This window comes from Curcuma longa, chromosome 4 (genome assembly GCF_044706935.1).
Source record: "Curcuma longa cultivar G26 ecotype Majalengka, Jawa Barat chromosome 4, ITB_CL_G26_1.1, whole genome shotgun sequence".
NCBI classification, from domain to species: domain Eukaryota; kingdom Viridiplantae; phylum Streptophyta; class Magnoliopsida; order Zingiberales; family Zingiberaceae; genus Curcuma; species Curcuma longa.
This window is the reverse complement of record NC_133864.1, coordinates 1,635,734-1,686,974: the sequence shown is the minus strand read 5'-3', so window position 1 is coordinate 1,686,974 and position 51,241 is coordinate 1,635,734. Positions and strand designations below refer to the sequence as shown.

General features: G+C 39.4%; 2 protein-coding genes across 2 annotated transcripts; one reads left to right on the top strand and one right to left on the bottom strand.

Annotated features, from left to right (window-relative positions):
- Window positions 1-11,597: 11,597 nt before the first annotated feature.
- On the top strand, window positions 11,598-15,732 carry LOC141827680 (glucose-6-phosphate/phosphate translocator 1, chloroplastic-like). Its single transcript, XM_074714989.1, is given in 6 exon segments — window positions 11,598-12,284; window positions 12,287-12,327; window positions 12,426-12,651; window positions 13,123-13,345; window positions 13,743-13,956; window positions 15,403-15,732. Coding segments are annotated over 6 exon segments (1,203 nt in total). The 5' UTR covers window positions 11,598-11,797; the 3' UTR covers window positions 15,415-15,732.
- Window positions 15,733-41,078: 25,346 nt separating this feature from the next.
- LOC141827993 (transcription factor MYBS3-like) lies at window positions 41,079-45,762 on the bottom strand. Its single transcript, XM_074715340.1, has 3 exons — window positions 45,375-45,762; window positions 41,898-42,094; window positions 41,079-41,781 (listed from the first exon to the last, which is right to left on the bottom strand). The coding sequence occupies exons 1-3, from the start codon at window positions 45,652-45,654 to the stop codon at window positions 41,254-41,256; spliced, it is 1,005 nt and encodes a 334-aa protein (XP_074571441.1). The 5' UTR covers window positions 45,655-45,762; the 3' UTR covers window positions 41,079-41,253.
- Window positions 45,763-51,241: the final 5,479 nt, after the last annotated feature.

Below are 51,241 nucleotides of genomic sequence, written 5' to 3'. Positions count from 1 at the left end.
CCTTTTTATTGTAACGACCCGGCCCCTCGGCCCCTTGGGCGGCCCAACTAGCGGCCCAATTGGCGGCCCAATCGGCGGTCCCTTGGGCGGCCCAACTAGCGGCCCCCTTGGCGACCCCTATGTCGTCAATCGACGACCCTCGGCCGTGTCGTTACTCACTAGGACTTTCCACCCCTGGCCAGTGGATTTTTGCCTTCCCCAGGATTCAAACTCTAGACCTCCAGGTTAAGTACTAGAGTTTATGAATCCTGGTAGCCAAGTGCCTCTCACTTGGCTACCAGGATTCATAAACTCTAGTACTTAACCTGGAGGTCTAGAGTTCGAATCCTGGGGAAGGCAAAAATCCACTGGCCAGGGGTGGAAAGTCCTAGTGAGTAACGACACGGTCGAGGGTCGTCGATTGACGACATAGGGGTCGCCAAGGGGGCCGCTAGTTGGGCCGCCCAAGGGACCGCCGATTGGGCCGCTAGTTGAGCCGCCCAAGGGGCCAAGGGGCCGTCGTTACAGGATGAATAGCACGTGTCGCTTTTTCTTGAAATCGTTCGTTAACTATCAAAGACTAAGCAGCAGAATTAGAAATAAATGGAAGGGGACACGCGGGATTTACTTGGTTCCTAACCCCCCAGAGTTAGTACGTCCAAGGCCTAATTCGGGAGGCGCCCGTCCACTAGTGGTCTCCTTTCCGAACTTCGTTCGGAGGCGGAGCAACCCGTCTTACAGTCCGTATAAACAATAATAGACAATTAAAACAAAAGACAGTAATTAAAACAAACACTTGTTGCCTATCTGGAAGTCCGAGCGCTGCGCACTCTTCCTGGATCTTCCCCGGTTGCAAGCGTCTGGCCTTGTTCACGTTCGGTAGCAGCCTTTGTCAGAAAGACGGATGTATAAGTTGATTTCTGGCTGCTGCTCGAAGGCTTCTTTTATAGCCCGCCTGAGTCGACTCAGATGCCCATCTGGGTCGACTCCAGCCTGCGTGGCAGATCAAGTTTTATCCCGTTCGACCGATTTCCTCTCTGAGTCGACTCATCTTGCTTCCTGGGTCGACTCCAGCTTGTGTGGCGTCAGCGGCGATAACTTCTTGACTCTGCGTCAGCCTGAGTCGACTCAAAACCCGATCTGAGTCGACTCCAGTGCCGAGTCGACTCAAAACCCGATCTGAGTCGACTCAACTCCGGTTTGACCAGAGTTGACTTTGTGCTTGACTTTGAGTTGACTTTACTTGATTCACCTCTGCTTTTCCCTCTTGCTTCCAACTCCTAGTTCCTGCAAGACAAGCATACAAGCAAACAAATACAACAACCTAAAGTCTTACCTAGTGGGTCTAACTTCAGATTTCTACCGAAATCTTGGGTTAGCCTAACCCACTCCATTCTGGAGAATTCATGCCAACCAAGTCCTCCAGACTTGTTGGACTTGTGCTCGGTTCTGTCCTAGCCCCCCAGGATTTTTGCTGCGGTTCGGTTCTCTCTAACCAACCCAGACTTCTGCTGCGACTCGGTCACCTAGACCAGCCCAGACTTCTGCTGCGACTCGGTCACCTAGACCAGCCCAGACTTCACCTGGTGCACTCAGGACTCTGCCAAGACTTCCGCCTGATCCTCCAAATCAGGACTTCCCTTTGCCTAGCCTACAACTAGGACTTGCCCTTGCCCAGCTTCACTCACCAGGACTTCCTTGCCCAATCGTCCAGATCAGGACTTCCACTATCTAATCTAATCGACTAGGTCTTCTTGCTCACTTCCACACATCCAAACATCAGGTCCTGTTTGAATCAACCCTTGGTCAAACTGACCAGACTTAGGTGTATTGTCAAACATCGAAACACTAGGCAAGATCTTAGTGCATCTTGCACCAACACTTATAAATAATGGAACCTTGCTTTTACTTATAAATTTACTTCAAAATACATAATCAACTTCTCTTGGGCCCTAGGCATAGTACCAAAGCGCGCTCCCTAATAGAAACTGGGGTAGCGAGCCACAAGTCCTACGAGGGCAAAGACCTTGGTCTTACCAGGGCCAAGACCTTGGAATTAGTCACCTGGATTTGTTTTACGACAACCTTGGAAGTCAGGTACCAGCCTCTTCAAAGTAAAATAACTTTTTATCCTTTGTACTCATATGCTAGAATGCCTTGACATTTCTTCAAACACTTGATATGCCCTTTTTTCATTCTACATGCATATAAATCTAGGTTCTATCATTCCACATGCATATAAATCTAGGTTTTATCATCCCACATGCATATAAATCGAGGTTCTCATGTGTGAAGCGAAAATAACTCTTTAACATTCTACTATAGCAAGGAAAAACTTCGAAAACTACTCTTATTGCAGGTGAGAAGTACTTACCCCTTGTTCTTGTGCTTACAACGAACCCTAAGGTCGAAGACTCCGAGAAAACACTAGCGTGTTTAGAGGATCCTTGTTGGCGCGTCCGAATCCCACCAATAAGGTTCCCTAACTCCCTTCTCTTGACTGTCCACCACAAGGAAGGAGAGGGAAGAAGAAAACCTAGTTTTTCTTCTAATTTCCGCCGCCCAAGGAGAAGGAACGAACCCTAAATGAAAAATCCTCGTTTTCTCTCTAACTTAACCTCTTTTATACACGAAAAAAAAATAATTTTGGTTCCTAAAATCGCTTAATCAAGATTTCGTTTCCTATTTGTTTATGGAATAAATTCTTGGATTCTTGGTTAGTTAAAACATGTTAAGGTGTTGTTTGGTTAAGGGTCTGCGGTTCGAGTCTCGGCTTGGCTTCTTTTTGTGGCGATTTTTTTTCTTTTTTGTAAAAACACCAAACGATCTCCAAAAATTACATAAAAATACTCTAAAATTTTTTAAAAATCTTTAAAATATTTTTATGACATTTCTAAATATTTTTAAGCACTTTAAGGACTCAAAATAAGGGAATTTGAGATGTTACAAAGGATACGTTGATGTTGCACTACCAATTTTCAAGCACATAAATAATTATTGGAGTAGCTAGATCAATACATAGATTCATGTCCGACAAGGACTCCTACATTATCAAAATTTCAGTGATGCAAATCACCAAGATGTTTATTCATATGGAAATGAGAAAGAAAATGAAGCATATGAAAAGGCACAGAGATTCACATTCTTCTAGAAGGAACTAAGAAATAGAAGAAAAAAAAGGAGGAAAACAGTGCTTGACTTATCAAAATGAAAAGGAAATGAAGAGAAACTAAATGCTACCTTGATAACCTATCGGTAAAATGAGTCAACATTTATTAATTGAGCTTTCAAATCTGTTGCCTCAAAAGATCCCTCCGACTAAACACAGAGGAATGGATTTTTTTCTATTTCCTGTCAAAATTATCTTTTGCCCACTAGCCAACTAAGAGGAATCCTATAGGGTTGTAGAATCCTTGTAGCAAGAGAACATTACGAGGTGCATCATCCATGTTACATCGTGATTTGGATAACTAATATTTGATTCATTAAATCAGCCTCTAGGAAAAGGCCTGATGCACAGTATGAGTAGTGAGGTAGTAATATTGCAGCTCGTGTACAAATAATGTAGCCATTACGGTAAGACCTATGCATGATGGAAACTGCAAAATGAAAACAGGACTACAATGTGAAGCATGAGAAGAGTGAAGTTTTACTGAAAGCAACAAACAATTTGTAAAGGAGTAGAACAATAGTATTGACTGTTGGTATTAATTATTGGAGTAGCTAGATTAATACAGAGATTCATGTCCGGCAAGGACTCCTACATTATCAAAATTTCAGTGATGCAAATCACCAAGATGTTTATTCATATGGAAATGAGAAAGAAAATGAAGCATATGAAAAGGCACAGAGATTCATATTCTATCCAGAAGGAACTGAGAAATAGAATAAGAAAAGGAGGAAAACAGTGCTTGACTTATCAAAATGAAAAGGAAATGAAGAGAAACTAAATGCTGCCTTGATAACCCATCGGCAAAATGAGTCAACATTTATTAATTGAGCTTTCAAATCTGTTGCCTCAAAAGATCCCTCCGACTAAACACAGAGGAATGGATTTTTTTTCCATTTCCTGTCAAAATTATCTTTTGCCCACTAGCCAACTAAGAGGAATCCTATAGGGTTGTAGAATCCTTGTAGCAAGAGAACATTACGAGGTGCATCATCCATGTTACATCGTGATTTGGATAACTAATATTTGATTCATTAAATCAACCTCTAGGAAAAGGCTACATAAATCAGCCTCTAGGAAAAGGCCTGATGCACAGTATGGGTAGTGAGGTAGTAATATTGCAGCTCGTGTACAAATAATGTAGCCATTACAGTAAGACCTATGCATGATGGAAACTACAAAATGAAAACAGGACTACAATGTGAAGCACGAGAAGAGTGAAGTTTTACTGAAAGCAACAAACAATCTATAAAGGAGTAGAACAACAGTGTTTGACTGTCGTTTCAAGATGGTTGGTTCGCCAGAAGGGGGTGAATAGCGTTTTTCGAATCTTCTTTTGATTGTTTCTCTGCAAGAGTGTTAGCGAAAGCAAAATATAATAGAGAAAATAATAAATCAACGCTAATCCGGTTCGTTACTTGGTATCCACCTCCGCAGAGGTGACTACTCCAAGGATCCACACGCACGCACACACTCGCTGCACTATGAATCGTCTCTTTCTCGAAAACCTCGAAGGCGGAGAAACCTTTACAACCTTTTAGTTCTCCTCAAAAATGATGTGAAATAATGTTTTGAAGGAGAAGAAGAAAACGAATCAGATAACAACAAGTTCTCAAAAGAAGCGCAAAGAGACAAAAGAATGGCTGAAATCTTAATCAGATCTCGAGCAGACTTCTTTTATAATTCTGCAACATCAGTCGACTGCTGGCAGGGCCAGTCGACTGATGGCTTCAATCGGCAACAAAATCTTGCATTAAAGCGCATTAAATGCTTGCCATCTTTCTCCAACGTTCAAATATCAGTCGACTGATCCAAGACCAGTCGACTGGCATCAGTCGACTCTAATACTCCAATCGACTGCCCAGTCGACTCCTGTCTTCCTCTGGCTCGACTGATTTTTCTGTGTAAGTCTGATTTATGAGCAGTCGACTGCTGGCAGGGCCAGTCGACTGGTAAAGCTGAAAAATCTCATTTCAGCTTCTCTTGACCTTGACCTCGGCCTTCAAACACCTCCTATAGCCTCGTGCCTCCCCTGGATGCTCCATCATCCTCGCACTAGCTTGAGATGCTTCCATCAGCTTCGTCATGTCAAGTCTTTGCCAAGACCAACCTTTGGACTTCTCCTTGCCAAGACTACCCACTTGGACTTTTCTTTTGCCAAGACTTCCCACTTGGACTTTTCTTTTGCCAAGACTTCCCACTTGGACTTTTCTTTTGCCAAGACTTCCCACTTGGACTTTTCTTTTGCCAAGACTACCCACTTGGACTTTTCTTTTGCCAAGACTTCCCACTTGGACTTTTCCTTTGCCAAGACTTCCCACTTGGACTTTTCCTTGCCAAGTCTTCAACCTGGACTTTTCTGCAAACTTGCATTAAACATGTTAGATCACAAGTATTGCCTAACTTTAAACACGGTTTAGCCAAACATTGAAACTGAATGCTCTTGGGGCAAAGATTGCACCAACATTGACGAGTTAAATATCAAATCCGTCTTCTTCTGTTGTCTGGCATCTAATTTCAACAAACGGGAAACACAAAATGGTGTTTGATAGCTACATACCAATAGCCCTTGAATCTAAATGGAGAGGACGGATGGAGGGGGAGCTGCGACGGTGGAGAGGAAGGAGAAGCCGAGCTCGATCGCGTGGAGAGGAATGGAAAGGGCGGGCGGAGAGGAACGGAGAGGACGGCTATTGAGGAACGGAGAGGTTGGGCGGAGAGGAGCAGAGAGGAACGGAGAGGGCGTGGAGAGGAATGGCAAGCAGGTGAGCGCGGTCGTGGGGGAACCTCGCGTAACAGAGGCGGGAGGGGAAAACCTAGGGTTGGGAAAAAAATTTTTTATCAATTAACCCTTTTTATGGCTTTTTTTAACTGCGTACATTCACGCGCGCTGTTAATGATAGTTTTTTAACCCCTTTTAACAGCGTATAATTTTTGTACGCTGCGAAAAATAATATTCGTAGCGCACTGTTATTTGTACGCTGTTAATTATAAAATATAACATATTATCCGTAGCGCACTTATTAGGTGCGCTGTAAAAACTATTATTAACAACACACTATAATTGTGCGTTGTTAATGACGTGCTGCGGAAAGTCAAATTTATTGTAGTGCCCTGAGGACGCTTGTCAGGATTGCTACTAAAAGTCTTTGGCCAAAGCATTATATGTCAAGAATACGACACTCTTAGACACATGTATAAGTAACTGGAATCTACAGGACAAGAAAGCTAGCATGGGCTTTGTATGACGTAGTCAGCCTAGTGGGGACTAATACATATATACCATGTCTTGAACCAAGTGAGTATAAGACGGTGAAAAGAATGAGACATGTTTCATTAGAGTTACTGAAGGGCTTAGAAATATTTTAGAATCAATTATTAATTTTTTGATCAATTGAAGGTCATGATGTTGTACTACTAGGTGCCACTCATGATGGTTTCGCAATTAATGGTTAATTAAGGATGACCAACATAACCGAGAACATATTTAGTCACACGCACTACAAGTTCTCTGAAGGACTTAAAACGAGTTTAAGAATTGGATTCTTAGATTGAGAGAAATAAAGTCTAGTTGGCCCAACAAATGCAAAATGATGGAATTTGTCTTATGAAGATGAAATAAATGAAATTGATTTCGTTCAAATTGGAGGTCATTTAGTTATTGAACCAAATGATTCAGTTTTGAACCAAAATTAAACCAACTTGGTTTGATTCATGATAGAAGAGATTTAGGTAGAATGGATCGGATGCAATGAAAATCTTCATCTTGTGAAGATGAATTTAACAAAACTAATTTGGGTCAAATCGAAGATCATTTGATTATTGAACCAAGCAAACCAAAAATAAACACGGTTCACTACAGTGAACGTGGGTTGAACCCGATTCAGCCTAGGTTATTTTTCTTCTCCGGTTCAACCTAAAAACCCTAACCAATTTAAAAAGGCACTTGTAGCTTCTCACGCGCGAGAGAGAAAAGACAGAGGATTGGGGTTTTGGCACTGCTCATCTTCCTTGATCGGGTGCGCCGTCGTCCATGTCTCCCGTCTGCGCAAGAGCATCGCTGGACTGGAGAGCTGCCGTCGGCGTCCGCAAGTAAGGAGGGGAGAAACCCTAGCATTGCGTTTTTCTCCCATGGCCGCTGCCCTTCTTCTTCATCCATGCGTGTTTGAATCGTGAGAGAGGGAAACACCAAAACCCTAAACAACGGGTCTATCTCCTATGCTCGCCGTCTGTCTGAGAAGCAGCTAGAAACCCTAGCGTGTCGTCCTTCCCAAGCGCGCTGGCCTTCTTCTTGCGGGAGCTTGCAAAGGCTGAGCGGTCGGAGGAACCTAAGGTCGTCACCTCTCCGCTCCTTCTTCGCCTGAACAAAATTGACCAGAGACGAATCGAGTGCGGCTACTGTCTTCCCTCTTATCGGCGATTAGGAACCCAGAATCCCCTGTTTCAGTCTGGCATCGTTGGCTTCTGTGCTTCGAGGTCGAACATGAGAGAAGAGAGAGGAAAAACCGCTTGTGCGCCATCTCCTCGCGGTTTCTAGCATGAAGAATGAAACCCCAACCGCCGGCCTCTTTTGGATTCCTCTCGATGAAGATCCAACCGATCAGTTGATCTCCCTTTTGTTTCATCATGGTGAAACTGTCGGTCACTGGAGCTACTGTAGCTATCATTGCCAGAGTTCATGGATAATTATTACCGTTGGCTGTCGGAGCGCTCTTCATTGTCAGAAATTATTTTCGGCCATCTGAAGAATTGTTGTCGTAGGCCACCGAGCACTCTTCGCCACCAGGATCTTGTGAAGCTTCCGGAGAATTATTCCATCAACACCAACAAGGGTTACCATTCATTTTCCCTAGATCGACGATTAAAGGTTGACCATCGAAAGCTACACGGAGAATATGATTTCCGATGATAGTTAAAAAGCCTCGAAAAATGATCGCAACAAATGTTGTTGCATGGTTTCCAGAATTAGGCTTTTCTCTTGAATCGATCATTATCGATCATCAGCTAGTACCGAAGATGATGACACGACTCGTGGCTTCGGAAGCCGTCCAGACGAAAGCTTGATGTGGATCACCAGTAAAGGCGGGACTTCGACAAGGACTACTCGATTGATGCCAACTTCACTCAACGTCATTAATAAGGTATACGTTAAATAATTTGTTATTTCTAAAATTTTTAATTTCTAGTCATGTCTTGTACTCTGTTATTTCCTATATTTGCATGTGTGTGTTATGATAATTACTGTTAATTATTTGTTTATTTCTACTACGCACATTTGTGAAACGTGTAAACACACGCATTGCACCGAAATAATTTCAACAGTAGTATCAGAGCTTAATAGTGCAAGGCCTATACATAAAATGATTTTACATGTAGTAGTTGGTTATAAATCTGATTAAGAAAATTTTATGATTTAATTTAAAATTTTTAATTATAGAAATTTTCTAATTGGTTAAGAGATTTTGTATTAGAAAAATTATTTCTTAATTAATTAGATTTTCTTAATTAAGTATTTTATTTCCTAAAAGAAAATATTATGATTTAATTTAGAATTTTTAATTATAGAATTTAAAAAATTCAAATTAAGAAATTTATTTTCTAATTAATTATATTTTTTAATTAATAATTATATTTTTAATTAATAATTATATTTTTAAAAATAAAATATGTGATTAGATATGAAAAATTATTTCCTAATCTAATTAAAGAATTTTGATTTCTGAAAACAGATTCTTAATTATATTTTATTAAATAAGATTTACAATGACTATAGTTGAAAATAGTCATAATTAGTTACATTAATTATATGATGTCATGTCATTTATCTTGATTAGTAGTATTAATTATGTCATGTCATATATTGTCATATCATGTAGATAATTTGTTGTTTGCATGAAAAGAGGATAAGACATGAAAATCCTTTACAAATTTGTTAAAGCTAACACCTTCCATTAATATAGTTAGAACCAAAGTTTAAGTTCTTGGTTGGGTTGTTGACTCTCTCCATGACCCACTTGAAATTAAATGTGTTTGAACCATCGAAATGCGATCTCACGATTAGCGGGCTAATTTTTACTTGAAGCGTTGATTTGTTGGACTCTCTTCAAAGTCAATGTGGATATAGGTGAAGTCGGATGTTATACATATGATGTATATGTATTAATGTGTTAACAACCCGATGTTTCTGGAAATATTCAATTAGTTGATAATATAATGTAATAGTTATGTATATATGATACATAATCGGTATATGATACCTACCATTGTAGCTAAGGATGGCTTGTTGGACTCTCTCTAAGATTGTTCGATCATACGTCAATGAGATGTTTCCTCTGATGACTCTATATAATGACTCCGCTTCTCACGAGCGCAAGTGCACACACACAATCAACATTCTTTGTCTTGGACATTTCTTAGTATTCTTCTCCATCTCCGATTCGCAGCCTGACTTGAGTGTCAGAGTGACTAAACCAGGGTACTCCTGACCTTCGTTCTCACCCTCCTTTTCTTTGCAGCTTGACAGGAGTGCCACTGTCTCTCCTCAGTCTGTGGGTCTTGTGTGACTTCACCATCATCAGAGTCAGGAATATCAATGACTCATCCGTAGGTGATTTCAAGTAGGAATAAAGAGTATTTGCATAAGTATGAATTTTGTTGGGACCGATGCGTTTGCTAGAGGGAGGGGGGTGAATAACGATTTTCGATCTTGCCTGCAAACACATTAGCGGAAACAAAAAGAAAACAAGAGCAAGATAAAAACAAACATGCTAACCCGTTCGATTTACTTGGTATCAACCTTTATGATGTGACTAATTCAAGGATCCACATACAGACAACGACATTTCACTATAAAATCTTCTCCTTCTTAAAGAACTCTTTGAAGGCGGAGAAACCCTTACAAAACGATCTCTTCCTTTTATAATATGAGGAGTGTAGTTCAAGGGAAGAGTAGTGAGAATTACAAAGATTGGAGTTCTTGCAGAAATGAGAAAGTGCAAACACTTGCTTTTCTAATCGTCAATCTGTATTTTTATATTTTTCTCGACATCAGTCGACTAGCTCAGCGAGCAGTCGACTGATGGGCTTTAACGACTATTTAATTAGCATTTAATTCTCTAATTGTCAGCCCAACGTTCATTTGGTAGTCGACTGAAGTATCCACCAGTCGACTGGTCAGAGCATTCCACTCGACCAAAACTTCTGTGTGCTTCTGGATCAAGGCACCAGTCGACTGATGGCAGTGTCAGTCGACTGGTGAAGCTGAAAATTCCCTTTCAACTTTCTTTTTCATTTCTTAGCCTTGACGCAAGCCTTCAAACATCTTCCACAAATCTTGTGCCCATCCTTGCACTTGTTTGAGATGTTTCCCTCAGCTTTATCGTGCTAAGTCTCCCTTTACCAAGAGGCCACGCCTCCAGGAACTTCACCATTTGCCAAGTCTTTATTCCTGGATTTTTTTGTTAACTCAATTCACACAAGTTAAATCATCAAGATTGCCTAACTTAAACTTCATTTTAGTCAAACATTAAAATTCAATTACACTTAGGATAAGACTGCACTAACAAATTTGATGTCAATTTTGGATATTCCTTATTAAATTTCAACTTCCTTCTTACATTTCTTGTACCTATTAATTCTAATTTCCACTTAACCTGTGAAAAATGTTAAACAATTCATTACTCTTATAATGATTAACAAAATGTGTAAGAATTGGCGGTGAGATTGGATGATGCTCTGAACTAGTCTCCGTCCTCACCCTCAACCTCCGTTGATTATATTTGACTTTACAATTCTAAGGAACGGTCAGTTAAATTAATTTATTAAAATTTTCTACGTGGACTAATAAAATAATAAATAATTTCTTTAAAAAAAGTTGAAACGAAAATTTGAAAAGATAGCACAATTTGAGCATACTCTCTTCTTTTGGGTTAACGTTTCTTAATTTATTTGTCCTTGTATATGCTTTAATTTTGTAATCATTTTGCAGTCGCATAATTAGGATAAGAATATATCATTTTGCAGTCGCATAATTAGGATTGGCGCCGGGAAATGTACGGCATTATCGAACCGTCTGACTTCTGAGTGTAAAAGGATATTAAAGTAACGGGAAGGGTGGGCGACGCGCGCAAGTAAACAATTTTCTGAAAACATCACAAATTTACAAAATTTGTTTTTGAGAACTCGCTCAATATATAGCACCTAAATTTTTATTATGTGATTATAAATTAATTATGGACCAAATTAAAAAGCTTGAGGGCGGATTTGAACGGAAGCGGATAAGCGTTCTTGGCCGGTCGACACCAAACTCATCGCTTTCACCGAACCCTCCCTCGCTCCTCTCCCACCTGCCCCCGTCTACGGTTTCTTTATCTATCTCCCTCCACTTCCGCCAGATCGATCGCTGATTGCGCTTCCGGCGACGTCTACGGTTGGCCGAAGCAGAAAAGTCAAATTTTTCTGGGGTTTTGGAGTGGTTAGGTTGTGACAGGGATCGAACTACGTGAGCTTTTTCAGCCTCTCCTTGGTCGGTTCCCTCGTTGTTATCGACGCGAGGGCTCGACCGAATCGCCTCTTCCGTCGGATTCTCCGCCTCCGGGTGCCCTAAAGACCCCTCTGTGATCACCTCGAGGGTTCGCGTCGTTCGTGAACATGATCGCCTCCGTGAATCACTCCACCGCCGCTATCGGGGTGGTTGGTCTCGTCCGGCACAAGGTGCCTTGTGTTAGACCTCGGATCGTGTCCGCTCATCCCGTACCTGCGATCACAAACCTTGGTTTGTCACCTTCCTCCCCGAAACCCCCTTATCTCGCGATTCGCAAGGGGCTTGGGCTTGGCTTTGTCCGGCGAGATGGAGCCTCGTCGGCTGCGGAGCCCCGGGGTCTCCATTTCAAGTGCGAGGCTTACGAAGCTGATAGATCGGAGGTCCCTGAGATCTCCGCTGAGGCGGCTCGTTCGGCTGCCGCCCAGAGGGTAAAGATCGGCATCTACTTCGCCACCTGGTGGGCTCTCAATGTCGTCTTCAACATCTACAACAAGAAGGTCCTCAACGCCTTCCCTTACCCATGGCTAACCTCCACCCTCTCCCTCGCCACGGGCACGCTCATCATGCTGATCTCCTGGGCGACCAGAATTGCCGAGCCCCCAAGACCGATTTCAATTTCTGGAAAGCCCTTGCACCGGTGAGAGAGATAAAATATTCATTTTTTTCTTTTCCCCTCCACTCCCCAATGCGCTATCGATTAAAGGCGTTCCGTTTATGCAATTTTTCATGGATCAGGTGGCGGTGGCGCACACGATCGGGCATGTGGCGGCGACGGTAAGCATGTCGAAGGTGGCGGTCTCGTTCACCCACATAATCAAAAGTGGGGAGCCAGCTTTCAGCGTGTTGGTCTCACGGTTTCTGCTGGGAGAGACTTTCCCTGTGCCGGTTTACCTCTCTCTAGTCCCGATCATTGGTGGATGTGCTCTGGCTGCTGTGACAGAGCTCAACTTTAACATGATTGGTTAGTAGAGGGATTAACATCACTTCTTTTGAAACGGTCGATGTTTTTTTTCTTCTCTGCTATTTGAGCTTCATTCAGCATCCTGGTAATCTTCTACCATGAATTTTGTTGACAGCTTGATCATTCGTTTCCTTTTCATTTCTTCTTATGCCAAAATGTCAACGATGTGGCAAAGACGAAATATTCCGCTTGTCCCCTGTCGTCCTTGAAGTAGAACAAACCTTTATATAATGAACTGCTTAGTTGGCCAAGTGTATATATAAACGAACCGTCTCAGTGTACCTTCTCTTTTCTGATCACATTACTTTTGGCTTAATTTTCAGGCCACTGTTGTTGAATAATTGTATCGTGTTTTTCCTGAGTGCAATTTGACCACTCTGTGGCTGAAGGGCTGTTATGGAACTTTTTAATGATAAGATGACTTTCTTTACGAGTTGGTAGGTGATGCAATTGTTTTCGTGTTGGTTTCAGGTTTCATGGGTGCGATGATCTCAAACCTTGCGTTCGTCTTTCGCAACATCTTCTCAAAAAGGGGGATGAAGGGGACGTCTGTCAGTGGGATGAACTATTATGCTTGCCTCTCTATCTTGTCCCTGTTGATACTCACACCATTTGCTATCGCAGTTGAGGGACCCCAGATGTGGGCTGCAGGCTGGCAGACAGCACTTTCCCAGATTGGTCCTAAGTTTGTTTGGTGAGAAACCTTTTGATTTGTTGTCCCATTGTTAACAACTAATTACAGCAGTAACCTAGACTACTGTCCCATTATTTGTTCTCTCACAGTTTTGCAGAAATGAAACTTATATTGTGGTCTGGATTACATTGCACATTACTCCTAAAATTTCTGAAACTACTGATTAACTGTTATCATGCCCTCATCTAACTGTTTTAGTTCTTAATCCGTGAAACAATTTCTTTTTTACCTTTGACTAATCTTAGTATTGCTTGTGTATTCTCTACTTGCTGTTTAGTCTAATCACATGAACCCTGATGTTTATTTACTGAATTAATGAACTATTACATGTTTCATTTTCCTTTTTCTGTCTGACATCTGAAATTTATGTTGCTATGAACTTTTTCTGACATCATAGGTGGGTAGCTGCCCAAAGTGTCTTCTACCATTTATACAACCAAGTCTCTTACATGTCCTTAGATGAGATCTCTCCTCTGACTTTTAGCATTGGCAACACAATGAAGAGAATATCTGTCATTGTCTCATCCATCATAATTTTCCATACTCCTGTCCAACCTGTCAATGCACTTGGAGCTGCCATCGCCATTCTTGGCACTTTCCTCTATTCCCAGGTAAAGTTCATAACATGTTATTCTTGTGGCATAGAGATCAGACAAAAGGCTATGGAAACAAAAAGGTTGAATAATATTTGCTTGCATAACACCATAAATAATCTAGAAAAAGTTCTTGAAATCAAGGAAAATGATAGTTTCTTAGCCAAGGCATGTCTTTATGCTTGTGCTTGTTTTGGGTTAAACAAATTTTCATAGTTTTACTTTTTTTGCCACTTTAAAAACTAAGGTATACAACCAATGAATTCTCCTTTACAAGATGATGGGTGCATGGATGTTGGTAGTCAAGATTGAGATCCAAGATCTGAACAATTGACCTTGGAATCTTACCTAAACTGACTTAAAGGATTCTGAACCAAGATCTGAACTGGACTAGGATTTTATAAACCTACATCTATATCCTTTGGTATATCACTGTTTCTATGTCATATTTCAATCTCGACAACCTTGATTAGATGATATACTGGCATTCACTTGGACATTTTAAAGCTTAACGTTTAATAGCTTATTTTTTCCCCCATTATATCATTTAGAAAATGTTCGCTTTATGAGATTCTTTTTGACTCCTAACTAATATAATCTCTTTTATTTTTTTCACTTATCTATCATATAATTGTTATCTTTGTATCATTGTTACTTGTACATTGCATTGTTACATATTTACTAGATTAATAATTTTAATTATTCCTCCTATGATATTAGAATGATAAAAATATAGTGTTGATATTAATAAAGGTAATGCATATAATAAATTATGAATACCAAATTTTAATAATTTTAAGGAACTTAGAATTTTATTCGTAGAAATATTTTGATAATTTTAAGGATCTTAGGATTTTTTTTCCTATGCTTCGATCATACAATCTGAACCTATAATCCTTTTTCTATTCCTAATTTAGATCTTGACAACCTTGCATGCATGGGATAAAACAAAACTATTCTGAACTTGCAACTGGGGCATTCTCAGTGTGATTTTATAGCATCCTCAAAGATTGAACTGAAAACTACGTCTCTCAGACTATGAAATATGAAGTTGAGCATTGTTCTACTCTTCTAGTTTCAGTGTAGAGAAATACATACTCGTTTTAAAAAATTGGATATGATTTCCCCCTTAATACGGTCACTGTGAACTCAATCATTCAACTAAAAATGTAGTTTTGGAGGCATTTCATAATGAACTTAGTACTTTTAGCAACCATCACGATACTATGGGATTGATTGTGATTGAATAGGATTGTCTTGAGCATTGTCGTTACTCTGTAAATATCAAAAACACCTCATTCTTTGGGATAAATTCTTGAAGTTGCCTGCTTCTTTTGCCGGTTAGGATGAAAGCACAATCAAGAAATGCACTTCTATTTATAATTTATATTCACCTTTGTTTGTTTAGGTGATTAAGAAGATTATATGTTATCAAATAAATTCCGTTTTCGTCTTGCTTTCCAGGCGAAACAGTAAAATATTACAAGTCATGCAGTAAGGTGGGGCGGCTTCAGTAGTAACAGGCTTTGGTCAAAAGAGATTTTGTGATGAGTTCGATAGCAGCCTCCTCTTAGATTATACTACGAATATATCTGGATTCGTGGATTGGACATATTAATTATACTATTTTATTTTTTATTTTTTATTTTTTAAAACATGTTTATGCTCCTGACGCTTCTCATTAGGCAGTTGGAGAATTGCTTTCAAGTTTCAATAGTTTGCTAAAATAATACATGTTTGGCAAGTTGTATTGTTGGTAAAACCCTTTATCAGAAAATGATGTTTGCTTAGATACATTCAATGTATCAAAAATTTCCTTTCCATTAAAAAGAAACCAATTGTTTAGGTGAGTACTTAATACTAATATTATTATGTCATGTTATCAGGAGGGATTAAATAATTGAGTTTAATGGTTACCTGTCTACGTGTTAGAGGAGAAATTCTTGTTTTCTTTCCTTTTTTTAATCGAGTAAGCTTACGCATAAATCTGCATAGAGGTTTAGGAAAGAGAGTGGAGCTATAATCCTGTGATTAGCAACCATTTTGCAAAGATAGAGAACTTACTATTTTTCTTCCTTTATAGTGGTCAATTGAGCTTTCGATTGATTTATCTTTTTTTTCACAGATGGGTATAGGATTGATCGTGTGAGGTTATTTGTTGGTGCGGGAATTATCAGATGATCGAATCTTGGTTTTGATAATGGCACGAGGTTTAAGTTAAATGTATTATTGGACTGATGTGTTGATCTACTATATAGGATGCACAGATAAAGTCCTAGTTGAGGCTAGGCAAAAGGTAAAGTCCTAGTTGTATGTTAGACAAAGACAAGTCTTGATCTAGAAGATCAGACGGAAGATTTGCCAGGTCAAGTGCACCAGGTGCAAGTTCATGTAGTATCGGAGGACCAGGAAGCATGACCAAAGTCCAATCGGGTACGATCAGGAGGACCAGAGGGTTGGTGAAGTCTGGACGATTTAGATGACCGAGTTGCAGTAGAAAATTCATGGGGGCCAAGGACAAAGCTGAGTAGAAAGTTCAACAAGTTTGGAGGATTTAGTTGGCAGTCAGGCAAATTCTCCCGAGAGGAGTGAGTCAGGACGCGTTCCCGAAGAGGAACTGTAGGCATCAGGTCTAATCCAAGGTTTCATTGGAAACTTAAAGTTAAGACCAAGAATCAGTTCAAATAATTGACTTTTCAATCTGTTTCTTTTTATATTTGGAACTAACTTGTCTTGCAGATTGGAGAGTTGAAGTCTTTGACTTCGGGTGACTTAAGCCGAGGTTCAAGTCGACTGTACGATCGAGTCGATCGGAATATGGATTCCAGGCGACTTGAGCTCGGATAAGTGCAGTGGAAGTCGAAGTCTATCGACACCCTCCACATCAGATTCAAGTCGATCTGAATGGAGATTCCAATCGACCTGAAGGTGAAGTCAGTCGCAGAGAAAGAGGATCGCGGTCTACGTGGGGTCGACCTGAGATGCATTCCAGTCGACCAGAGGATGTTATAAAAAGAACTTCGATCAAAGGCTTTGGACAACACATTCTATACTTCCACGATCAAGTCTTGTCGAGACAATGACGTCTTGAGCAAGCAGAAGGGTCCATCCAAGTCGTCGTAATGCCGGATTTGCGCCAGAACGAAGATCTACGAAGCTCCGGTATTTTTTTGGGTAACGAATTATTTTGTTTGATTTATAATACGCTAAAATTGTATTTTATCGTTATCATTTGTACTCAAGTTCTTTAGTAGATTGCCTTTACGAAAATGATCACAGATCGTGGGCTTTGGAGTAGCAGTCTTCGATTGTGAACCAAGTAAAAATACACTTGTCATTTTGGTTTGCTTGTTTACTTTACTAGTTTTCTGCTGCACTCTGAATTGAGAAATCGCAAACGCTCGAATTTTTGAAAACTGGAGAAAAACGCTTAAAGCGCTATTCACCCCCTCTAGCGCTTAACTCGATCCTACAATTGGTATTAGAGCGGAGTCCTCGAATCTAGTGCAACCATCAATCGAGGAGGTTTTCAATTAATTTTTAAAATTTTTTGAGATTTTTTAAATTTTTTTTCTTACTTTATTTCTTTTATCCTACACTGCTAATCCAAGACAAGTCTTGAAACAAATTTATTTTGTCTTTCTGTGTGCTAGATCAATGGCTCACCAGGAAGGTTTCAACACCGTAAGGCCATCTCTGTTCTCAAGTGAGAATTTCGCCTACTCGAAAGGTAGGATGGAGTACCACCTGAAGACTCAAGTGGAGATGTAGATAGTCATCTAGATGAGATTCACAATCCCGTTTGACAATGACGGTCTACCACTAACTTACGAAAGGTGGGACACAATCACGAGGAAGAAGATCGAGGCGGACGCAAAAGCGACACAGACACTACAATGCGGAGTGACCAAGGAAGAATTGAATCGGGTCAGGTCGTTCATAAGCGCAAAAGATCTATGGAATAAATTGATCGAACTCCACGAAGGCACGTCGAACACCAAGGTAAGCAAACGTGATTTACTTTTAAACAAATTGTATAATATCAGGATGATGGACAGAGAATCGACAAGTGGACTACACGCCCGAATCCAGGACATCCTCAACAGCTTACACGCGATCGGTTAGAAGATCGAGAATCATGACATTATCAGGTACGCATTGAAAGCGTTCCCTAACAACACTTTGTGGGCATATATGGTGGATGCTTACAAGGTCTCCAGGGACTTTTCTAAAGTTAAATTAGATGAGTTATTTTATGAATTTGAACTACACGAACAATCTAATGCCGAAGTGGAAGAGAAGGGTATTGCTCTTCTTGCAGGTACAGGCAAAGACAAAAAGTCAAAGAAGGTTGTCGAAGACTCAGACTTGTCCGACTCCGAAACAAATGACGAGGTTACTTCAGAGCTCGTGAACCTGGTTCAGAAAATGATCCGAAAGAAACGAGGAGTCAAGAAGTCAGAGATAAAGAAGGTGGTAAACAAATCAACTAATCCGACTTCAACCGACAAAACGGAGCTAAGGTGCTACGGATGCAATCGCAAAGGGCACTTCAAGGCCGATTGCCCGAACCAAAGGAAGGACCGGAGAACGAAAAAGAAGGCACTTAAGACGACGTGGGACGAATCGTCATCAGAAGAATTGGACGAAGAACCAACGACGATGAGTTTCCTAGCACTTTTGGCATGGAACGAGACGACAGAAAGCGATAGCGACTCGGACACCAACGAAAGCCACGAATCCGTATCCGTTTCTGAAGGTTCCAATCCTGTTGTAAGTACTAAACGCCTTTATTCAATTATTATTAGTCTTTCTAAGAAATTAGCTAAATCTAATGCTATGGTTGAATCGCTCCAAGAGGAGTTAGTACTCCTCAAAGAGAAAGTCAACATTGAGCCGTCAACCAAGGCTACCTTAATTGAGGATTCGACTCAAGTTCAACTTGAGAAGGAAAATTCCCAATTAAAACTACAAGTTGACGAACTCATATGATCGCTTGCAAAATTCACTTCTGGGTCTAAGTATCTGGACATGATACTTGGATCTCAGAAAGTTGGATACAATCGATCGGGCATTGGATACAAATCTAAAAATAGGTCATTTATAACATTGTTGCACAGAACACACAAACTGAAACGATCTAGAGTCCAAGCGTGGGTTCCCAAATCCAAACTGGTTAATCCAGTTGGACCGAACCAATACTGGGTCCCCAAGGATCAAATACATTTGATCCGACCCAATAAGGGTCACGATCCAGGTGAGATCCAAACCCAATTGATTGATTGCATGTTTAATTTAGCTTTTTATTTTTTCTGCATTAGAATAACTTAGGCTAGATAAGGACTAACTATTTGATTAACTCTTGTCAACCTAGTACCAGGGTGGGATGAGATGATAGTACGTTAGGGAGATTTGGTTTAAGTAGTCAAGTGGGATAAGGAAGTACCTTACTTGGTTTGCTTAGCCAGGTTGAATTAGCCGAAGCTACCTCGCCACATCCTAGACTAGTTAGATCAAAGTTTTTCCCTAGACTAGCTAAACTTATAATTTCTTAAATCAGTTTTGTCTTAGAACGTGTTCGTTGTTCCGATAACCAAGAAGGCCCCTGTGCCTCGCCACTGCCTGAAAATTGATTTTTGAAATGTAAATTTAGAAAGTCAAAAGGTTAAACTTGAATCTAACCCAAGGTTAATCAAATAATAGATAACTAAAATAATAACTAATAAGATAAAATTAAAAAGTCATCTCACAAAAACCTATAAGATTAACTTCTTGATAACCTAGAAATGGATGAGATAAATTAGATAATAATTTTCTTTTTAATTAATTTAATTACACTTAATTAATTTTTAACCTAAATAAATTTTACTTAATTAATTTTTAACTTAAATAAATTTTACTTAATTAATTTTTAGCCTAAATAAATTTTACTTAATTAATTTTTAACCTAAATAAATTTTACTTAATTAATTTTTTAACTTAAATTAATTTTAATAACTTCACCTTAAATTAATTTTTACTAATTTTACTTAAATTTTAATTAAATTAATTTTAATCAATCTTAACTTAATTAATTTTAAACAATTTCAACATTAATTTTAAAATAATTTCAATTTAATTAATTTTAATTAAATCGTGTGCATCTTAAATTAATTTTACCTAATTTATATTAATCACAAATTTCTTAACAACTTTTTACCTCAAACCCTAAGATCAATTAATCAAAATCTAAGTTTTGATTAATTAAAATCTGAAATTAATTGAAATCAACCTTAAAAAGGCAATTCAGAAGACCCAAGTCGACAAGAACTAGTATTCCAGTCGGCCTGAGCCAAACCCTAAAATTAGCCGTGAATTTTCCCACGTAAATACCATTTTCTGACTCAAGTCGACTTGAACAAACCTCCAGTCGACTTGCACTGCCATACCCAGTCGATCAGAATCTCTATTCCAGTTGATCAAAATGCCTTTATAAAAGAATAGCGCTGGCCCACATGGTAAAACCCACTTTTTCACCCTTATACCCGCTTTTTCTACCTATCTCGTGGCGCGGAAAGCTTCCTAGGTCATTAGGTCTTTTATTATACTGCGAAAATGCCTAGGTAACTCCCAAAAAATTCTTGAATTAGTTAATTTATAGTTTTCTTTTATTAAAATGTCAATTTTTTGTGTTTTAGTCGGTTAAAAAGAGGACGTGAGGCTGAGACCTCTAGGACCTCTAGTACTGATCCTAGATTTCTCACAGATGAGTTTAGACGTAGGTTTGAGGAGTTATCATATGTTCCACTGCAGGACATTCTTTACATGATCTTGCATTCCGTCGATAGAGGTTATTGACCATTACCATTTGCATCGAATGGTTTATTGTACGACTCCGGCCAACACGACTTTGTGTGTCGAGTTGTATAATAATCTAGTCCAGGTCGACGACCTGACCCTCTCTATCCAAGTTGGAGAGAGGAGCATTACCATTACTCCCTCCATTATTAATGTATTTGTAGGACTTTGCCCCTCCCAGTGCACCTTTCTGTGCTATCCACCTAGGGATCTACCCTTTGATGATCCCTACTCCCACATCACTTTAGATACCATGTATACATACTTCTATTAGGAGGACCGAGCTCCTGGTACAGTTCTGTTTCCCTCTGGCAAACTTAGGATACAGGACTATATCCTGTATAAAGTTATAGTGAACTACATTCTACCGCTGACTACGAGGGGCATCATATTATGCGACCCTTTCATTCTTTTCTTCATCATCATTCATACATAGACTATACATAGATATAGGTTTGCATATTTTTCATATCATTATTTTTGCATCTTCTGTGACCACTAGTAGAAGGGTCCATATACCCTACTGCCATATTTTCACTGGTCTCTTAGGCTTACTAGGAGTTGATACCACTGATGGTGATATCTTGCCTCCTAGTGATTTTGACATGATAGGGTCTAGGAACCTTTCATTAGGTGGGGTCCATATAGATGACGATGGGGTACTCTCCTGGAGGTGACAGCCTCAGCCTCAGCCTCAGCCTCAGCCTCATCCTTAGCACCAGCCCCAGCCAGCAGCAAAGGATATAGATGATGACATAGATTTTGAGGAGCTGTTGGGACTACCTGCACCTCCACCTCCACTTACAACTGACCAGAGGCTGAACCGACTGGAGGAGTCTTTACAGAGCTTCCAGCAGACGATGATAGGTCGGTTGGACGGTCAGGATGCGAGGATGTTAGAGTTGATGAAGATGGTTAGAGCTTGGGGTCAGCTTGAAGTTGTGCCAAACCAAGCTATTTGGGTGTCATCTCAAACTAGTAATTATAACATTAGAGGATCATTGATTTTATTCTGAGGAAACCTGATGAGGTCTAATTGGATATTTTAGTTAAAATCTCTGTAATTGTATAAATATTGAGGAATGGTATGGAGTCTATGGTCGATCAACGATAATCTCGAGGAATCCGAAGTCCTAGGATCGTTTTTCCAATCCTATCACTTAGTTGATTTTTCTTTGATTGAGGTTTAGGAGCTCGATTTCACTCTCACTTTCCCCATCTCAACCCAAACTATGTGAACCCTCGATTCTTCTTGTGTAGTTTAGTGATTGATTTCACGGTCCCTGTGGTTTGATATCTTTTTATTATTTGAAGATGGTCGTATACTTGCGGACCTATCAATATGCCCTATTGTCATATTTTGACTAGTCTTTTAGGCTCACTAGGAGTTGATGTCACTGATGGTGATATTTTGCCTCCTAGTGATTTTGACATGATAGGGTCTAGGAACATTTCCTTTGGTGGGGTCTATATAGATGACGATGGGGTACTCCCCTGGAGGCGATAGCCTCAGCCTCAGCCTCAACCTCAGCCCTAGCCCTAGCCAACAGCCGATGACATAGATGATGACATAGATCTTGAGGAGCTGCTTGGACTACCTACACCTCCACCTCCACTTATGACTGACCAACGGCTGACCCAACTCGAGGAGTCTTTACAAGGCTTCCAGCAGACAGTGATCGATCGCTTCGACAGTCAGGATACTAGGATGATAGAGTTGATGGAGATGATTAGAGCTTGGAGTCATCCACCACCACCACCACCTCAGTAGATGTTTTCCTTGACTTGTTAGACCTATTGACATGTTGGATATTAGACTAGTTTGTACAGTCACTGTTTATACTTTTGCATAGTTCAGTTTTTACAGTTTAGTACCTACTTATAGTTTTATTCTGACTTTGCTTGGTAGACTAGAAAAATGTAAGTTTTCAAAATTCACATGTTTGGTTTTCAAATCTATTATAAAATAGTTTTTCAAAAGTTTTCAAAAAGTTTATTCTTTTATTTTGAAAAATCTATTTTCAAACTTTTTCTTTTGTTTTCAAAAGTAAGGAAGGAATGTTTTAGCCTTAGACTAGAATCAATCCCCTAGAAAGCATGTACCTATAGATCTAGGTGGAGCATCTCACAAAGCACACTAGATACCTTGCTTGTGTTTGTGAAACATAGACTGGTGTGAGATGCATAGGATTCTAGCCTAAGTACAAGATGCTTATGTCAGTGCATCGAACCTTACTTGGGCTTTAAAATACATTGATCAAGTTAAGTATTCCTAAGCTTAAAGCTAAATGGAATGATACACTTACACTTGGCTAACTGGGTCAAGCTACTACTTTCTAGTAGTTAGCTAAAACCTAAGTTGGACACTCGCCCCTCGGATAAAATTTTTTTATCTATATATTTTTTATTAAAATGCTTGGACTCAAACCCTTTAGGTATTATTTTGATTATGTCAAAGGGGGAGAAATTGTGAGTTTCAAGTGTTCAAAATTTTTTCAAAAATTTTTTTTCAATTTTTTCAAGGAAAAAGTTTTTTAAGTATTCAAAAAAAATTTTAAGGCTTAAAATTTTTTTTAAAATGTTTTAAGTTTAAATTTTGTCTTAAATATTTTCAAAGACTTGAATACATGTTTGAAAATTAAAAAAGTTTGAACTTAAGCTCAAAATTCTAAACTATTTGAAAAAGTTCAAAACTTTCAAAGTTCTCAAAACTTAATGTTTTATTTTAAAGGACTTGGATAATTTTGCTTAAGTTTGTTCAAAACTAAGCAATATCAAGTTCAGGGGGAGAGAACTAAAATGTATTTATTTTCAAAAATATTGCTTGTTTTAAACTAAGTATAAGTTCAGGAGGAGCCCTGGAAGCAGGGGGAGTAAGAATTAACACTTTTTGCACAACATGACATATTCATTTTTTTGGCATATTCTAAATTTTTTTAAGTTAGTATTTTTTCTTAACTTGAAACTTGAGTTGCCATAATCAAAAAGGGAGAGATTGTTGGTGCGGGAAGCACCAGATGATCGAACCTTAATTTTGATAATGACACAAGGTTCAAGTTAAGTGTGTTATTGGACTGATATGTTGATCTAGTGTGCAGGGAGCACAGGTAAAGTCCTAGTTGAGGCTAGACAAAAGGCAAAGTCCTAGTTGTAGGCTAGGCAAGGACAAGTCCTGGTCTGGAGGATCAGGCGGAAGACTTGGCAGGTCAAGTGCACCAGGTGCAAGCCCATGCAGTGTCGGAGGACCGGGAAGCATGGCCAAAGTCCAATCGGGTACGGTCAGGAGGACCAGAGGGTTGGTGAAGTCTGGGCGGTCTGGAGGACCGAGTCACAGTAGCAAATTCTTGGGGGCCAAGGACAAAGCTGAGCAAAAAGTCTAACAAGTCTGGAGGACTTGGTTGGCAGTCAGGTAAATTCTCCTGAGAGGAGTGGGTCAGGACGCGTTCTCCGAAGTGGAACTGTAGGCGTCGGTCTAACCCAAGGTTTTACTGGAAACCTGAAGTTAAGACCAAGAAACAGTTCAGAGAACTGATTCTCCAATCTATTTTTTGTATATTTGGAACTAACTTATATTGCAGATTGGAGAGGTGAAGTCTTTGACTCGGGCGACTTAAGCCGAGGTTCGAGTCAACTGGACGGTCAAGTCGACCGGAATGGGATTCCAGGTGACTTGAGATCGGATAAGCACAGTGGAAGTCGAAGTCTATCAACACCCTCCACGTCAGATCATGTCGACCTGAATGGTGATTCCAGTCGACCTGAAGGCCGAGTCAGCCGCGAGAGAAAGTGGATCGTGGTCTATTGTTAGTGCAGGAAGCACTAGCAGGTCAAACCTGTGTTTTGATTATGGAACTAGGATCAAGTTAAGTATGTGGTTTGGCTAACTGAGTTGAAATGAGTTTGCAGAGAAACAGGTTAAGTCCTAGTTTGGCTAGGCAAGAAGACTTGGCAGAGTCAACGTGCACCAGGCAAGATCTGGACTTGGGTCAGGAGGACCAAGTTGCGGATGAAATGGACTTGGTCAGGAGGACCAAGTTGCAGAAAAGAATGGACTGATCAGGAGGATCAGTTGCGTTCAAGTCCTGGGGGGCAACGACAGAGCCGAGCAAAAGTCCAACAGGTCAGGAGGACTTGGTTGGCATCAGGTAAATTCTCCCGAGGGGAGTGGGTGAGGACGCGTTCCTACGAGGAACAGTAGGCGCCGGTCTAACCCAGGATCTCACCGGAGATCCGAAGTTAAGACTCGAAGCCGGTTCGGTGAACCGACCGGTTCCTTAAATATTATGTTTCGAGCTAACTTGTTGTGCAGGAAAGAAGGGCTCGACAAATGCTAACTCCGGCCGAAAATTCAAATTTTTGGGTCTGGAGTCGACTTAGATAGGTTCTGGAGTCGACTCCAGCCCAATCAGCACAAATCCGGAAGTCTGCGCGTCAAAGTCATCGCCAGCGGAGCTGGAGTCGACTCAGATGGCGTTCTGAGTCGACTCAGGTCAAGAAGTTATCGCCACCGCCGCCACCGCGACTGGAGTCGACCCAGAAGCAAGCCAGAGTCGACTCAGGAGGGATAAGCGATAAAGTTTTATCTGCCACGTCGGCTGGAGTCGACCCAGATGCCTATCTGAGTCGACTCAGCTCGACTATATAAGGCAGTCGCGAGCAGCCTTCGAGCACCCAATTCCTTTCGCTCTCAAACGCTTTCCTCGCGTCCGTTAAGCTTCCGATCTTCGACGTTGGTGCCGAGACTACATCAAGCTACTTCAACGAGCACCGAGACGCCGAATCCATACTCCGGGGAGCGCAAAAATTGGTAACAAAAAGCTGTACTTAAATTCCAATCAATAGCTTTGTAATCGAATTTTTGTAATGCCTTTTTCGATATACTTGCTACCGCAAGGAGCAAGTATCTTAATGGATTGTCATATAAATTGATAATGCAAACATAACTTAATAAAATTAAAATTAAGTTAAAATTAAATTAAATTATAATTAAATTAAAATTAAACTAAAATTAAATTAAATCAAATTAAATTAAATTAAATTAAATTAAAATTCAAAATTCAACTTGAATGGTAATCCTTAATTAATTCAATTCAACTCAACATTTAAATTCAATTCAAAATGCAAATTTAATTCAAAATTTAATTCAATTCAAAATTCAAATTAATTTAAAATTTTTATATTTAAAATTCTTTTCCACAAAAACAAAAATATGTTTTTTTTTAAAAAAAAATATTTCTAAATTTTAAATTGTACTTTCAAAATTCTCTCTAAGTTTTTTTTTTAAAAAAAAAAAATAAAAAATCTTTCTAAGTTCTTAAAATTCAAAATTCTATTTACAAAAATCTTTCTATTTTTTACCGTGCTTCATTTTTGTTAACTATGAACCTAAATTCAACCTAAATTGGTAAAAATTTAATTTTTCCTACTTAACTATAGGAAAATAAATGGATTATTGACAGTGGATGCTCCAGACACATGACTGGGGATCCCACCAAATTTACAGAACTCAAGTACAAAAGACTAGGGACCGTTGCTTTTGGAAACAACGGTAAACTTAAGGTAATTGGCCTAGGTAATATTGAACTTGAGTCTGATTTTATAATTAAAAATGTCTTACTTGTTGAGAATTTTTACTTTAATTTACTAAGTATCAGTCAATTGTGTGATACTGGTTATAAGGTTAGGTTCTTGTCCAATGAATGTCTGATTAAACACACTGACAACCCAGGCATCACACTTAGAGGACATAGGCACAACAACATTTATGAAATCAGGTTAACCCGTCCCTTAGTAAACTGCCTTTTAACCCATAAAGATGATACTTGGCTCTGGCATAGGAGACTTTCACACACTCACTTCAGAAAACTACCAAAACTAAATGGCTTAGTTAGAGGACTACCAAAATTACCTAACCTTGAGTCAACCTTATGTAATGCTTGCCAACAAGGAAAACAAACTAGGTCAACCCACAAACCAACTAATCAAACTCAAACTAAGTCAATTCTTGAATTAATTCACCTAGACCTAAAAATAAAGATGAAACCTTTGAAACTTTTAACCACTTTTGTAAACAAATAGAAAATGAAAAAGGAATTAAAATTAAAAGACTCAGGAGCGATAATGGTGGAGAATTCAAAAATAAAAAATTCAACCAATTCTGTTTAGTCAGAACTCACATTTTGAGAATTTAGCATACAACTGTCTTTGTTGGAGAGTCTACAATACTATTTTCAGCATCATGTTCTTCTGGAGATTTTGAATATACTAGAATATCATCGATGAAGACGATGACAAACTTGTCCAGAAATTCCTTGAACACTCGATTCATTAGGTCCATAAATACTACAAGAGCATTTGTCACTCCGAAGGGCATGACCACAAACTCATAGTGCTCATACCTTATTCGGAAGGCAGTTCTAGGCACATCACTTTCCTTGACCTTTAATTGACGATAATCGGACCGCAGGTTAATCTTGGAGAAGACTGTTGCCCCTCTCAACTGATCAAACAAATTATCAATTCTGGGTAGAGGGTATATGTTCTTGATTGTTACCTTATTCAGTGCCTTATAATTTATACACATTCTCATAGATCCGTCTTTCTTCTTTACGAACAACACCGGGGCTCCCCACGGTGAATGACTGGGGCGGATGAAACCCTTGTCCAGTAGCTCCTTTAATTGTTCTTGTAGTTCTTTCAGTTCTGTTGGAGACATACGATAAGGCGCTTTTAAAATTGGACTGGTACCAGGAACCACTTCAATTTCAAATTCCACTTCTCGATCTGAAGGTAGCCCGGATAATTCTTCAGGGAATACCTCTGGGTAGTCACAGACAACCCTGACTTCTTCTTTTTTAGCCCTTCCCTTTGGTTGGCATCTACTACATGTGCAAGAAAATCAGGTGATCCACTGGCTAACATCTTTTGAGTCATGAAGGCAGACAAGAACCCTTTTATCTTTCTCTTTGGTTCTTTGACAAACTCAAACTGAGGCTCTGTTTCAGGTTTGAACACTACTTTTCTTTTGCGGCATTCAATGGAGGCGTTGTACTTATTCAGGAAATCCATACCCAAGATGACATCATAGTCATGCATAGCAAGCACTACTAAGTCACCATAGAGTTCTCGATCTGAAATCCTGATTGGCACTGCCCACATTGACAACCCTAGATTAGGTGTCACGAGTAGGGTTGCAAATTAGAATTTATAAATTTATCGAAAACCCACGATGAATTCAAAGAAATGAAGTATAGGGGCCTCGAGTCGTATTTTTCCAAGGACTAGTAGAAAAGGTTTAAATTGAGCTCGGGTGTCGTATTTTTTTTGGGGTTTTCTATATAAAATGGGGGTTTTGGTGTTTTGAAATTAAATGCAATGCAAAATCAATGAATAAATGAGGAATGTAAATCATTAACCTAAAATGCAACTATTAAAAGGTATGAACTAAACCCTAATCAAGCTTCATGAACATTTTAGGAATGCAAATGCAAGGAAACTAGACAAGGTGAATTTGTCACAACTAATCAACTAACTCTAAAATGTAACTAAAACATTAAAATGAAGCTAACTAAATCTGAAACATATGAAATAGATTGGCACGCAACAGTTTGAATTGGCACGCAACAGTAAATGCAAAGGAATTTAGAATCTGAATTTGGGTTTAAGCTAAACTAAGCAAAATCTAAGGTTAATTTAAATCCAAACAACAGCTAAACATGAACCACATGCCAAAATTCACAAGGTCTCTAAGAATTCGAATTAACAGAAAGATTCAAAGCTGGAAATTTCAGAAACGAAAACAAAAAATCAGAAATGCAGTAATCGAATGCAGTAACATCCATTGCTTCCCATTTCTTCGATTTCCTCTCTTGGTGTCAAACAAAACCCGAATTGGAGACCCTCCTCTTCGAAAATCCCTTCAGAAGCTCGAATGTCAATGCTGGTCGTGTTTTGCTCGCGTCCACAGCTCGGAAAATCAGCGAAACCCTCGCTGAAATCAGACAATGGCACGAACAGGAATTTGAAGATGCAATTCTGGATTTTTCAGCTCCGTTCTTGCGCTAATGTAGTTGGTACTGATCGAGTTGCGTTCCGAGTCCTTCAGAAAACCCTTCCTCAGCTCACGGAAGCAACCCAAGCTCGAACCACGCCGAAAATTGCAGAAACAAACCAGAACAGGGCAAAAACGCGCCGGAGAAACCCTCCCCTACGCGCTCCGTCCAGCTGCCATTTGTTGCCCAACAAACCTGTTCTCAGCCTCCTCACGGACCCAGGAACTCGAAGGAAAAGAAAGAAATGGAAGGGGCTGGCTGTGGAGCTACGCTCGCGCAACAGGGGAATGCGCGCGCGGGACGAAGATGAACAGTGGGCGCAGCCACTGTTCATCGATTAAGTTTGGTTTAAATACCCTTGATTAATCAAGCAATCTCAGCCATTGATCTTGGATCCAACGGTCAGCATTTGATCTAGGCTTTAGGGCAGCTTAGGGTTTCCAAAAATTTGTGAAATTTTGATCAGGCTCGATCTAGTCATGTCCTCCATGTTGGCTTGATCAATTTGGCAAATTTGACTTGATTTGACCACGGTTGAGCTCGAGTTGGGTCCGATTTAGCCCTAAAATCAATTAAAATCAAATTAATGCCAAAAATTCACCATTAAATCACAAAAATTATATCAAGCCTTAAATCATGCAATATAGGACAATTAAAGTCAAATCGATTCAATAAATAATTATTTTCATGTAAAAGCCCAAAAATAAATCGATTAAAAATCAATAAAACCCTAACTCATCAAATTCCCCCACACTTACCCTTGAGCGTCCCGCTCAAGTCAACAAAATAAACTAGGATTGTACCCCCTAGATCATCCTCAATCATGATTAGAAACAATTAAAAGAAAATTATCTAAGCTTGTAAAGTCTCAAAAACTTAAATCCATGGACTAACCCTTGTATTTGGTTAACCGCATAGTAAGTTTCACCCTTCATGACTAATTGAGAAAAATGCATCACACTGAATCTCACGAGGTTGTTTTCAATAGATAAATCAGTGGCTCTCACCCTAATTCTAATTCATGATCAAAAAGGAAATGGAGCTCACTCAAGCAACTTAGGTTTCATGCATTTCCATAGGCTTGCTTGTTTTCTACTCTCCACTACCATTCATGATTTGGAATCCACATATACTAGGCTTATTGAAGACACAAAGGAATCATGAACTGAAATAATGAAATAGGAATTTAGAAGTGAAATTTCAAGAGAAAAGAGATTTCAAGAAAAGAAAGTGCATGAAAGTGGAAGACATGGGTATAGTAAAATGCTATCAATGAACCCTTGCCCTTTTTCTGATTTCTTTCTCTTGTATTCCATTTCTTTAAGTGTGTTTTTCAGATTCATGAAGCAATTCTGATCAAAACTCATGAGGTTTCATTCCTTGATACAAACTCCTCTTCTTCTTCTTCTTCTTTTCTTCAACATCTCCCAAATGTGCCATTTTGCATTTTCCTTCGAATCAAGCTCAATTCTTTCACATTTAGATTTCACAAGAGATAAGAAATAGCATCCAATCATCAGAAATCAAAATTCAGTTCACATGAATCCGCAAATTCAATGTATCATTGGCACGTTTAAATCTGAAAATTACTGAAATTGAATCTGAAATTTGGCTTGTTCTCTCTTGTTTCTTGCTCTTTTGCTTCCATTCTTTTTGCATCATGAAGCTTGATTGATAACGCTAATATCCATGCAAAATTTCCATGAAATCCAGATTCGGATCAGTAGCAGAAAAATTATAAAACATGGCTGAAAAATAAAGCTGAAAAACTGATTTTTTTTCTCAAAATGAAATCTTGCTTTTCTCTCTTGTTTCTTGCTCTTTTGCCTCCATTCTTTTTGCATCATGAAGCTTGATTGATAATGCTAATAGCCATGCAAAGTTCTGTGAAATTCAGCTTCAGATCAGTCCCATAAAAATTTGTCAAAGTGGCTGAAAAATGCAAAACTGCAAACTGATTTTTTTTTTCTTTTTTTTTCTTTTTTTTTTTTTTTTTGTTTTGATTTTTTTTCACTGTTGCAGCTGACAATCTTGAAGGTTTAGATATCTGAATTTGTTGTTTAGGAAGTGAACTGAAATGGAGTAGGTTCCCATGTAGTTCCTCAACCGATCAAATTCTTGAAACTCCACTTGATACATTCTACAACTTTCTTTTTTTTTTTTTTTTTTTTTTTTTTTTTTTCTTTTTTTTTTTCTGATTTCAAATTCTGAATCTGTTTGTAGCCATGATTTGCATTCACACATCCATTCTTCAACTTGCTTTGACTAATTCAAATGATTTGTTGAATCAAATCCAAGCAAAACTCATTCCCAACTTCAAAACTCCCATCATTTTTTTTTTTTTTTTTCTTGGATTTCTCTTTTCTTTTTTTTTTTCTTTGTTTTGTTTGATTTCAAACTGATCATTTGCATTCTGAATTCTTTGCTTTCTCAACTCAATGCATTTCTAACAAATATAGATCAATCAAATTTCCCTTTGAAACCGATCCACATGAGGCTTCAAAAATCAAAATTGGCACACAAAATCATTGTTTTGGCACAATATGGGCATATTTGATTTTCAATTGGTTCACAAGCTCCATTCCTCCACTTTTGAATCCACCATTTTCATCCTCATTTCTGAACATTTCTGTGGCTTCTTTTGTGCCCAAATCCGGCCATGAATCACTTCCCAAACTGATTTTCACCTTTTTCATCCTTGCTTTTTTCAACTTGGACACTTGCTCATTCCATCTTCAAAACCCTCAAAATAACTCCTCAACTCCATTACATTGCAAGCATGACTCAATGCACTCTGATATCAACTCATTTCCATCTCAATTTAGCAATTCAAGAGCAAAGAAACCAATGAGAGGTTAAAAACAACTCATGTGAACCTTTGTTAAGGGATGTTGGCACTTGATCTCTAATTTTCTTGCAAGAAATTCTCAACATCATATATCATCACAAAAATCATCATAACATCATAACAATGAAACTTTCAAGTGCTCTACTTGAAATTCTCTTTTTCACATTGCTTTTAATCAAAATTGGCACAAAACCTCCAACTTTTGGCACACTTCTCACTTTTCTTCTCAAAAAAAAAAAATTTTTTTTCTTCAAAATTTCAAACCTCCTCCCCCACACTTAAATCTTTGACCGTCTCGGGCAAAGGCACATTAATAACAATCAACAATACCCATGTCCAAGAGAGCATGAAAATTGAATCGAAAATGGGGAAGAAAAATTTCAAAGAGCAAATGGAAAAGCATGATAAAGCATGAAAGGTGTGATGGTTTATGGGGGAAATTTTTAAACCTAAATAAATGTGGACCCATCATAGATATTGTAGCCTTGAAAGAAAACAAGCAAGTTCTAGTGTGGCAATCACCTAAGTGCATCACACAAAATGGCTAACCTCACTAGGTATAAAAATCGCATTTTCTCAAGTTCATCAATCTAGGTTCCATTACTAAGGGTCATGCAAGCATTCAAAAGTGTTCATCCATGGACTTAATTCCTAGAATAATCAATCAAATTTAATTCTCTTTCAAGAGCTTCTAACATGATGTAAAGAAGTCCTAGGGGGGTACACTTTCAAGGTTCTTATTCCCTACCCTAAACCATGCATGCAATGGTATTTTTTTTTTTAATGCTCATGAAAATGAAACTTATTACTGATTTAAACTAAAAATGCAAAATAAAAACTAAATATGGTATTAACAATGAAAAGAAAGTTGGAACAAACTCCCCTGAATCCTGGCGGTTGTAGAAGATTCAGTAATAAAATCCACGCCGGTAATGGAATGGATCGGGGAGAGGTAAGCATCTTCATAATATAGCCATGAATGTGCTGAGTTGCTTTTTTAAAATTTTTCACCTCCTTGAATGGTGTCTCAGGTGGTCGGAGGTGATTCAGATGGAGCATCCACTTGGGAAGCTCGATTGTTGCTTGAATTGTTGTTGCCTTTTTCAGCATTAATGGAGACTCTATCAACCGTGGAAGTGTGCAATCTGATTTTTCAAATAAATCTGCAAGGCCAAAAATAGAACCAATCTTCCACACGCATGTGGAGTAAGAAAGAGCAGAAATAACAATATCAAAATGTTTAGGGCATGCATAAAGAAATGAATCACATCCAACAAAATCAAAAATTGGTACCTCTATGACATTTTCTGAATGATGGGCATGAATAATATCCATGGATGAATAGGAGGTACCTGAAGCATGGCAAATACTGGAGTGATCACAAATAAGCCCTAATTCCTGATTATGTGGTTCCAAAACTTTATCCTCCTCAGATGAGGTTTCCTGCTCTAACTCAAGGGAATGTATACTAAAAGGAAGTGATTCTTGGGGTATTGCCTCCATGCAATCCCCTACACTCCTACATCCATCCTCAAAATCCTCTGATACCTCAATCAAAAGTGGTGATCCCTGGGGCTCAGTGCAATCCCCTACACTCACTTGATCAGGCTCCATATCAGCTTCCTCCAGGTTCTCAGCAATGAAGACTGACACTGGCTCTAAAGGATTTGATTCTCTTTGTGGTTTATGCTCCATGTCTTGATCAGAAACTGAGATAAGTGTCTGAAGTCTTGGGTCTGGAATAGATTTATCACGTCGGAATACCATAATGCTCTCATCCTCTAATGGATTCAGAAATGATTGAGATGGTGGCGATGGTGGTTGATTGGACCCTTGGGATTGAAGCTGACTGATAATAGTGCCCATGTGACTCATTTGTCTTTCAAAATTTTGAATATCAATGTCTTCTTGTTGTTGTAAGCTCTGTTGCAGTCTCTCCTCAAGTTTTTCTAGTTGTTGAATGAGACCATTAGAACTCCCAAAATTCCCTTGATGTGCATTGGACCTTTGTTGATTTTGAAATTGAGTGGGCTGCTGAAATTGAGTATAAATCTGTCCACTTTGAGAAAAGAATGGTTGGCTTTGATTTTGGGCTTGAAATGATGGATTTTGATGTTGAAAACTCCCTTGAAAATTCCATGAATGTTGCTGAAAATTATCGCCATGAAAATCTTGATTTAGGGGTTGTTGGAAGCCTTGTTGAAATTGCCCCATCTGAAAATTCTGATTTTGAAGTTGAAATTGTTGATCCACATGTTGAAAACCTTGATATGGCTCCTGCAAATAAAAATTGTGATGTTCAGATTGTTGATAAAATGGTTGTTGATAAAAAGAATTTCCATACATTTTAGAAACCAACAATGATCAAAACAACAATAAAGGAAATTATTCATAAGCTCAAATCAAACAATTCCTACTAGTTATTCCCCGGCAACGGCGCCAAAATTTGACAACCCTAGATTTGCTATGAAATGTCACGAGTAGGGTTGCAAATTAGAATTTATAAATTTATCGAAAACCCACGATAAATACAAATAAATGAAGTATAGGGGCCTCGAGTCGTATTTTTCCAAGGACTAGTAGAAAATTGTTTAATTTGAGCTTAGGTGTCGTTCTTTTTTGGGGTTTTCTATATAAAATGGGGGTTTTGGTGTTTTGAAATGAAATGTAAATGCAAAATCAATAAATAAATGAAATGTAAATCAAAACCTAAAATGCAACTATTAAAAGGTATGAACTAAACCTAATCAAGCTTCATGAACATTTTAGGAATGCAAATGCAAGGAAACTAGACAAGGTGAATTTGTCACAACTAATCAACTAACTCAAAATGTAACTAAAACATTAAATGAAGCTAACTAAATCTGAAACATATGAAATAGATTGGCACGCAACAGTTTGAATTGGCACGCAACAGTAAATGCAAAGGAACGGAATCTGAATTTGGGTTTAAGCTAAACTAAGCAAAATCTAAACCAATTTAAATCCAAACAACAGCTAAACATGAACCACATGCCAAAATTCACAAGGTCTCTAAGAATTCGAATTAACAGAAAGATTCAAAGCTGGAAATTTCAGAAACGAAAACAGAAAAAAAACAGAAATGCAGTAATCGAATGCAGTAACATCCATTGCTTCCCTTTCTTCGATTTCCTCTCTTGGTGTCAAACAAAACCCGAATTGGAGACCCTCCTCTTCGAAAGTCCCTTCAGAAGCTCGAATGTCGCATGCTGGTCGTGTTTTGCTCGCGTCCACAGCTCGGAAAATCAGCGAAACCCTCGCTGAAATCAGACAATGGCACGAACAGGAATTTGAAGATGCAATTCTGGATTTTTCAGCTCCGTTCTTGCGCTAATGTAGATGGTACTGATCGAGTTGCGTTCCGAGTCCTTCAGAGAACCCCTCCTCAGCTCACGGAAGCAACCCAAGCTCGAACCACGCCGAAAATTGCAGAAACAAACAGAACAGGGCAAAAACGCGCCGGAGAAACCCTCCCCTACGCGCTCCGTCCAGCTGCCATTTGTTGCCCAACAAACCTGTTCTCGCCTCTTCAGGGACCCAGGAACTCGAAGGAAAAGAAAGAAATGGAAGGGGCTGGCTGTGGAGCTACGCTCCGCAACAGGGGAATGCCGCGCGGGACGAAGGTGAACAGTGCGGCGCAGCCGCACTGTTCATTCCCTAAGTTTGGTTTAAATACCCTTCATTAATCAAGCAATCTCAGCCATTGATCTTGATCCAACGGTCAGCATTTGATCTAGGCTCTAGGGCAGCTTAGGGTTTCCAAAAATTTGTGAAATTTTGATCAGGCTCGATCTAAGTCATGTCCTCCATGTTGGCTTGATCAATTTGGCAATTTTGACTTGATTTGACCACGGTTTAGCTCGAGTTGGGTCCGATTTAGCCCTAAAATCAATAAAAATCAAATTAATGCCAAAAATTCACCATTAAATCACAAAAATTATATCAAGCCTTAAATCATGCAATATAGGACAATTAAAGTCAAATCGATTCAATAAATAATTATTTTCATGTAAAAACCCAAAAATAAATCGATTAAAAATCAATAAAACCCTAACTCATCAGTTCTGTGCTTTAGGCTTGTTGTAAGGCAAAGTCATCGGCGAGCTCAGAGCTTGGTGCTTGGGCCCAAGCCTGTCGTAAGATAAAGTCGCGAGCATGGGGCTTAATGTTCCGAACTTGTCATAAGCAAAGTCACGAGCACGGGGCTCGGTGTTCTGAACCTATCGTAAGGTAAAGTCGCAAGCATGGGGCTCGGTGTTTCGAGTTTGTCATAAGACAAAGTCACGAGCTCAGGGCTCGATGTTCCGGGTCTATCGTAAGGCAAAGTCGCGAGTTCGAGGCTCGGTGCTTCGGGCCTATTGTAAGGCAAAGTCATCAACGAACTTAAGGTTCGGTGCTTTGGGCTGTCGTAAGGCAAAGTCATCAGCGAGCTCGGGGCTTTGGGCCCGGGCCTGTTGTAAAGAAAAGTCATCGGTGAGCTTGGGGCTCGGTGCTCTGGGCTTATCGTAAAGCAAAGTCGTGAGTACCGGGCTCAATATTCTGAGCCTGTCATAAGGAAAAATCACAAGCACGAGGCTCAGTGTTTTGAGCCTGTTGTAAGGCAAAGTCGCTAGTATGGGGCTCAGTGTTCTGAGTTTGTCGTAAGGCAAAATCATGAGCACAAGGTTCGGTGTTTCGAGCCTGTCATATGGTAAAGTCGCAGCACAAGACTCGGTGTTCCTAGCTTATCATAAGGCAAAGTCTCGAGCACGAGGCTCAGTGTTTCGAGTCTATCGTAAGGCAAAGTCGCAAGCACGAGGTTCGGTGTTCTGAGCTTATTGTAAGGCAAAGTCACGAGCTTGAGGTTCGGTGTTCTGGACCTGTCGTAAGGCAAAGTCGTGAGCTCGGGACTTGGTATTCTGGGCTTGTCGTAAGGCAAAGTCACGAGCTTAGAGCTCGGTGTTTCGGGCCTTTCGTAAGGCAAAGTCGCGAGCTTGGGGCTTGGTGTTTCGAACTTGTCGTAAGGCTAAGTCGCCAGCTCGGGACTCGGTGTTCCATGCCTGAGAGTTTTGAATCACTTCTATATTAAATTTATGAAGCAATACTGTAAAGATTAATGACCCGATGAATGAATTAAGATATTACAGTTAAAGAAGATATCCCGATGATTTGGAGAGAGTATAACTCAATCTGCGACTATGTATGAGTCGGGAGAGAATAATAGGCTCGATATCACGACTCCTGAATACCCGCAGAGTCAGAGATAAAATAATAAACTCGCTCTTATGATTTCAGAGTACTTACGGAGTCAGAGAGAGAATAGCTCGATCCACGATTATACCCGAGTCGGGAGAGAATAATAAGTTCTATATCATGACTCTTGAATACTCGCGGAGTCAGAGATAAAATAATATGCTCGCTCAAAGATGGAATAGTTTGATTCACGATTATATTCGAGTCGGGAGAGAATAATAAGCTATACATCACGACTCCTGAATACCCGCGAAGTTGGAGATAAAATAATACAATCGATCTTATGATTTTCGAGTACTTATGGAGTGAGAGAGAATAGCTCAATCCACGATTATGCCCATTGAAGACCAAGAGATTACTGTTGAAGAGATCTTTAAAATTGCTTTGAAGATATGTTAGATTCATATTAACCATCACACATAATATGGGTAAAAAATAAGGTCTCCACGTACTCTAATTATGTTCTTATATGTCTTGTAAGGTGCATTTTTAATAACCACACATGTCATACATCTCATGATCATAAATCAAGATCCTGTTGCCAGTTTATTTTCTAACATACTACTAGACAGTCTTTCTCACAGCCATCTGATATTAGAAAAGTAAAGGATCCAAATTTAATATGTGATGGCAACTGATAAAATGAAATATATTCAATAACATCTGTGCATCCCCGGGGCATGATGTCGTGGTAGGACATCCAGGTTGTCTCTCAGGTATTCGCGGTTCGATCCCTAACTACGACGTATTTGCAGGAATTTTCCTCCAAATGGAAAGCGCAACTAAAGGATGCTGGGCGTTTGGACTGGCCGCTGCGTGCATTTCTTGATTTACCCTGGTGGCTGGTGGAAAACTTCCGTGGGGCCAGACCGGTCACCCTCAGGGATAGTCAATGAGGCTAATTGAGATTTATCATTTTTTCCTCCAAATGGGGAGCGCAATCAAAAGATGCTGGGCGTCTGGGCTGACCGCTGTGTGCACTTTTCGATTTCCTTGATGGCCGGTGGGAAACTTCCGTGAGACCGGACCGGTTACCCCAGAGATAGTCAATGAGGCTAACTGAGATTTATCATTTTTTCTAGTTTTTTAAAGAAATCCTAGATTGCTGATAGTAACCCATGCTCTAAAGAATTCTCTGATAATAAAAAGTCCTAGTTGGATTCCTTCCAACATTCCTTTTTGGCAAAAGATCCTTCTATTCGCCAAATAATCAAAGTTATATTATCGTATAAGGGTAGTATCCTCGTTGAGTTAATGGCCAAAAAATTGATGATTTGATGTTGCAAACAGGATGACACAAATCAAATATTACGAGCAGGATGATAATTAACACATAAGGTTTGTAGATATTGCACAGAAAGATATTAACAAGTCTAATACGAATAGGAAGGAAATAACTTTTTGCATACTTAACTTTTGAAGGAGGAGACTTTTTGCCGCCATTAGGAGAATCCCTGGGAGAAAATTCAGAAAGGGGATACTCATCTTAACTTTTCTTTCCGACGGAGCCGTGATTATCATTAGTTCTTCTAGTGTTAACCATCACAGCATCTTGACTCAGTTTTCTCACAGAGGACGTCAATTTATTCTGACCAATACACTGTAGATAATCAAGACAAGCCACCGGTTCACGAACTGTTGACGTGCATGTTCCTTGAATGATAGTCATCGGGAGAGATGAAGAGACTTAAAAAGTACTCAAAAAGAAATTTAGTCACTCTGACGCTCAAGTTAGGGTTTGGTTTGAGAAAGGAGTTTAAAGGCTTGAGGAAATTGGGGTTGATGTATACATATCTGTGCCCATGAGTATGAACCTTTTTTTTTATAGAGTTATTAATATCTGTTTAAGATATTATTCTAAAATATCCATTCTAATTTTAAAAAGATTTTGATTGCCCATGTTTTTTGGGGATATTTTTCTATTTCTCTCGGAAGAAATATTTTTAGGCTCCCCTGATTGTGCGGGTCGACCGACTTCTTAGATTAAGTAGGCTCTAAGGTCGAGACTTGAGGCTAAGATGAGATCGGTGCGTGAAACCGAGTGAGTGCCGAGATTAGAACTCGAGGTTAAGACTCAAGGCCGAGATGAGGTTGGCGTGTGACGCCGAGTGAGTGCTAAAATCGGATCTCTCAAGACCCGAGGCCGAGATGGGATCAGCATGTGATGTTGAGTGAGTGCCGAGATCAAAACTCGAGGTCAAGACTCAAGGCCGAGATGGGGTCGGCAAGTGATGCCGAAAGAGTGCTCAAATCAAATCTCAAGGTCGAGACTCGAGAGCAAGATGAGATTGGCGTGCGATGCTGAGTGAATGTCAAGATCGGAACTCAAGGCCGATATGAGGTCAGCGCATGACGTCGAGTAAATACGGAGACCAAATCTCGGATATCGAGGTCGAGATGAAATCGGCGCAGATCAAATGGAGTTGGCGTGTGATGCCAAGTGAGTATTGAGACTCGAGGTCTCGAGGTGAAGATGGGGTCAGCGCATGATGTCGAGTGAGCATTGAGATTGGAATTTGAGATTGAAACTCGAGGTCGAGATGTGATCGACGTGTAATACCGAATGGTTGTAGAGATTAAACCCTAGACCCGAACCTGATCTTTCTTAAAGATCTTTTTCTTTTCTATTTCTCAGTCACATGATGTTCCATCAGCAATTACGTGCTGATTTCAAGACTCCACCGTATCAGCTCTATATCCAAATATTCTCTACTGATGTTATTTCTCGACAACGTATGATAGCTCGAGTTTCATCGAGGGTCTAGAAACTCTGGCCTGAAACTGACATGATAGTGGACGAAAAATGCACTGTTTTCTTTCCCCTTTATATCCTGAAGGACCATCACATAAACAAACAAACCACGCGGCATCTTCTTTACAAATAAGCAGAAAGAAAAAGATGGTTTCACAACCAGAACGGAAGCGATTTTTGGCTCTCCTGATAGACAAACCAGAAGGTAATGAGAAACCATCATCTTGCATGTGTTCCTATTGATGGTCTACCAAAAAAAAGGAAATTGAAAGACCCAACCACGAAATCCATTAACATATCAGTGCATTAGATCAAGAGGTAGCTCAAACCCATAAACAGCATAAAAGTGGTGCTCGACATGGTCTCCACCACAACAAGAATCTTTAACAGAGACAGTGGCATAATTGGACAATAAGGACAAATCATACCATGGAAAAGAAAAGGGTAATGGATCCGAGTGAGTTGTAGCAACGTCTTAGTTAAGAATGCCCTTAACCAGGTCAACAAAATTTTCTTTTTGTCGAAAATGGATTAGAATACATGAATAGCCAAAATATTAAGGACACAATTTTAAATCTCAAGGATATTTAGCTTCCACTTGCATTTAGTCTTTTATAATTTTTAATATATTTTTTTCACATTTGAAAAGAATATGATTATTTTTTTCTTAAAATTATATGATAGGTGTTTTAATAACTTCTGTTTTTTTATTGAAAAAGATATTTTTAATATATATATATATATATATATATATATATATACACTAAATTTATAGAATTATATTTTATTAAAAATATAATTTTTGTATAATATAGGTATCCATAGTCTTCCATGTTTTAAATGTAAACACTAAAATATTTCCTTGATAACATTCTAAGAATTTGAATACTTTTGATATCTTTGTCATGATATTCCTGGCATTTACAATTTTCCCAGAAGTAAAATAATGAAAATTATATTTTAAGTGCTGATATAATATTCTAGCCAATCGTTTTTTTATTTATTCAATATGAGTGAAATAATTTGTGTATATGGTAGAGGATATGATGTTGGTGAATAGAAGGAGCGGACAAATTATTTAACAAATTTATCTTGAACTATGAGATTTCTAACTGGATTTGAACTACAACTACGCGCGTATACAATTATGTGCATTCACATGAGTTAACAAATCACCATTTCTTCAAGAACCCAGCTATAATAGGCATATAATTGAGATCTTTCGTGGTAAGGGATTCAAACACTGGTATAAATAAGTTGCCAAAAGGAATAAGGGATTCATTCAACAGCACTGGCAAATGCTTTGGATACATAAATACAATATCAAACATACCCAAATATAGAGCACATAAAACTGCTGAAAAAACTAAACAAGTCAGCGTCAGATTGCCCAAAATCATGAAAAGATAGTTTTTCATAGTAAGAATTATAGTTCAGTTATTAACAAGCTGCATGAAACTAAAATATTGCCAATCTAGATTGCTACAAGAATGAATGCTATGGAGTTCAATGCAAGGAGCAGAGTAACAGTTGACAGCAGATAAAGAATTTAGATGCATGGGGAGAACGGACGCTTAGACTGCATGGATAGGGCTGCCGCTACTTTGATTCAGATCAGGCAGAGCCACAGAAGAGTTGGCGTGAAAGGCAGACTGCCTTGAGGTAGAAGATCCTACTAATTTGAGGGAAAGACCAGAGGGATCCGGGACATAGTCCAGGTTGTCGCCAATGCTGAGTTTGGACATGCCGACAACCTCCTCAAGGTTTAGTGCTTCCTTTGGGACAACCGGAATTGGTTTTACGATCTCATGAGAATCCCTCATTTCTTCCTCTTTCGGAACAGCAGTCAGATTTGGAGTCCAAAATGGTAATTGCACTGGAATGAAAGCAGTGTAGATTGCAGGTATCATTGCTATGGAGTTTTGATCAGGATGGATGCTTTCTGTTAGTTCTGGAACATATTTGGTTGCTGAAGCTTCCAAGAGATTAGCTCCTTGTTGTTCACTGGCATGCATAGTTGCCAAGTGATTTGTGTTATCTGGTTCATCAGGAGGTGAATGGGACCTCAAGTGTTGTTCATGGACTGGGATTTGGTCAATTGGCTGCAAAAAAGAAATAGAACAGATATAGATTAAGCTACAAAGTTTAAAACGCTCTAGAAACTATACAAAACTAAAACACAAGTGCAGTTTGAAGCAAGCATAGGATTTTTCAGGACCATGTCAAATAGGCTTGAGCGTCTCTTTCTTCTTGATGCATTACTCTGTCGAATGAAATACTTCTGGGCATGGCTTGCAACCTGTGTTGGAGTCCTGGAAATGACAAAGTTCCGAGCAATTCCACGCCAATCACCTTTTCCTAGTTTTTGAAGACCCAGCAAGAACATTCGATGCTCTTCTTCAGTCCATGGTACACCTAAAATACAGCAGATGAACTTTATGTTGGTTAAGTTATAGGATGATTTAATTTTTGCCACAGAATTCATTGGTTGAGAAAGGTAAGCCGATAGATGGTATTATCAAAATATAATCTTCACCATAAAAGACAGACAATTAACTATAACAAACAAAATGATCCATAAAAGAAATTCAGTGTAATATTTGCTAGAAGATTGCATCCATTGATATTACAGTAGAGAGAATTTCGTTCATAAGTAAACAAAAATGTAACTAGCGCAATTACAAAAGGTTTGATGTTGTGGTGGCTGTACCATCCTAGACTCCATGTGGCCATGAAAAGACAGGATATCCTCCAGATGTTAAAGATAGGACTAACGCCCACATCAAAAGAAACTCCTAAACATGCATTACCACATTAAAGTTCATGTTAGGATGGTGAGCACATCTTAGGCTCCTGGCATTCAGCTTTCACATTACCACAAAATCTCTCAACTATGATACTCAAAACCACTCTCACTGAAATCTGATCCTGCAATGCCTATCTACAGTTCTTTACAATATTAGTTGCTAAATATTTACTTGTAAATAATCTTATATTCCTGAATATGTCATGCAAATGATTTAACAGATTCAGATGAGTGAAAAATTAGAGGGTAAAGCAATAAAATCAATGGATTGGAGGATGCTCAAGAACAACATCAAACGGACTAAGACAATTTAACTAAAACCCCAAAAAAAGATATTAAAAACCCATGGACACTATGATTAGGGTAGATCGGTCAATTCAGATTGTTCCTAGATTACGTTCATCATTTCAGAATTCAGTTCTCAATTCCATACCAGATATTAAAAGCCCAAGAAAGTAATATTAAAAGCACAAGAAAGTAATATTTTTCCCTCCTTCCTAATGTCACAAATACAAATTTAAGCTGGTCAAGTTCCACCTATGCTTTGACTAAAAATGAGAATATCATCAACAAAAATTGCATGAACTTGCCTGTAAAAAAGATCAGTAGAACTGTGTTTTTATGAAGGTAGAAGGTGCATTAGGTAGCCCAAAAAAATGATCAACTATTCCTATAATCCTTTATAGTTCATATTCAGGGGTTTCAACAGAACTATGGTGGAGTGTGGATTTGATGATATCCGTTAATGAGATCAGTCTTAAAGAACCAAGAAGGTCCAGATATCAAAGATAGAAAGATGTCATCAAGTTAAGGGCAATTTAGGAGTGTTCTCTCCTTATCATCCTTTTTTGGCGTGTGAAGGGAAAAGAATGTGCATGGATCACTCTCTTGGATGCGCTCTCTTTTGTTAAATCATCAACTTGATTATTTAACTCAGCATACTAACTAGGATTCATCCTATAATGAGGTCTGATAAGGAAAATCCTGGAATAAGATCAATAATCTGTTCTCTATGTCCCTTGTAAGAGGCAACTACCAAAGAAGCCAATCAAGCGTATAATCCCTGAAGTCCTCTAATAAGGTTATTTTCTTATCCTCATGTTTAAACACAAAGTGTTAGTTTTCCCGTCACTCAAGTTGTAGAGCCAGAATCATCTCAACAGAAGATATAACTATCCATAACATTCCAGCATATTAGGACATGGCAAAAGTAGGAATATAAATTGGTACTTTCCAGCTCACGATGATTTATCTGCTGATTTCTTACACCCATGCAACTTTATAGTGGTCAGGATGATGCTCAAGGGTCATTCAGAACCTAGCAAGTGTGGCATGTGAAATTACACAAAGATACTTGATATCAATTATGACTTTGCAACAATGATTCTTATATTGTTTATGAAAAATCCTGATCTCTAAACCAGCATCATCTACCCTAAGTTATGAAAGTGTATAAAAAACAATAACCATCGAGTGTTGAGTTATGTCAATCACAGCATCCTTATTCTCAGTAGCTACGTGGGCAATAAATTAGCCCTCTCTTAATTCAAGAATACTGCTGCTGGGAATAGGCTCCTACAATGGAAATATGAAAATTTTCCTAATCCACTACAGTAAAAAGCATCTAGAAGTGCTGTGTATCTTTTGTTTTGCCCTTAAAACCTCAGAGTTGTGGTGCTATTGAGCCTCAAGGTCATTGTAAAGCTCCAATTGTTTGATCCAGTTGATGTACAGTTAATTAATTCCTAGTTTGGTTGGTTATATAAAATTTACTTGTATGTTAAGTCAGGGAGTCAGCAAGGTAAGGGTACATCTCACATTGAGTTTCATGGTGTTGCCCATGCGAAATTGATTAACGTCATATATGGATCCTCTTCAAAATCACAGCAAAACAGGATCACATAAAATTGATTGTATTTAAGATCTGCAAGGAAATCTTGTTTAAGGATGTTCAGTTGTAACAAGAGCGTTTACATATATTGAGGGTAAGTAATTTAATTTATGTTTGCCTTTTTTTCATCCAATAATGATATGGAAGGAAGTCCAGTCCTATTCTAGCTGTGCTCTGCATTGATCCACTAACATTACCTTAGCGAACCTAAACCTTCCTCTGTCCTTAGCCATGCCATACACCATATGATTTTAACCATTGTAGGTGCTGTGGTCGAGTAGGAATTCTATCAGTTCATGTTCCCTTCTTCCTTTCTTGCGAGGAAGGTGCATGCATGGAGCACAATTAGTTTTCTAAGATATCTAAAGGAGTCGTAAGATCAACATAATTTTTAGTAAGTAATTTAATTAATCAATCAAATTGGCTCGATCCATGTTAGGTTTAATATGAAAATGTGGGGAAATGGTCAAGGAATTATTACGAATGCATAAATAGACAGGAAAACATTTTTTCTCCCTCTTTTTCAGATTCCTGAAAATTCTATCTTGCGGAAAATTTTCAGAAACATGAACAGATAATGTATTTACGTTGATTGATAGATAAGCCACTCGATTTACACAAGCTGATCCTCCAATTGAGTTGCAGATAACCAAAAATCTGTGCTTGAATCTATGGCCATTATGTCGTATTTTCAACTCCAAAATCTCCCAAATTCTGAAAACTCAAAAAATAAAATAATAAATGATGGTACGCCGAGAGACACGATTAACCCCTCAGATGAGATGGGCATTGAGCCAACCAGGCGTTCTCACGGCCCATCAAAATTAACTTGTCTTTGGGAGAAATCGTTTGGCAGTTTAAAGATTTTGATGAGATATTTGGAGATCACAAACAGAAACGAGACAGACATTACCGGGGAAAAAAACAAGGAAAAAAGAGAATTTTTCGAAGAACAATGAAGAAGAAAGATAAGGAAAAATTAGGGTAAAATCTGGGACCTTTTTTGCGGCAAATAGAAGAGCTGGTGGCATGTGCGTCATCGGAGGCATACCCCGCGACGGAATCGGCGGGGTGTTCTCCCGTCGGTTCGGCCGAGGGGGACGCGCCGGCGTTGGAAAGGGTACCCGCGGAAGAAAGGCACCCCATGCTAGCGCTCTTCTTCATCGCCCCCACGCCCTCTGTAAGGCGTACCCCGAAGATCCGCACTCCGCCGCCGCGCGCCGGGCACGTGCGCGAGTTGTGCCCGTTGTTGCTGCAGTGCGAGCAACGCCTCGTCATCTCCGCCGCCCGTCCTGTGGAGGAGGTCGCGTTGGTGGTGGTGGTGATGGAGGCCGCCTCGCCGGAGCACTCCCTTCTCACGTGCGGCGGTGCGCACTGAGCGAGAGACAACACAACCAAAAGCCACGAGTGAACGCTATTTTAATACCGCAAGGAATCAAAATGGAAAACCTTTTATTTTACCCCCTCAAAGTTTTATCTAGTTCAACACGTCTCCCGAAAAACTTTTAATCATTAACAAAATGATACCAAAACGACAAATTCCGAAATAGTTTGACGGCCTCAAAGGTCCGAGGGCAGACTCCGCAAAATCCTATAAAATCTTGGGGTAAAATAAAATTTCCCAATCCAGATAAAACAAGGCAAGCAATAACTCCTCGCAACAAACCGAGCGTCGAAGTGAGCGGTCGAAGCTCCTCCGTCCATTTCACGCGCATCGCCACCGTCGAAACCAGAGCGAACCGTTCGATGACGACGATGACGATGGCGCTCACGTCATTCTCCCATATCTTCCCTTTTTTTAATGGACCGCGTTTTATCGAGTTGACGGGTCAAAGGAATTGACGGCTATTAGAATTTAGGAGCGATGAAATCTAAGTGGATATAATTAATATATGTGTTTTTTTTTTTCTATTTATCATCATTTTTATAACTGAAAAAGGAATTTTCCTTTCTCCATTGATCTACGCAAAAATAGAATGTAATCTTTAAATTCCAATCCATTTAAGATCCTTGTCCGCCATTGTCGAGGCAGGAGAACCAGACTTGCCCGCCACTTTCGGAAATAAGCAAAAATTAAATGTCTAAAAAAAAAATCCTTTGAGACCGAAATTACAAAAAATATATATATATATATAAATCCCAGTCAGTCTCATGGACTCAATCTCTGAAAGTGGCCGGTCCGATCCCACGGAAGTTTTCCACCGACTACCAGGGTAAATCGGGAAGCGCATACGGCGGTCCCAATTTAGAGGAAAATTCCTGCAAATACATCGTAACTGGAGATCGAACCGCGGATCCCTAGGTCACAATCTGGATATCCTACCGTTGCATCATTGCTCCGGGGACTAAAGAAAAAAAAAAGAGTTCTTAGGCGATGGATGGGTGGCAATAATTAAATGAGGATAATTTGTTAATTAAACACAGGTGGCAGTGTTAATTAAATCAAGACAAACATGGAAAGCGAAGATGGCTTGTAATCTATATATGACAACTAATAATGGCCACAAAGTTAGAATGAATGATTTAATCAGAAATTATTAGATTTGATCCATATTTTTAGTAATAAGAAAATGTTTCTTAAGGGAGAAGACAGCGGCGGGGAACGAACTTAAATAAACGTGCGAATCAAACAAATGAGGTTAAAGTTTACTTTTATAAGATTATCAAAAAGGCTGACTATTAATCACATTATAAGTGCATCATATTATATACTAGTGAAGAAAATATTAAAAAATTTTAATATATCACACATACCATATCGACATATACCGAACATATTAATATTAATAGTATATTAAAAATTTAAATACGATATTATACCATATCAAATTTTTGATATCGATATGAGATTTAATATTTTTTTAGTATTTCGATATATACCAAAATATCGAATAAATTCTTTAATCAGTGGACAATTGGATAAATATATTATTTTTTCTTTTATAATTTCGATATAGACTGTATTCTGGGACGGATTCAGAAATTAGAAGTGAAATGTGCTGACTTTAGCTATGGAAAGGGTAAATTAAACATCAAAATACAATGAACAAAGAAAAAATCCATTCACTACAAAAAAAAATAGAGTTTTCGCGACGAATTTGGTGACGACCTTTTTGATTCAGACATGGGAGCACCCGCTTCTTTTTGTTTAAGGTTCAACCACATGGTTAGATCTAGATCATGGCTCCTGCCTTAGTCCCTTAAGTATGCCTAGCTCTGATACCACTTGTTGGGTCTAAAGAATGTCCATATCTCCACAATGACATGATATTGTCCACTTTGGGCCTAAGCCCTCATGGTTTTGTTCTTGGGCTCTCCCCAAAAGGCCTCATTCCAATGGAGATATCTTTCATCCTTTTAAACCATGATCTTTTCCACTGTGTTTTAGATGCGGGACTATGTTCTGCACCCTTGCAACCCAAAGACATATGAGACCAGAGATGACTACCTTTCGGAGCATGCTGCGTACTTTCAGACAGCGGTATCAGACGCTCCATCGTGACCTCTGTGCGACACGTCGCCATGGCAGCCCTAGTGCATCACTTGTGGAGTACTGTTAGGAACGCTTTGGTACATGAGGGGAGACGGCTAGACGAGAAGAGACTTTTTCGGCGAGTACAGACGCATGTATATCGGACCCTGGGTGTCTACACAGACCGAGGTAGGGAGCGGATATGGAGATCGAGCCATAGAGTGATTGCACTAGAGTGGATATTTTATATACATACATTTCTCTCTAACCTCGTGTGCATTTAGGAGGTTGGTGGAGACATAGAGATAGAGAGTTGCATTCATACCAGCATGCATACATATGGATATACACTTGCATACACATTGTACTATATATTTTGAGGGTTCATTATAGCATAGTAGTACATGTAAGGCCACACGCATACATGGCATCACGCATACATGACACACATTGTGAAAAAAAAATATTTTTGGGGTGAATGGATCCACCCTTAATGATCCATCTAGTTCACAGCAAACAGCTCGTGGTAAAGACACTCCAAATCCGTTGATGACTGAAGCTTTGCCAAAAAGCTTGTAAGGGTGAATGAGTCCACCAGAATGACTCATCTAGTCCGTAGTAATGGTTGCGATAAAGACACATCAAATCCATTGATGGCTGGGGCTTTGCCAAAAAGCCTGTGAGGGTGAATGAGCCCACTAGACTTGGCTCATCTAGTCCGTAGACACGGCTACGGTAAAGATACATCAAATCCGTTGACAATTGGCCACTTGCTAAAAGTGTGCAGTTTCTTGAGAGGTGGTGCATGCAGCGGCCTGGTGGACGAAGCTGGACTGGATATGCTGGCTACTTAGACAGATGGATGCTGAGATGTGGACGGATGTATGGGATGCTGGACTAGATATGCTGGAGATCGCCCACGTGGATCATTGCCTGCATGGGCAGGGACGTCTGCATGATTGACTAAGCACGAGTGATGTTGAAATTGTTGGTACACATGAGAGCACTTACATGTATGGCCATGACACATACTCAGATCTGACAGTTCGTCAGACATAACATGAGATAGCGTCATCGATTCTCCTTGTAGACTTGTGCTACTTACTTGATGATATATATATTTTACCTTTCATCAAAAAAAAGAAGAAGTATGCGTAGGACCTTCACACCTCAAAGTAGGACCTGCATAATCAAATTTACAAATTTAGGGTTTAAGGTTTAGAGTTTAGGGTTTAGGGTTTAGGGTTTAGGATTTAGGGTTTAGTGGTTTAGGGTTTAGGGTTTAGGGTTTAGGGTTTAGGATGGTTTAGGGTTTATAGGGTTTAAGATTTAGGGTTTAGTGGGAATTTAGGTTTTGGATTTAGGGTTTAAGATTACGATTTAGGATTTAGGTTTATGGTTTAGATTTTAGAGTTTAAAGTTAAAGAGATTTAAGGGTTTAACATTTTACGGTTTACAGTTTACGATTTACGATTTATGATTTTAGAGGTGTGGATTTATGGTTTATTATTTTAGGGTTTAGAATTTATCGTTTTGCTAATTAATTCACACTAAAATATAATAATAATTATTCACATTAAACTAATTACAATTATAACTAAAAAGTATAGCTATTCACATTTCAAAAACAACATAATTATAAATATACCTCAAGTCGGTAAAAATCTCTCTTTAATTACTTGAATTCACGCAACTTGTAAACCTGCAAAAACAACATTAAAAAAGTAATCAACACTAAATTCACATCATGTATCCTACAACTTATGCAATATTTGTACAACACACTAAACTAAATTCACATCATGTATCCTACACCAAGGCAAGCACCGGGCAGCCCCCGCCAGCGGCCAACCCCCGGCAGCGGCGAGCACAGCGGCGCACAGCGGCTAGCCCCCGCCAGCAGCGGCCAGGCAGGCTAGGCTAGGGCCTGCCAGCGCCGGCCGGAGGCTGCCAGTGTCCAGCCAAGGGTTGCCAGCACCGGCCAGCCCCGCAACGCCCAGCCAAGGGTTGCCAGCGCCGGCCAGCCCCGCCAGCGCTCGGGCGCTGCCAGTAATGGGCGCTACAGCGCCGTCCAGCACATCCCCACGCCGATCGGCGCCGGCTCGCGCTCGGTTAGGGCCATGCAGGGCTCGGCAGCGCCCACCAGCGCTCCGGCGCCGGCAGCGATGGCCCAGCAGCACTCCGGCGGTGAAAAACAACCCCACGACAAAAAAGAAAGGAGGAAGAAGGGAGGAGGAAGCTTACCACGCGAAGGAGGAAAGATTTCAGAGAGAATCGGAAGAGCTTTCGGCAAGATCCGACGAGATCCGGCGGAGATCGCGAGAGTCGGTGGAAGAAGAGAAGGGAGTCACACGCGCGTAAAGGAAAAGAGAATCAGATCTAGGGTTTAATAAGTATTTGGCGATGAAACTTTTTCGTCGCCAAATTCGTCGCCGAATTGGCGACGAATAGGCTTGTTCGTCGCCAATTTGGCGACGAATAGGCTTGTTCGTTGCCAATTTGGCGACGAACATCCATATTCGTCGCCAATTCGCCGACGAATGAGTTTTTCGTCGCCATAATTTGGCGATGAACAGAATTTTCATCGCCAAATTGGCGACGAACATTCTGTTCGTCGCCAATTTGGCGACAAACATGAGGTTCGTTGCCAATTTGGCGACGAAAATTCTGTTCGTCGCCAAAATTCGACGACGAACATCCATATTCATCGCCAATTCAGCGACGAACAGAATTTTCGTCGCCAATTTGGCGATGAACAACATGTTCGTCGCCAAAATTCGGCGACAATTGTCGGGGTGGTGTCTTTTTTGCAACGAATTAATATTTCATCGTCAATTTTGCGACGAATTAATATTTCATCGCCGATGAATTTTACGACGAATTTATTTTTGCAATGAATTTTACGACGAATATATTTAGTTGCTAAATTGACAACTAATATTTTCTTCGTCGCCAATTTTGTTGCAAATTAGTGATAAAAATTAATTCCGTCCCAAAATTCGTTGCCAATTGGCGACGAAAATAATTCGTCCTAAAATTTCATCGCAAAATACCTATTTTTTCGTAGTGTTGCATCCAGAGTTAGGCACAAATTAGGCTCGGTCTAAGCTAGGAAGTGTCAACATGGATAACATGTCGGGTGAGTCTAGCACAGTTATGATTCCAAGCCAAGGCATACAGGCTCAACCTAGTCCAAATTTAGTTTCTTGTGCCTGGCATGTTGACAAGGTCGACTCAGTCTGATGTACTTTTACATTTAAATACCCAAAATGTACCTCCTTTCTAATCAAAGAAAAAATATATCAGGATATTTTAGTCATTTAATTATTAAAATAAATTTAGAAGAGAAAAAACTAAAGTTCTCCTAAAATTACAAGGATAATTTGTTGGAAT

Coding starts and splice junctions, on each gene's coding strand:
- LOC141827993 (XM_074715340.1), bottom strand. CDS start 45,654: ATGACGAGGCGTTGCTCGCACTGCAGCAACAACGGGCACAACTCGCGC. Junction 42,095..45,374: donor TTCTATTTGCCGCAAAAAAG/GTCCCAGATTTT, acceptor GCTGTATTTTAG/GTGTACCATGGACTGAAGAA. Junction 41,782..41,897: donor GCTCAAGCCTATTTGACATG/GTCCTGAAAAAT, acceptor TCTTTTTTGCAG/CCAATTGACCAAATCCCAGT.